This window comes from Phalacrocorax aristotelis, chromosome 7, assembly GCF_949628215.1.
Source record: "Phalacrocorax aristotelis chromosome 7, bGulAri2.1, whole genome shotgun sequence".
Lineage (NCBI taxonomy): Eukaryota > Metazoa > Chordata > Aves > Suliformes > Phalacrocoracidae > Phalacrocorax > Phalacrocorax aristotelis.
Genome location: NC_134282.1, coordinates 23867592 through 23939680, shown reverse-complemented (window position 1 = coordinate 23939680; position 72089 = coordinate 23867592). Strand labels below are relative to the sequence as shown.

Sequence of the window (72089 nt, the reverse complement as noted above, 5' to 3'; positions counted from 1 at the left end):
TGAAAATTGTTAGATTTAATTACCTGATTACTTTCCATGTGTTGTACTCTTCTTCCTAACAAATATATTTTCTTAGCTTGTGGAAAATGGCTATACAGTGTACTTATTGATTTTGAACCACTGAATTGTTTTTATAATCTACCTCTTTACAAATAAATATTTTGCAATCTGAGCAGGCAAGTTCTTTAGATCTCCATTAACTTGACTCAACACCTTTTGAACAAAGCACAAGAAGCCACAAGTCTGATCTTGACTTCTGGTGACAAGTGCAAGATACTTTGGCCTGAAAAAGCTCCTGTTTATCAGCATTACTCTTACAGTGGTGTCAGCTACTGTAGAAAGGCAGAGAAATAAGAAGAGCAAATGTTAAACAGAAGATAGAAATCAATGACCATGAGACAGGAAACAATGAGACACCTGGGAATGAGAAGTGCATAGACCCAGTTGGGCCCCTGAGGGCTATCAATTTTAAGCATAAAAATAAAATACAGGTTTGATTTTTGCCACATGCTAATTTATGATTCAGAGCCAGACAGACTCCTCCAATCTAGGTTAAATTAGCCAACTCTAATGACTCCTTTTCTTTGTAAGTTTTATAGACACCATGTGTGGTAAGGAAACAACAGCCCTTTATGCCCTTCATCTGTGATGTAGTAGAGCTGGGAGAAGATTCTCGATTCTAAAGATTACACTTCTCATACATGTATAAATCTAGCTCCCATACTTTTTGCAGTTTCTGGAATGCAGCTATATTGCTGCAGTGCCAGAAAGGTGATAACTGTTCTTTCAATGCCAATCCAGAGTGTACTGAAGAAATTATTGGGAAATGTTGATGTCTTCTATTATTTCTTCTTTTCAGCAAATTAATGATCTGCATCTCTGCTAACCTAAGTAGATTAAGGATTTCCTGCACACTACTCGCATAATCATAATGACCTGGAACAAAATGTTTATGCCTTTACAAGAACAGAAATGCTTGAAAGGCAATTTATATTGAAAATAATAGGTGCAGCAAAAGACATTTCTTCATAAAATTGTCTTCAGTCACTACAAGAACTGAGTCTGTCAGTGTGGAGAAAAATAAATCTACAAACAACACAAACTTAATCTTGATATGAATCAACAAGTATATTGCTTGCATTCTGTTAACAGTGTTTTAGTATTCTAGCATCTACAAAGAGTATGCTCAATATACTACACAACAGATACACAAAGTGCTGCTATCAGGCCTCTAATGATAAAGAGGCTAAGAAAGTAGTAAATGAAAGTTGCCTAAAGAGCAGAACATCTCTTTTTGCATGTACACGTATATTGTTGTCATCAATGATGGTCATAACCAAGTGAAATTAAGCTTAGTTAACTACATAAACATAGGTTTAAGAACTCCTGTGACTTAAGGTTCCTTGCTGTGCAGGGATGACTCCCACAAATATTGTCAGAAATATCTGCCCGCTTATCCTTAAATGCTTTCAAAGGCTTTTATTGCCTTTACCATGCAACTGGTACATATAACTTCTATTAGTTCAAAGCACTAATTAAGAACTAAACACTACTGTTGCTTTAGTGATATAGAATATCCTATTCCTCTTTAACAGAGCCAATGGGGTTGTGGCTGGACTGGTACAGTAAGTATATACCAGGAATAAAAAAGAGTTTACGATTCTGAAAGCCTGTTTGGTTGTTTTGTTTATTTTCCCATTGGTTTCTGTTTTTTCATTTATCTAAATAAAGACTAATATCTTTGGCTACAAGTCTTCTCTTGCTTATATGCTTAAATCATTGTAATTATAGGCACATTACAATTACTTGATTTTTAATGTCATTGGCAGAAACCCTTATGCCCCAACACACATTACAGAAATAGTCTCATTAATTTTTAGAAGGATTTTACTTATAATTGAAACATTTTCTTTTTATATAGTTAATATTTTTTCATTTACCTAAAGCAACCATGTAGCCTTCAAAGTTTTCACTGCTTTCCATTTCCCATGTTCCATTGTAATCAGCAGGCATGGTGGTAAGAGCTTAAAACCAACTTCAGATCAAAAGGTGAGTCTGGAAACAGGATCTGCTCAGAGAATGCTTTATAAACCTTTTTATATCTTTTTTTATAGGGTTTATGGTTTTCTAGATAATACAGTTTAAGGGTCAGAGTGATAACCTCAGAAGACTTCGCCTTCATTAACAAAGTTCAGCTGAACAGCTGGCAGACAAGGAACACTTTCTGAAGTATGTAGTAATACAGGATATGATTTTACAGTGACCTTTGTAAAGAACTACTAGCCATTATGGAATACCTTTGAAATATATTGAACACAGTGGCAAATTGTACAACCCAGCTAAAGTTTCCAAGGTGAATTCTCTTTTTCAGCTCCTTCCCCTATGAAGCACCAGTCTTACAGAGCTGGCACACCCAGAACTCCCATTTAAAATTGATGGAAGTCTTGAATGTGCAACAAATGTAAGGCAGAGCAGAAAAGGGAATATTTCCGTTGAAAATATTTTTGTTTTGCTTTGTTTTTCAAAATATCTGTATACCAATAGCTGCACTTACACCAGCTGCACTTCTATGTTTTTGCTTTAATGTAGCAGCAGGTTTAGCAAATGTAAATTGAAATCAATCATATTTAGTATCAATCCTAGCTTAAAATTATTTTTTAATTACTCTGAAACATAGCAGTTTGTGTTAGAAAGGCATTTTTCATCCAGTAGCATCATATTGTTGTGGGGAAAAGCACAGATTTCAGTTGTGCAAATAAGCACATTCAGAATGTGTCTGAATGGAGAATTGGAATGTGCAGTAGAACTTCATTGGAATTTAAAGTAAGCACTAAAAGCAAATTAATATAAGTTAAAGTTTTAAATTCTTTGCATTTAATTAGTCAACTCAGACAGCTCTCCAGATTGAAGTGATCAAGAGCCCAAAACTCCTTGCTTTTCTTTCTCTTTTTTTTTTTTTTTTTAATGGGAATAGTATTAAAAACTTTAGTAGAAAAGTAGTAAGTTCTAGAACTCCAACTCAGAAATAAGTAAATTGAAGAGTTACTGATCTTACGTCTTCTGTATGCTTTCACTTTGTTGAAGTTTAATGTAATCCACAAATGCTGAAAAATTTTACAGAGATTAAAAAGAAAAAACTAAAAAATGTTGAGAGTTTCTGGGAGCTGAGTTCTTAAAATGCCTTGCATGATACCTAAGGAGCTAATTTAAGAGAAAGAAAAGAAGTATTGACCTATAATTACAAGAGGTATTAAGAGGGTTTTCAGTCAGACATCAGACAAAGGCTCAAGGAACTGCAGTGACTGAAAGTTGAAGCTAGGTGAATTCCTACTTGAATGCACATAGGAAGATAACTGCATTCTTAACTGTAGAGCGTAGTTTGTCTATAAACCAGTTTGCCCAGGGAAACTGGTAATCACTGAAATCCTTAAATAGGCAGAGGGTGGCTTTCTAAAACATATGCCTCATTTCAAGCACAATTTATTGGGCTGAATACATCTACTATGTATTTGCTTCTACTATAAGAATTTCTAGATGAAGCACTCTGAATGATGTTATTTTGAAAGTGAAACTTGAAAATTTTTGTGCTTATAATATTGTTCTGTGGTGATAGGTAATATTTATGCAATAGATTTGATTTTACAAATCTTTGTGTACTTTCTTAGCCTCCACATTGCATCAATGTTAATAAATACATTATTATTATTTATACATTTTATGTATACACTAGAAGATTGTATAAAAACAAGAAAAAGAAAAGGTTATTGTTCCCAAGTCAGCCACTCACAACCACTCAAAATCAGTTGTGTAAGCTACATGAGTTCCCTTGTGCACACACATAATAATCTTTAGGTGCATTATCACACTGTTTTTCCAACTGGAAGTTATTCTCTCCTTCAGTGTGCTAAAGAGATGATGTCCAATTTATAAGCAGGTACTCAGTGTTTTACCTTATATTTCCAAATGCCTAGTGGTGCATTTATAAGGAATGATTCAGACTGAATGTCTACAATCACCTTCTAAAATCAGACCACATGCTAGAAGCTCATGGTGAGAGATTTTATATGCTCATTGATTTTAGTTCTGAAGTAGTTTGCTTCCTATATAACAGTCATTTTGGTAGGATGCAGAACTGACTGAAACTGTACCATGTGATCATCAACAATTAACATCCATTAAGAACTAATAAAGAAATAGGTGGTTCTATTGCTGTAGATACGCAGAGCTAGCCACATTCAGAGGAAATGAATTACGAGATGAGAACATCTGTTACATGTAAGGCCATAATTAACTAACAGCGTACACACGTAATTACACAGGTTTTCACAATGATGCTTTGTTTATGCCCATCCCTTTTTATCTGTTTAAATAACTTTTTTGCCTTGTGTGTATTACGTAAACTCCATATTAGGAATTCTTTAAGCACGTCTGACATCAGCCTGAAATAGCTTGAGCTTGAGCCTTTTCAGGTATGCAACTAGGAGGTTTACAGACACTAAATTTAACCAGTCAAAGAACTGGCTGAGTAGGGAATTAAGAAAACATGAAATACTGGCTTGACAGAGTTCTGTGATGCTTCATGAGCTTTTAAAGACCATTGTGTTAAGGTCCACAAAGAGAATTTTCTATTTACGAATCAATATCTTGATAGGCAGTAAAACCTCTACCACATTCAAATACCTACCTAACTCACCCGGAGCCAAGAGACAGTACAGATGCTGTTAACACAAGTTTTTTAAGCCCTATGTGAATAATTGTAAGTCTGCAGATCACTGACTCACTGTATCCTCAGCATTCTCTTGCGTCTGTGCCTTGCTAGTTATACTGACCTGCCTCTCGTCACATTTCAGCTTTAAAATTTTGACTTATTATCCACTTCAAATCTTAGAAATTATTCTATTTGCTCGGTGTGTATTGTTTATATACTACATACACAAACTCTCAAAATGGCAAAACAATATTTCCTTCCTATGCCACAAATGTAAGTTTGGGGAAATGAAGAAAAGGTGCCCGCTTGTAATTGTCATATTATTTTGTTCTCAGCATCCTTTCCTTGTAAGACCATCAGTAAAATCACTAGGGATTCCATGTATTGAACCCTGGGAACGGGGGAGGGAGGTGTCTTCCTCAGGTTTTCCTATATGTATGTTAAAAACCAAAGCTGTGAGCTCACAGCTGGTGTGTTAGGTTTCAACCGAGGGATAAGTTTTATGGCTGAGTAGTAAGAACTTGGAAATAAAGTCATGAAAAATCGAAAGACTTTTGTTAAAGCCTAAGTAACTTTTTCAGTCTTTATTTGTATGCAAAGAAACAAAGATGGCTTTTCTTGCCTCTGTCCTACAAATCAATATTGATTAGTGGCAGTTTGAAACAAAACAGCTCACAGAAAGATCCTAGACTGACAAGATTGAAAAGCGAGGCCCAAATGTTGTTTCTGTGGAATGAGACAGCAGTCATGGATGCTACTTCTGACACCTGCCTCCAGTTCCTCTCACTGTATCTGGGACCTGCCCGGAAGAGAAATCCTATGTGGGGTAGCTTGCTACCTGGGGTAGCTTGCTATCTGAAAGAGCTGCTAGTGCACTCCCCTTGGGAAAGATTATGCTGTAAAGCACTATATAAAGAAAAGAGCTACTGGTCAAACAGGTTTTTTTCTGTAAACTTTTGGGCATGGTACTTTTGAAGACATGGTAGCATGCTTCCCACTCTGTCCTTGCCTCATTTCATTTTCCTTTTAAATGATCTAATATGCATATATAACACAGGAGAAAAATGCCTTGTACTCCCCCGATCAGCCCCTACACTCCTCATGCTTGACAGCTGGGACTTTTGCCTATAGTTATTTGGTTGTTGTTTAACACACAGAAATATGGCAAGCTGCGTAAGTTGTTCTTAGCAACTGAATTCTGGAGGATTCAGACAGAAGCAGCATGGTCACAGACACCTATTATTATTTTTAACTTGTTAGCACATGTGCACTCACTAGGTTTATTTTTATTTTTAAGAAAATTAATCACTTGAAATGTATTCAGTGATGGCTGCTACTGCAAAAACTGTCAGAGGTGCTATCTCACCAGGCTCACGGCTCTGTTCAGCACAAACATGAAGAGTCACATTATGATAACTAAAAGTAAGTTGGAGGGAGGCAATCCGCTTCATGTCAGTATGTAAGATGGCTTGCAGGCCTTGGAGATTCAGCTGTGTGAAATAGTCATCAGCTACTGGGCAGAGAAATTTACTAAGAAGTAGCAGGAGCAGTAGGAGAGATGTGTACAGCAGGAGAGGACAGAATCAAAAGGTGTTTGCAAAATGGGCTCAGCAAATAGTATTTGATTGTCCAGTTGTTAATGGTTGCCCTTCCCCAATATCAAAAGGCACAAACTACCTTGGATATCCCTAGCTTATAAGCTTTCTCACCAGGTCAGATACAACTAAGCCTACCTCAGTGTCTTGGAGTTAATTAGAGTTTTGGCTTCTGACTCTTAAGGTTGCTTGCTTGTTCAGGTCTGGACCCTACAGAGAAGGAATGGAAGTTTAACCAGTTGTACATATGGTTGTTGGCTAAACGCTTATTATTTAACATCAATTCTTAGCTGATAATGCCAAAACAGAAATCTGCAGGAACAAACTTTTTGTTGACACCTAAGAGAAGGGAGAGAGAGCTCCTTCATTCACATGTCAGCAGAGGAACTTACCTGACATATTGTTGACAAAACACTAGGGACAGGTTGCAAATGCTGTGGCAGGGTGAGGATCTTGCACACGACTTGCAGTTATGCTAGTTTGGCACATTTCATGTTTACCTCCAATTTAAACAAAGATGCACAAAAAATACGTTTTTAATCACTCCGTTAGAAATAAAATAATAGGCTTTCTGCCATTGGATATTTTTTCTTTTGATCAATGACTGACTGTCTTCAGTTATCCTTATCTCTCTTACTCCATCTACTTTTGCTGATGGAATTGGATGCAGGTGCTACACACTTTATTAATTAGAAGCCTTCCTCCTCTCTAACTAAGGACTTTGGATTAGCTCTTAGAGGCTTCAGAATGTCACTAGTGATCATGTTACTGAGTTTGATAATAATAAAAAACCATCCAGTGGATCCAATTGGCTTGAGAACTCCCTTTAAAAAAAGTGTTTTGCATGATGAAAAATTATGCTATAGAGAAATAATATCCAATGGACAAAGCTGACCTTGATTTTCAAAATAAATGAGGAATACTGAATTCATTTGTTCCTTAATTGTCCTGAGCACTTATTTAATGCTCTTTATCCACAGGCCTCAAGGAAACAGTTAAAATCATTAGTGTTTGTAAAATCAGAAAAACTTAGGGAGCAACATGATTTGGCCAAGGTCATGAAATAAGCCACTAGTCAGAGGAAGTTAGTGAGTATAACCCCTTATGTTATCCACTAAAGCATGTGTCCTCCTGGGCTAACTTTAACGGAGATTGAAAACCTACCAGTTTAAGTGCTGTGTCATTGCCATTAAGGCTGCCTAAGTTTTCCCTTCAAAGATTTTTTCAGAATCTGAATTCCCTGCATGAGCTATGCAATAATATCTGTAAATGTAATCTATAACTTAATTGTATTTATTCTGTGGCAAAGTTTTGTAATTGCAACTGCCACGTCTTATCTTCGTCAGATAAAGATTGCATTACTCAGACATTGAACTGGAATACTGATTGATGGCTTTTGAATGAAAAGAATCTGTAGAAAGCAGTGTGAGGTTTTTTCTTTGATGCTTCTATGACAAGCACAATTTAGCTAAGAAAATGTGTGTTTCCTTTAGCTTGTTCATGCCCGACCATAACAGCTGAAATGCCATTTTAATGCAGGGTCTCATCCATTAGAATAACATTTTAAAGAATCAGTTTTGTCAAACAAAGACAGTCCTTTACCTCATCTGCAGAACTCTTTATAGGGATACTATCAAATGTCTTAGACCTCAAGTTGTCACATACCTCATAAGTGGTATAATTTGATGATGGAAAGATTTTCCTTAAAGTTCTAGAATCGAGATGAAGAGAAAAAGACATATCAGCTGTTGCAAATAGTGCACAATTTTGGATTCACTAGAAAAAGTTTAAAACCATTCTTGTGATAACCTTAAGGATCTAAAGCCACTGTCTCAGAAGGGCTGTAAATTAGGTCCAGATGTATTGATAAAACCCCACAATAATATTCTGCCTGTTTTCTTTCATTATGTTGCTACCAGTGTAGAGCAGTTACAGAACTGTTATTCTAGTCCTAGGAAAATTCCTAGATAGGTGAGTGTATCTATTTCCTGAATGCTTTATTTTTGCCATAAGTCAGTCTTACTGCTTTAGCTAGAAAAATTTTCTATCTTAGTAACCCAGAAGTGTTCAGTTACTTCTAGGTAACTGAATGCTATCATCTGTGGTTTTGCATATCTCTTAGAACATAGGCATGTCTCTATTTTCTGTTGATTAAGGGATGCTCTGTGTTGTAAATCTCATAAATTTATTCCTCCCACAGTGCTGCATGGTTATTCTTCTCTGCCTGCATCTCCAGCTCCACAACAGCACTCCTGCTGTGGGAAGGGCTCTGGCCTCATTCCACCATATCCTATTGGAGAAACGAAGACAGTATTTAATTCTCCAGTGCATCCTGGTACTTTTTAGAAAATAATTTGTTGTAGTAACAGTGGTGTTTAGATGTCTCCCTGTCCTTGTGGTGAACTGCTGGCTTTAAGTTGGCAGTTATTTGATAGAAATAGCACTTAAGATGGAAATTTATAGTAATCTTTAAAAAAATGTAATTTGAAAAATCCAGATATTGTCTGATGTAGTTAAATGAATTGGTATACTCTGTGCTAACTAACATGCAAATGTAACATACTGGACACTGCAAGATGTCTCTTTAAGCATGTATATAATCAGACAATTTAAGAATCATTGGTGGTGGGCCAAGCAATATAACTCAGGACACATTGCTGAAGGTAAGATTTCTCCCAGCCATCTGACAGGATAGGTTCTTAATAGCAGTGATACCAAGTTGTTTCAGGAGCTGTATGCACATGGAAGCAAAGCAGGAGGAAGGATCATTTATATCTGATTTATTGATGTTGCCACTGGATGTCTGAATTGAAATAGGGAATTGATAAGTATGGTGATTTCAGCTTTCAATAAGAAGTACCAAGTACATTTAATATAGAAGAAGATACAAATGGAAATAAAGTTTCTTAAAACGTGTATTTTAGAAGAAAATTTATAGATGTAGATGTAGATATAGATATACCAAAATATATTTATATATAATATAGCAGAATGGCAGAACGTCTTTCACTAGAAGAGTAAAAGACAAGAGAAAAAGAATTGAACTAGGTGATACACAAATTGAAAAACTGAGGATTAAATATAATCTCAGATTAGGAAAGAATTCCCTAGAACATGATCATGATGATACATTACTTTATATGTGAAAAGCAAGTTAGCTGATTGATTAGGAGAGTTACTTTTGAGAGAGCAATTGAAAGTTACTTTTCCAAATTTCTGTTAAAAGCTTCCTAGAATTGATAAGAACTATACCAATGAGGTTTTTCATGTACTAATTGGGTTTAATAGGAAAGGGAAAGGGAAAGGGAGAGGGGAAGGGAAGGAGAGGAAAAAGGAAAGGAAAACGGAAAGGAAAAAGTGAAAAGTAAAGTAAGGGGAAGGGAAGGGAAGGGAAGGGAAGGGAAGGGAAGGGAAGGGAAGGGAAGGGAAGGGAAGGAGGGAAGGAGGGAAGGAGGGAAGGAGGGAGGGAGGGAGGAAGGAAAAGAAAAAGATAAAAAGAAAAAAGAAATTGATGGATATAAAAATATATTTTTATCTGTAATCCACTATATAATTAGTATAACAGCTTGCCTAGAAAGTTGCCAAAAAGAACTTAAGGAAGCTGAATTAATAAGGCAGAACAACCCTGTTAACCTATGTCTTGCTAAAACTATTTGGTGCTTAGTGCAAAATGAAAGTACTCACTTAGGTCTCTAGAGATTTTTCCCACTTGCCCCTTTCAGACTGTATGAAGCTATAGTTATTAGTTGTTTGGCTTCACCTTGAGTGTATGGGAATTTCCAGGTGATCTGAGGTTTGAGTAGAGAAAAAACCAATATAGAAAGAAGTATCTCCTTTTTATGAACACAGATGCAGACTGTCAGGTATGTGAAAGCAGTGCAAGTGAAGTGTCAGCTTTGGCCCCTGTGATAGCAACAATGAAAAAGGAGCTTGAGCTGGGAAGTTTTTTTTTCAGTGCCATTAGACTTCTTATGAGACATCTTCCTTTGTGACAGAGGAAAAACAAAGGCCTGTGCTGAAATGAAATGTGTTACTTGTAAAAATATAGATATCTGGGTAGTTTTTTCTAACTTGGCAAACATAAACAGAAGTCTTTGTAGTAACCTATATATCTGTTAGAATGATGTGTATCATTGCCTTTGTTGCTAGTAAAAGACAACCCTGTCAAGGAAAAGAAAGTGTATTGGTTATAAGAGTATTGTGCTTTGTTGCTTCTCAATTGAAAGATAATCTTCTGGGGGGGAGGACTGCTGCCTGAATTAGCCCTGTTATCAAGAGATTGCAATGAATGGGCATTTAGTGGTAGAAAAAACCCCCTCTCTTAGAACAATATTCAGCATGAGAGGGGAAAATATAATCCCCTTTCCTCCTTGTGACTAATATCTACATGTTCGGCCAGCAGTTCTAAGGATTCAAATAGCACCATGTTGTAACAGTGACAATGGCAAAGTACAACATTGTTGGAAGGTATATGAGCCCTGCTAATGGTCAGTTGTGAGATTGCTTTATGCCTGCTGTTAATTGGAATATGCTTATTGCCTTTGAAGGCCGATTTGCTATATCTGTTCAACAACATATCCTTCACTTGTGAGTAAAGTTTATATTACTGCGTGGCAATCAGTGATATCTGAGGTTTCAAAGAAGACATCATATCATTATTATAACCTTTTATATAGTGTCTGTTACATGAATGCTCATTAGACTGAGTCTCTAATGGGATGCTCTGAAAGTTCAGATTTATCAAAAGCAGCCCAGAACTGTTCCTCTTCCCTCCATTAATACTTTTTTCAGTAGTGTCTGACCGTGCAGGCTGCTAAGTAATGTGCCTTTTGTCTAGCCAGCACACCTACATAACCTTTTGCTTTCTGTTAGTGGATAGCATTGTGTTTTAATAGTTTTCTTATCAAGGCAGAGATCTCAGTACCTTGCAGAATTCCATTCAAACACATTTGCAATGCAGACAGTAGATTGAATTTAGATATCTAATTACAACATGTAAAAATATGTGCATTAATCTTAAACATGGAAGTACCTCCTTTTGAAATCTCTGGTACAATTACAGGTAGTTTTGCTATCTGTTCGAGGAAAAAAAAAAAGAGTGTTTTTTCAGCAAATACTTTCACTGAGAAGAGATGAAATTATCAGCGAATAAGCACTGAAATGACCCATGGTACAGCTTTGCAAGTCTGAATCTTCCTAAAATAAGGAGCACTTGCATGAGAAAGGAAAGGAATATGAAGCAAGCAAAATCTTGTTTTGCCCAAGCTGTTTTATGAACACTTTTTTTTTGTCCTGTGGGATGCACACATTGCACAACACCACATAATGTGCTCCAAAAAAGTTGTACTGACTCCAGGAAGAGCTTTACGTCACAAAGAAATACCTCTTATGATAAGTGCCCTTTTCTATGAATACCTATTACCTTTATTTTTTCTCTTGACTTATCCAGACATCTTTAGGAGGAGGTATTACCAGGCAAGATAAGAAGTCTGCCATCCTGTATTTAGGCACATGACCTTTGGTCAGCTCTGTTATTGAAAGCTGTATTTATTTTGCTATTGATGATTTTGGTGTGGTGGGGCTTTTTTAATTTTTGTTGTGCAGGTGGGACTGAAGAACAATGTTATTTGTTTTAATTGGGGTGTACTCTACATTTGCCTTCACTCAGATTTAGGCATTCCTGCTCCAAATCTTCAGTGTCTGATGAGAGAATCTGATTAATCCAAACTGATCTGGTTTTTTGTACTGAAAACCATTCGCTTACTTCAGGGGAATATGTGACTGAGAAGGCAACTAGATGTTCCTGAAGTTACACGAGCTGGTGTGGGAAGTGCTGCATGACACTGGGCCAGCTTTTCAAAGCATTTATGTGGCTGAAGAGGGCAAAAGGCTCTCCTAAAAAAATGCACATGATGTTCAGGCAACTTAGGTACTGTTAATTTTAACTAACAGTTAAGCACCTGGTAAGGTTTTTGAGTGACCTGCAGCAGTTTAAGTGCCTATCTGTTTCTTTGGTGACCAAAATATGTTTGGAAATATAGTAAAAAATATATGCCATCATGCTGGGTGTTGGAAACAGAAATGGAATTTTGTGTAATGTGACACTTGATGTGGCTACAACCCAGACTTGCTGTGTGACAAAAATACATTATAAAAGATTGTACATATGCTGCAAAGAACATTCTCTGAAATAATCCTGCGTATGTCTTTGGGAGACATTTGCCTTGTGTTCCATTGCACAAAAGATGACAAGGAAAGTTTCTAATGGAAATCTGGGGCGTTTTGGTCCTTAAGAAGCTGGAACCAGCCTGTTCAGAGGCTATTTTGCTATGGAACTCTGATGTTCTACTTATTTTCTGTTTTGCTTGATAGGGAGTGAGTCATCATTTCTGCATCATTTAGGACAGTGTGAAATCTAGTTTGCAGTTCTTGTTCGTCTATCTCCTAAGTCAGCCCCCGTGTCTGAGATTGGTTGAAGCTGATGCTACAAAGAGTAGAGTGTTGTGATCCATGCTTTCTGTTGTTTCTTAGGTATAATAGGTCTAATACTGACAAGTAATTCTTTCAGAATTCTTCTAATCTGTGAGCAGCTCTTAGGAACTGAGAAAGTATCTGTGTTTTTATCTGGAATAATGGAACATCTGTGTTTGAATGAAAGTGGAGGTATTACTAGCTTTCTAGCTAGTGGTATTTTAGACCCTGTGTTGCCCTTAAGGACTGTCCTGAGTAATTAAGTGTCTCTGATGAACACTGGTATCAGCGATACAGTGGAGAGGACTGACTACATTACAGTGAATGACACTGTTGTACCTAAAAATGAGTGTCTGGAGGAGCTGCTTGGTAGTGTGTTTAAGTACTTTTAAGTAAGTTCTTTGCTGTGTTGCTGTAATATATATAAAATGGTGCTTTTCTCCCCTTTTCCTCTCCAAAAATAAACTTGGAAATGTCAGCATCAAGAATGGCAGCATGTTTCTTGACAAGATGAGTGAAAGATCACAGTCATTTCACAGAAGTACTACTGAAATGTGTTAACTACTTCTGCATGCCCTTAACATGCCCAGATGGAGAGAAGTGTTGGAAATTGTAATGGTTATGGATAATAAGCATCAGTGTCTTGATAAGGAAAGATAAATTCAATCATTCTGATTTAGAATTAGAGAAGGGGAGCAATGAACTGCTGTGAGTCTTGTTGCTCTTGATTGAATGTTAAATTTCAGTGAGTTCGCCCCATATGCTATGGTTCTAAGCCCTAACAAATTATAATGGTGACTGCATTGCATTATAAATACCTCCTTTTTGTAGTAAGTGCAATGACTAGCACTTTAGAAAAATTCAGTGGGAACATTGGGATGGAAAGAGACCTTTCAGTTTAAGTGTAAATTCAAATTCCAGTACAATTTTGCATTAGATCTTTCTTCACCTTTTCTTGTATTTCAGTTCTGCACTTCTGTACTGTTGCTTTGTGTAGCTGAAAGAGGAGGGGAAAGAAAGGCCAGGCAAACTGTTACAGGAAAGCTCTTAAAGTGATTCCACAATGTTGATAAAAGCATTTTTAAGAACTGCATGTCTTTGAAGTTTACTGCTGATAATGATGCTCTGTATATCTCTGCACATGCACAAACAAGTTCCAAGTGTTAGCTACTCTAAAATGCTTATGCACCCATAACTAACTGCTCATGCTTCCACTCCAGTCTTGAACTGTTAAATAGCTGAATATTTAAATAAAATATTTTAAATTGGAAATGCTCTTGTCACAATATTCACCTTTTAATTTGCTCAGCATTGAATAGTGTTGTACTGTGAGATAAATGGTTTCTTGTTATGTAAATAACTGTGGAGTCAATAACCACAGACCATTTCCCATTGTTCTTGCCTCCCCTCCATTAATAAGAACGTGGCCCTTGAAAGAGGGAGTTTTATTCCATGTCCATGGTGTAGAAACTTGACTTTCAGGCAGTCCTATTGAAGGGGTTGGTGAAGAACTGAAATGCTGTGGCACTTCAGGGCATGGTTTAGGAGACACAGTAGTGTTGCGTTGACGGTTGGACTTGATGATCCTAGAGGTCTTTTCCAACCTTAATGATTCTGTGATTCTGTGAGAGCAAGTGTTCAGTGTGGATACTTATTATTAGCTATTAATATAAAGAAAGTGCTTGTCCTGGTAATAAATCACACGGTACTGAAGGGACTCTACTTTTATGTGCACTTTTGCTAGACAGGAGTAAATTGCTTAAATAAACATTTGTTTTGAGTTTAAAAAAACCTCCTTAAAATAGAAATAGCAGTACCACATAGGTAGTATTCCAAGACAAATGTGTTACTAATAGAGGATGAAAGGATGAATAGCCATGAAATCTGTATGCGATAACGGATCAGACTGTCCAGAAAATAATATAATAAATTATGATACATACTAGGAAGTTTTATTAATGTTGTACTGGAGAACTCTTGCTTTTTACTGTCCACTTAATATAGTAGAGTCAATCAAATGATACACATTGATGAAAGCGGATGTATCTAGTGGAGCACATAATTCATGACGTGCCAGTAGATTCTTACTCTTTACTGCTCAGTCCCATAAGGGACTATTTAGGAATCTAATGCACCTCCTTGTTATAAGGTATTTGCCATTCAGCCTGCTCATACTTATTTTACGATAAAACTGTTACATAGATCACAATAAGCAATTCTTTCCCAGCTTTCATAGATAGACTGTTGCATAAATGCAGACTGGAACCCTAACTCTTATTTCAATTCTGGTTTCCATGGATTAGATTGCAGGAGTTGCTCTCAGTCCATGCATTTCCGTGAAGCATTTCAGTGGTGTGGACTGAAGTGGGAGCACTGTGATCTTCTGGTGCATTAAACGAAAGCCTCTAGCAATTAAAACAGTCAAGTTTATACACTGGGATCAGCCTAGTGGCTGATTCTGTTAGAACACACATCTTACTGAGATACTAGGGGTAAAGAAAATCTAAATGTCATGGACAAAATAAGGAATGGCTGGTATGTCTTGCAGTACAAGAATTAGGAGGAATGACATTATAATAACAGGTAGCAGGTTCAAGCAAACAAAAAGAGGCATTTTCTCAACAACTGACAGAGGTTGTTGTGTTTGTCAAACGTTTACATTGATCCCAAAACTGACTGGAGAGGTTTATGAAAGAAAAATTTGGTGAAGGCTATTAAACACAGAGATAATGTCTTCTGCTTACATGGCACTAGGAATATATCTAAAGATGAAATGCTTTAGCAACATTAAAGGCATTTCACAAGATCAATTAATACCATTCATTTAATAATATTATTTAATATTAAAATACCTCTTCAGATAAGCTGGTTTATTTTGGGTACTTTTGTGCCAGCAAAATAATTTGGTATCTATTAAAGAATCCTGGATTTCTAGAATACAGAAACAAAAAATTAACAGTGCTTACATGCATTTTGTATAGATTAGATTGGATTTGCACTCATATCAAATATCCAGTCTTCTATTGCTGAGATAAATGTTTTATAACCTTATTTGCCCCACTAAAATTAATATGTATGTTTTGAATTATTCATATAAAACAGAAAACAAATAATTTTCCAAATAAAAATATAATCTGTACGATTATGCTAGTAGATCAAACAATGAATTTGTTAAAAATTATTAGTGCTGCTAATTTTTCTCCTCTTGTTCTCACCCTTCCCTCTCCTCCTACTCTTAAAAGACAATCCTGGTTTTTTTACAGATCATGACACTACGAAGGGTTTCAGTTTTGTACCTGATTCTTTGCATTTGCAGATAATTTATGCTTTTCAAACCCTACTGAAACTTCTCTCATGTTCTTCTCTGTGAGAGCCTTATTTCTTAATCATTGCATGTTCTAAGCACATAACCTGAATTAATCATTTTCCTGTTATTGTTACGTAACGACATGAGTAGATCAGATGGTGAACAATCACAAATACCATGAATAAGGCACCTGAGGGTCACATTAAGTGTTTAATCTTTGTTGCTAAAATAGGTTAAAAAACAGGTGAAGAGGAAGTGTAGGTCTCAGAAGTGTCCTTTATGTGAGAAGCCTCTTAAACTGCTATTCACCTGCCTAATCTGCCACTCTGAGACAGTGGGCATTTTACTACTTAAACCTGTAAGAATGTTTAGTACTACTAATAAAGTACATTTACACCTTACTGAAGTGATTGGAACCTTGGATTAGCACAATGAAGTTTAAAATAAATGTTTGTATAATTCTGGCAAGTAGGGAATTTTATATTTCCTGATTTTCATGCTCTAAAAGGGGTCTTAGTAGTTTTCTTATCTCTAAAAAGGTATGAATTGTCTTCAGAATATGTGAATGAAACATCTTTCACTTACATCTGTGAAGCAGGAGAGACAGATGTGTAATCTGAAAATGTGAAGTGGATCTCAAGAAACTCACCTCAGTATTATCTTGTTCTCCCTGCAATTCTAACAAAGATTTTTGTAAACTCAGTTCATTTCCTTGGTCCTCCAGTACATTCCAGTTGTTTCTGTTGTTTTCTCAACAAGTATTTTCTTTGGATTTGTCCCCATTAGGCTTTAAATATGTTGTTGGATGGTGTTGGCTACCATCTGCTGCCTTAAGTACTAGAACAGAGGGCAGTGTTTTGCCATGCATTAAGATTGTTGACTTCAAGGTTAGGCAGTTCCTCTAATCTTATTTACATTTTATACCTGATTTGTGCAGAGACGGTAACATATGCACAGTGACGGACTGCACTTGTCCACCAGTATTCTAGAGCAGTAACACATTATCTTCTAAATTGGCTGGTATCTTAGAACTGTAATTTTAAGTAACTTGGAGAACTGTAAAATAGTAATTAATAGTAAATAGTAAATCAGTAATTAGGCTTGGTGCTCAATATATTTTACACAAAGTGTTACATTCAGACTGGAAACTAGCTGTTTCCTATGCCTCATGCTTTAAGAAAGTTTCTAATGAATAGCAGATTAAACTAAGTCACAAATTCAGTACATTTATGATTGTACCACCAGGGTTTTTTTCCCAAACTTGGTCTCTGCTTTGATGAAAACTATGCTGGGTGTATGTCTGTGCCTCTGTAAATTCACAGTATACTCTAAGTATTTGCTAAGAGGCATGCAGCTTAGGGTCTCTTACTATTTGTATCAGTGGAGCCATCCTAAGAATTGGATAGTAGAAAATTGTCAACCAGCTTGTCTGTTCCCTGTGGTCTGAATACTGAAAATGGAGTTTTAGCTAAACAAGTAAGGTCTTGCAGCAAGGGTGGAAATAAGTAATGTAATGCTGCAACTACACTCACAAAAGTGAAACTTTAGCAAATACAATTTTTGAGAGATCAGTGCTTGAGATATTTCATTTTAATATCCAACTGCTAAAAAAACCTGTAATGACTGGTTTTTATTCCTCCATTCTGCCCAAAGGCCAATTTTAAATGTGTATAACCAAGGGTCTGAGATCAAGCAAGCAGTCTTCTGTATTGATTTTGTCGTGAACTACAACTGAATGTACAAAACTTGTGCTTAATAGCTACCGCACTGGCCATAAGTCAGAAAGTCCCTTTTCGCAAATTTATACCAGAAACTGGGTTTTATTTTTTGAATGCTTCCATGTGCCTTGCTTCGACTCTATAGGAAAGACTTCTGTGAAAACAATGAGGTTAGTGCTTTTAAGCAAGTACCTCCACGGAACTCCCTGTCTGAGATCCAAGTGGACTCCAGCCTAGAGTCGTAGGAAGAAAGCCAGTAGAAAACCAGCTGTATTCCAGACCTTCTTACTCAGACTATGCAACATTGTTGGATAGTGAGTGAGTTGAAGGGAAAAAAGGAAGAGGAACAGGAGGATGTTAGGGGAACGTTAAGCTAACGGTAGGTTGAATATGCAGCACTAGAACAAATTTCAATATCTAAGCTGTATCACTCTGATCTGCAAAGAAAGGGTTGAATTTATGGGGAAGGAGTAAAGTAGACGTATCTTAATTTTAGGGGCTTATAATGAAAAGATCTGCACAGAATATTTCAACAATGTTGCAGAAGGCTGAAGTTGGCATTATCAAACCAAAATTAGTTTTTTTCCTGGAAAAATCAGGTGAATATCTGAGAAATTTTGGATGAGCTTATAGCTCTAGTACTGTTACATACCTTAGGTAGATTAAGTTTAGTTTATCCCTAATGTTTGTTTAATTCTCTATATCTTCAGCAAAGTTAAGCAGGTTGCTCATAGCCATATCTTTGCTGCTTCTGTTTTCACAGTAAATTTGGCCATCCTGAACTTTCAGGCTCTGAATTTTGCTCTGTTGCACCATGTCAGCTAAAAACACAGTTATTTCTCTACTTTGATAAAGCTGAAACTTCATATGCACAACATGCCTTCATGTGCTATAAAGACAGAAAGTATGTATTCTTTCTGTGTGTGCCCTTCGCTGAAAAGCCACAGAACTATAAAACATGGCAGTGAGCTCCCAACCATCTTCAGAAGATCACACCGACCTAGAAAACGCACACAAAATCCCAAACTGTGGGAACTGAAGAAGGAAAACAATCTTGCTTAATGAACACATTGGCCTTAATTTACTCTTCAGCTTTTGTCACCTAGCATTTTCTGGATTGAGCATAATACTAAGACTGGATTAAACTTTTAGAAATGGTGAAATGCACCTTTTCCCCTTTCTACCACACTGCTGCTCTAAGCACTGGTCTTTCCTTACAAAATTAAATATGTCCATTATCTGGAAGTTATGCAATTGTGCAGAAATACAGGGTTGGTATTGGCAAACTGTGGCTGAAATTCTGTGGAAGATCAATCAAATTAATATGAAGTTGGAGTCCTGGGTAGTAAGCAAATCTGGATATGAATTCACTTGGAAGGTCTTGACTACTAAATAGCTTTGAAAGTAGTCTGGGAGGCTGATGTTTGTCAAGTAATTGTTGAATGTTATGCATTCAGTAAGCAGCTATTTTATGGAGGAAGTTTTAAATGACATTTTATGACAAGTTATTAAAGGTTTATGGAAACAGTGTGGGTAATTTTATACACATTATTTGGAGAGGATCATCATGGAAGCAGTGAATGAACATAATTTCCTTTTCCAAGGGAAATGGTTGCTGCAGTAGAGATAAGACATTACAATTATAATGACAAGCAATTGAGATGATTTGAAGAGAAGTTAAACATTTCTGAAGTTTCTATATTTTATGTGTGTGAACTGTGGAAGTACTTCCTGAGCTTGCCTTTTCTCCATAATTAGAAGCAGGTTACATTGCTTCTGGTTGATATGCCATTAGTTATTAGTACGGTGCTAAATTTGCCCTTGTACCAAATGACCTAAAGGGGAAAAGCTGTCTGTTTGATTACAATAATAATAGCTTTTAACAATTGGATTTACTTAGCTAGATGTTAATTGATCCACTTACAACCTTCTGCAAAAAGAGTTTGTGAATGTTACACAAGGCTGCAGGGACCTGCAGGCAAAAATTAGAAGACATCTGGTAGATTAAGGGTTATGAACTGCCAAGTTCTATTGAAGGAAAACTACATCTCAAAAAAGGTCTCAGTCAGTGCTGAACACTAAAAAGAATTATGTAAAGTTTAATTGTGGATAGTGGTGTGAACCCTCTATTGTGTAGTTTAAATTTTTGTATAAGAAAGAAAATACAGGTGGTCAGAAAAATTAAGATCTGTTATAAAAGAGAAGTTGGAGTTGATTCCTTATTTTCCATTGTTCTCTTGCTTTCCTTGGGGCTGAAGCGTGGAGAGAGATCTGAAGGGTGTGCATAGTTATGAAATCAATAATTTAGAAACTTGAAGGAAAGAAGTTTCTGTGTCTAATAATCTTTCAAGGAAAACAAATGACTGATGCACTGAAATTTGGCAACTGGGATATCCCCAACCATGTGTAAGGTGATAAATAACACTTTAAGTAGACAGCTATTTGCAATTTCACTTAAGCAGAGCAGTACTTTTAACCCGAGATACACAGGTTTCTGATCCTCTTCTGTCCCCAAAACCCTTCTATCTTATTTAACTGTAACAAGTTTTGACCTGTCCCACTTCAAGTAAAAGAAAACTTAATCACCATTAACTGCTGGTCTGTATATTGGTCAGGAGGGATACCCATTTAGCAATGGAAACCTAGATGGCTAACACACTCTCCCATCAGAGAAAACCAGCTTCTGCATATATCTGGTTGACTAGGCTTAAGTATAATTCCTGGAGTCTTCCTTAGGCATGAGTATTACATATTGCCAAGAAAAAAACTTACAAGGTACTTAAACAATTGCATTACATATGTCTGTAATTCTAAGTAGTATGAGCCACAGCTGTTGCAATAGTAACACAAGACTTTACATGGAAAGGAAGTATTTTTCACCTGTTTATCACATGGGGATGCTTAAGTCTTCACAGATAATATTTTCTGTGTACCTTCTGATGTAAAGCAAAAACCAAAACTTCCAAAATGGAATTAGATGTCCACTACAGCACATCTGGTGCCACACTCGCAATATATATAGTACGGTTGAAATACCACAGTTCAGGAAGTTTACTATCCGTGCTGTACTAACTTTACAGTTTACAATGACTGTTTCTGAACCTCCATTTCTTCACGTTAGATCAGGCTGCTAGCTTTTCTAAATGGGCTTAATAATAGTGCATATTTTAAGACTGTATCTGGTTAGTAGAGAATCGTGGCATTAGTTTCCATTTACATGCTAAAATTTTTCTCAGCCTCAGCGCTGGGCTCCCAAAGAAGGCAAGAGCAATGCTATGCGCAGGAGTTGCAGCAGCGTAGGGAAAGGTATGTTCCCACTTTAGAACACCTCACACTCCCCCATAGCAACTTCCCCACTGCTTAAATATCTGAAAATGGATAATAACAGTTGTTACAGGAGACACTCATAATCATGCTATGTAATGTGTCAGGTAGGTCTGATCCAACTAGGCACCCTGTATCCTTGTGTTTTTTTGAACTTGATGTGAAGTGGTGGTGCTAATTGTATATCCTGTGTGTTGACAGACTGAAAATACAACAGTTTGGTTTGCAAATTACTGTTACAATAACTAGTGATTAAATCAGCGTTGGAAACTGCTAGGCCAATGCTTTGTTATGCACTCAGTCTGCATGAGAACACGAGGACTATGATGGGTCATAAAAAAATCTGCAAATTATATTATACAAATCAATGCTAGTCATATCTCTTGTGTGGTGTGTGTACAGTTATATACCGTTTCTAGCAGTGATCTTATTGTTAGTTTCTCTAGAAAAAGAAAAAAAAATGAATGGGCAGGTATTGGCTAAAGCATTTAGAAAAGAATTTTGGCCATGTTTGTGTAAGTACTGCTCCTCCAGACTACTGATCCATACTTCCCTTATTATGAGAAATCAGATTTTTGGTTTTGGTGGAATACTTGCAGTGAGTACTGCTCCGTTGGAGCTGATGGTAAAATTCTCACTGGTTTCAGTGAAATCAGGGTTTAAGTCTAAGCCACATACTACAGCTTTCATTTGTGTCCCCACAACTACAATTCAGCATTTGAAAAGAAGACTACCTGAAGGCCCGCTGATAAGGCTATGGAAGGGTGATTTCCATTGTAAGTAAAAAACTTAGCTTACAAGGTCTTAAACTCCAGTATCCTCTTTTATATCAAACAGTCCTATCTTGGTGTAGTCAAGAATTATGGTACGCACACATTTATAGTGTTTAGTATCTTTAATTGGCATTTCTAAAAATAGTTTTATTTGCAGTTATTTCTTTAAAATGATTTGTTAAAAATATTTTATTCTAACTACACAGTTCTAACGTGATCTTAATTTCTGTGTTTGGTCTCATCACTGATGGTGTTCATTACTAGCATTTGGAGATTTGGCGGTAAGTCTGTAAATTCTACTGTTCTTCACTTCTGTATCAGCAGTAGGCTCACTGTACCTTCTTAAAGACCTGCTTACACTTGACTCCACACACTCTTATTTCCTAGGAAGAGAAAATAATTTAAAAATACAACTTTTACATAGGACACGTACACTATACATTCATGTGTATGTCTAGCTTAATTTGAATCCACAATTTTCTATAAAATTAGATTGGGTAGCTTGTACCCATTTTAGCCTATTTTTAATCCTAAAAGAAACCAGCTGGTTTGGTTTTGTTTTCTGGTGAAGGTGGAGTAAGAGAAGTTATTTTGGGATCTCAGATCTTAAAGGGCCAAGTAAGTTCCTGGCGCATTATTCTCTATTTGCAGTGTGTGCAACTGCTTAGGTCTTTGAAATGGGCATTCTCTATTTTGGGTACACAAAGAAGTTATTTGGGGATGGATTTGAATAACCAGTTCTGAATCTGCATGTTGATGACTGGTAGTTCAAACCAACAAAAGCAGAAATCAGCGGAAAGCCCGCCATAGCAACATAATGATCATGGCTAGAAAAGGGCAGGTAGCTGTGTACAGAAGGTTTGATCTAGGTCTATAAATCACAGCACAGCAGTGAGTTTTGACTGAACTTGACCATACCGGACACCAAATGCTGTCTACTGTTCCTTTGTGTTCTGTAAAAGCTCTTCAAAAATCCCTACTTGCTAGTCATTGGATCATTGTGAACGGTGCATAAGCAGGTGCAGTGATGTTTACATCTTTGGCACTGATTTGTGAGGCCGACTGTTGTTTACCTAATCTCCCTGGAGATGCACTTTAATCTTCTCCATTACTGAAGCTATTTAAGTTAGACCTGAGAAGTACACACAGTATGTGTGGGGATGTGTTGACTGGTTTTGGCAGAAGAAGAAAAAGGGGAGGAAAGTCTTAAGGGACATAAAGACAAAGGTTCTGTATGACGTAGCAGAAGGGGTGTACTTACTATTTCAAGACAAGACTTTTTAATAATGCTGTCAGAATATTTTGAGGAAACAGGAGGCAGAGTTTCCTGGGAAGTTATGCACATTTTCTTATGGGGGATTTTGATAAAAGGACATATGAAAAAACCTTACACTGAGTCAATAACCTTATTGGCATATGTTGCTAGTCCCTAGTAAGAGAAAGTGCTTCATGATGAATTGATGAAAGCAGCAGACTGATACAGTGGTTTTAGTTAGGACCTGTTTTGTTCACTTCTATATAGGTAACCTGGAAGAAGGAGTGTGCAATAAGGGCTAAGAGGTCTGCTGACAGTGACAAAAACCTACAGAGCAGAAGCAATCAATACAACTGAAAAGGACAATAAAACTCAAAAGGAAATGGAGAATGGTCAAATAAGTCACTCACATAAAATAGAATCTAAGGAGGAAAAAGAACTATGAAGTACAGACCATAGAATGAAATGGAGAAAATAGGAGGCGATAAACTATTAAAGGATGTGGTACTACTCTCTACAGAACTGTGGAAAGAATTAAATTAACACTTGGCTCATTGTGTAAAGTTCAATAGGATCATAAAGCTATCGAAGTATCAGTTTTTTAGAGGTAACTGCCCATTGTTTCAAAGGACATTCAAGAGTACAGGACTGAGTAATCTTAGCTGGTCAAAAATAAGATACTAAATGGGACTCTCTTACTGTATGTTTAATGGAGAGAGTTACATTAACAACGATTCAGAGAAATAAAGAGGACATCTTTTGAAGTTCATGAAATACAGAAAGTGATCAAATTGAAATATTGGGGACTAGCCTCTAAAATACTTAGTTCCTTCCTTTGCATGAAGGAATTTTGTACTGACTGTTTTATATGTGAGGGACAGACTGTGATAAATTTCACAAGTGCCAATGAGCTGGCAGGTATGATACAGAACTCTTCACAGCCTTCTCAAAAAGCAGTCTCAGATCAGTCAGGTTACCTTGGGGTACCTGAATTTATGACTTCTAAAATCAAACTTTTGACAGGGTCAAGTATAGAAAGTGGTCTGGCCTGGAGGTCAATGGCTAGGTTGTATGGCTACAGTACGAATCAGAGTAAGGATAGCAGAAATCAGGGCTGAAGAAATTGGTGTTGGGGACAGGAAATAGGAACAGATAATGACTGCGGAGCTGTCAAGGGACAGAAACCAGGATGACAATACAGAGAAATCCAAAAGCAACTAGTGCTATTGCTTCGTATATGTGCAGATGAGTGCACATATGTGTATGATTGAGTGCAGCAAAGTGTAAGTTGAACTTCTGGGCCAGACATTGTATGGCTAATTGCAACCTGCTGGCCAGCAGAGAACCTTTTGGGGCTGATGCTTGGTGTCATGGCACCAACTGTTGTGAAGCTGGGAGGTAGTGTGGAAATACTTTATTGTGTTTGTGTATAGATAGGGGGAATATGTACACACAGGAAATTCTGGAGTCTCTTTATTGGTTCCCCCTACTTTCAGTGAGCCCATGACCTCAGCTATAAAGTGATCACTTACACAGTAGCTTTCTCCCTACCCACATTATATCAAGAAATACATCATATACATTCCTTTCCCAAACTGGTTTCTGGGAAAATTGTGTTTAGTAATAAGGGATTTGGGGTAGTTTTGCAAAGATTTCATAACTCTGCTACTGATCTGAATATTTAGAGAACATCCATTTAGACTGCTGAATGCTAATAGTACTCAACAGTGAACAGAAATGGAGGTTAGATTTTATTATCTCAGCAGGAAGATTGCCTTTTACCCACATTGATGAGAGAGCAAGGATGCTATGAAGAGCTATGGGAGCAAAGAATAGGCATCTTCTTTCAGGTCCTGTTAACTTAGAAAGATAAAAACGATGATCTGAAATAACATGACATTTCAAAAACTTAATTGCTGTTTTAGTTCCCTAGACTATAATGCAGTCTGGCCTGTAATTATTTTAAAAGAATAATGGTGTATTTCCCCCTTTTGGCTTATTGTTGGATGCAAAATTTCACCAGCCCCCATACTGCATATTTCACAGACTATGAAAGACATTCTGTTAAATGTCTTCCTCAGTATAAACATTTCAAACTGGTATGTGTGGACAGACAGTTAACACAGAGAGTACTGCTTTGAAATCAGGCAGTCTTTGTAAGGGACATAAAAGCATAATGGCTCCAAATGAAATTGTTGCTTTAGAAACAAGTCAAATGCCGCACTAGTACATAATTATGTCAAAGTAAGCCAAGATAACATAGCACACAGCCTGCTGCATTACATCTAATCATTTTAATAGAGCGGCATTTAAAACCTGTTATATGATCTCACCAGGTGCATTTCATCTCCTTCAATCCACTGGGTCCAACCACGACCTTCTTTTTCTCCATTCTGTACACAAAGAAGCTTATCTCCATCCCAGGATACGGTGGTCTAACAAAACAGACATGTTCAGTGTTACTGTAGTATTCTCTGATATTTTCATTAGTTTCCCTAAAGCAAAACTTCTAATATAATAGATCATTAATGTATCTCATAAGAAGAATAATTGTACAGTATTGTAACACTTAGGATAATTACAATGAGCTTAAATAGAGAGTTACTGCCCAGCTGCCTGTTAAAACCTGGAAGGATGAGATAAAGCTGTTTAAATGCAAGGAAAAAAATTCATAAAAACCATTGTGTAAGAGCATAGTCCTCTCTCCCTGCTGACAAATACAGCAGCAGAAGGGATGTGCAGACTAACACTGTATTTGGAAAAGGAGCTGAAAACTTGAGATTCAGGGTTTTTTTCCACTGTAAGTATTCCCCAGCTGCTCTACCTGACAAAGGACCCACCTACTGGCAGCTATGATGAGCAAGGCCTGTAAATCCTGAGCTGCTTTTTCCCCATGTCTTAAGCTGCCTTCCACCATTGAGCAGAGTGGTTTGGAAGTATCAGCAAATTGGTAACTTTGCCAGCATCCTGCTTTGTGTAACTGTAGCTGCAGAACTACTTCAGCCAGGACTGGCAGAAGACCAGTGAGTATAGGATGTTGCAGGATTCAGCATAGTACTTCTGCGAATATTGGTGCTGTCTTGAGTAGTTCAGTAGAACTCGATTCATAAAACTACTTAAATGTGTGAGGGTGCATCCTACAGCTTGTTACCCTGGTTAGTCTTATACTGACAATTTGCCTTTCATGTCTCCCTAAGATAAAGAGAAGCAATACTCTGTAAAATATTTAAAGAGGAAGGGGGAAGAGCAGTGACAATTTGTGCTCCATGATGATAGTTTAACATCAATATGACAATATGGCTTTTAAACCAGCTTGTTTGAAGTGGATCTGAGGACTAAATATGGAATGACTGTCTACCTTGTAAAAGTCTTCAGCCACTGCCTGTATGAGTAGTCAAATATGGAGAGAAGATGAATTTTGATCTGTCATTAAAGGAAAACTTACTGCATCCATCCTGTGTGGTTTCTAAGAAAAGAAGTCAGCCTACATTTGTCATTCTGGGAACTAAAACCAGTCCAACACTCAAGAACTACGCAGCCCTATTTATTTACTTTCTCTTTGTCACAAACAATTAATTCTTAAATGACAACCATGATAGCCACTACCTTTAAATGACTGCAGCCAGCAGTCTCCACCCCTGGCAAGCTTTGGACTAAACAAGCATGGAAAATTAATCACTAGAAAGAGTGCCAGCATAGGCATGGAATAGCCTAGGTAAGGAATTGTTACTGATCCCACGTAGTCTGTTTGCACCATATGGGGTCTCTCAAAGACAAACTCGGGTATCCTTGCTAAAAATCTCTCCAATTTGGAAAATGCATTCAAAAATTCTTCTGTTCACTCTTGTAAAATGACGGATTTAAACCAAGTAGTAGATAACATTTTTAAATAGCCGTATCCTTTTAATGTATAAAATGCTAATGCAAGAAGGAACAACACATTTGGGTAATGCTGTAGTTAATGTAGTCGTCATAGTTTAAATCCTCTTCCATATCTGTTTTGAATCTGTAGACATCCAGATGGAGATAGAAGATAACAAACAATACTAGTCAAAGTGAAAATGTTTAATTTATAAGTTGACATATCTAAGAATTTCTGATGATTCTAAAAAAAGAATATATCAGAAAATGAACATTATTTCTACTGATGACTTGTAGATGTGAGGGATACTATGGAATGAAGCATTTGTATATGCAACTTTGCTTGTAACTGCACTCATTTTTATCCACTGAGTATTAGCTCAGTATAGTTTAATCATTAGACTAGCTTAATAGCTAAATTTTGTGGGTTTATATGTAAATACAAAGGCAATATACCGTGATAAAGTAAGATCCAACTTTATTGTTACTACTAATGTTCAAAGTCAGTTGTGGAAGTTACTAGTCTTGATAATATTCACTAACTTAGCACACTTGGGGGAGAAATGTTTGTAGCGGCACAAGGAAATGTTATCTTTTTCAGCCTCCACAGGTGATTAAAATGGTTTCATCTCAGAAAACAAGACACTCTTTTCTCTGGCTTTCTTGTTTTTCCAGTCAAGATTAGATATTGCTTTTGGTAATTTGGTGATAACCACAAAGAGTATAATACCAGAGACTGTTAACCACGCTGTTTCGTCAGCCAATATTCTCAGTTATCATCCTCTGCCTTCCCTTTGAGAAATGTAAGTACTGAAGGGTTATGAGTAAACCATGCAGTTTCTGATTTCTGTATGTGGCTATTTTGCTATGAAGGTTACAAAGGACAGAATATATTGCAGAAGAACATAATGTCCTCTTCTTTGTTAGCAGGAACAACGACTTTATGACAGTAAGATTAATCAGTAGCATTTTTATCGTTTCTTTCTTTAGGTCAAACTCATATAATAAAAGACATAAGTAATACAGAAGACAGAAACTTCTCTTTTAACTCAGATTGAAATAAGTTCTTCATTACAAATATCTCCGCTGAGATTCACATGGAGTATTAGTTGAGGTTGAGTTGCTATGGCTGTTATATATGTGCACTGGCTGCTGCTAATAGTCCACCTTTCACCAACAGCTAAGATAAAGCAATGCTTGCCTGAGGACATTTCCAAATATTTGAGTCAGAACATAATAATAACATTCCAAAAATATCACTGTAGGGTAAATTGGCAAAGATCACCTCTTTTGTTGTATATAAGAGCAAAGATTTATTTTAAAGATTGGACCAGGATATTACCATTGCATAATTAGGAATCAAGCATTTGAATAGCCTAGTAAGGCAGTTCTGTTTGAACCTTTAGTTGCTGCTGTTTTCATCTCCTGGCACACACTTACTGTAAGATAAATAAATGCTTTACGTTTTATGTGAAGCAACTTTTCTTAGAAAAGTTGGCTTTTATAATTAACCCTGTTTACCACCATTTTGATAGTAGCATTACCTAAGGCTTGCCTGATTACAGAGCCTGAGCTACTGTCCCCTCTCCGGAATGACTGAAGCTCTTTGCCAGGGTTTGCTGAGCACAGCATCCCCAGGCAGACAGTTCCTACTCTACATCTTCCTCCACAAGCAAGAGGAGAAGCAGACAAACTTTTGAGGACACTGGAAAGCTGCAGTTTCTTGATGGTAACAGAGCCAACTAGATGAAGATGTATTTCTCTAAAACCGAAGGATCCTGCCTTTCTGAGCATCTTGTACTACTTATAGGATAAATGGAAGACTTCATTTATCAGGTAGTATATAATGTAGTTCATCATAAACAAGCTTAAGTTTTGCTTGCTTACTACCTGATCATACTTAAACCTAAGACAAATACTTCCTAGGTCAAATGCATGTAATTCTGTAGGAAACTTCAATAGAAAACAGTGATTAATGTGATGAGTTGATATTGTGATTAAAAATGCTGAAGAAGCACAAGAAAAGTTAACAGAGTGAGATAAATAAGAGTGAGTCTTGCCTCAATTTTATTTTTCGCAAAGATTCTAACCACCAATATTGCACATCTTTTGGATTATATACTCTTTGTTCTTGAGGTATAATAATAGAGAATGGAGCTCCTCTGGGAGGTGAAGAAGCCTTTGAAACCTGAGAACACAAAAAATGTTCCTATTTTCTTTAGTTTTACAATATGATTTCTGTAGTCTTACACTTTTTTTGGTGTACTTAGATATTCTCCTTTTATTATTGAGCAAGTCCAGTGGAGAGCTACAAAGAAAAACAGGGAACTGCAGCATCTCCCTAATGACGAAAGGCTGAGACCTGGGTTTGTTTCACCTGGAGAAGATAGGACTGAGGAGGGATCTCATCAATGCTTATAAATATCTAAAGGGAGGGTGTCAGGATGATGGGACTAGGCTCTTTTCAGAAGTGCCCAATGACAGGACAAGGGGCAATGGGCACAAGTTGGAACACAGGAAATTCCACCTAAACATGAGGAAGAACATCTTTCCTGTGAGGGTGACAGAGCAGTGGAACAGGCTGCCCAGGGAGGGTGTGGAGTCTCCTTCCCCAGAGACATTAAAAACTGACCTGGACGTGTTCCTGTGCCCCCTGCTCTGGGTGTCCCTGCTGAAGCAGGGGGGTTGGACGAGATGATCTCCAGGGGTCCCTTCCAACCCCTCCCATTCTGTGATTCTGTGATTACTTGGCCATTCACATACTTTTGTTAGTGATTTAATCTCTTTGTGTTATGAAGATCTAAATACATGTGCATAGCAACAGCATCTTCCTGAAAATTAAAGCTAGAAGAAATGATAGTTAAATTTTCCTCGTTACTGTTTTCTGTTATGAGGTAGGGTAATTATTAAATATCTAGTAAAGCCAAAACAATCTATTGACTATGTATTTGCATTTTCTCTAGAAGCAGAAACATTAGTGAAGTCTTGCAGAATTACAACAGATATTACTTCCAGCTTCTAGTGGCAAGTCATATTGACCCACAGCCAGAAATACTGACTTGTAATTTTCTGAAATAGTCATCAGACTATTTTATCAGACAACTTTGCGTTTCCCAGTGAAGTCTAAGTGCAAAAACATGTGAAGCTGGCTCTGCACAATGTGTCTTATCCCCATGTTGGCCATTCCCTAGTGTGCTTACTTGCATCACGTGCTCTGCAGCTGAGGATATATAATGTATTTTACAGGTGAAGGAAAGAAAATAACTTAAAAAAAAAAAAAAAGTCCATGAACATTTTTTGTGAATGCTACACAGATTTTCAACACATTGCATTTATGAATATGAATTGCAACTACTACCTTTCACCAAAAATATCTTATTGATTTCCTGTTTGTAGGAGAAACACAGCAGTATGAGTTCTATTTTTCTACTTCCCTTCAGAGCGTTGCCTCTACATTATGGTGCGGCAAATTACTGCAGTGCTCTAAAACTGCACGACACACTTCATGCTTCATCTCAGTTCAGTAATTCTCTGCTTATGAGAGTGACAAGTCATTTTACAACTGTAATTATGATTTAAGAAGGATTAAACAATGGAAAGTAATTGTTTAGGTCAGATGACACAGGAAAATCCAATTTGAGCTGTGACCTGTATTATGTTTACAAATAACACCAAATAAAATATGCTAGAATTTTTGGTCAAACGTGGCCATATATCCAACAAGATATTTAATACCCTCTCAGGATAAATCATTTTTATCTGTACTAAGTATCAAAGAGATATAAAAACCTCTGGTAAGCAGTCTGCAGGGGAAGTTTTCATCCAATGAAGTGCTGATGGAATAAACTAATGTGGGTATCACAGACAAAATCTAATGTAACTGTGAAGGGTCATTCTGTAATATTGTAGTCACTACCTATGACCTTCTGTGTGGGAGGCATGCTGCACACTGCTAACAGAAGGGCTACAACCATGTCCAGGGTCTGTCAACTCTCCATCCTGTAACTCCTTTTATGTCGTCAAATCTGCATCTGGCAGGCTGGCGACACGGAAACTACTGAGAAAACAACAACAACCCAACAGAAAAATTAGTGGTAGTATTCCTCGACTTTTAACTCCAGATACTGTTGCTGGACAAAGGCTATACGTATTTAGCCATCCTGTAGCTAGGTCAAATGATGAAGTCTATACCAACCTTTCCTTCCCTTACTGACTTCTGGTCAACCCTGAAGGAGCACTTAAAACTCTAACCTCCCACTTCACCATTCCTGTTTTTAGCCATGCAGCAACAGAACTCCTAAAGTTAACTCGTAGGAAACGGCTGGTAGTACAATACAACTCACTTCTCAGCTGCTCAGATGTGATGTCTCATAATAGGTATCTATAGCTACAGAACTCTGAAATGCGTTCATGCCATTACAAACTTGCTCAGATTGTTATTGAAAGACAAGCTGGTTAAAAGGTGGGCATTCTGTACCTGACCGATAAGCTTACTGAAGTTCACTGTAGAAGCAGTATTTTGCTTCTGTGACTGTCAGCATCTCCATTGCTAGGAGAGGGGCTTAAGACTGGAATTGACAAATTTTAGATCAGAGGGTAAGCTGCTGTCAGATAGGATCAGATCTTAAACGTTCAAGCTCCTTATTTTGAATCCTCGCTCATAAGAGCAATGAAGGAAAGCAATAACTAGAGACATGTTCCAGGGAGTAGGAAAGTAAATGTGCCAAAGTTCATGGGTATGCAGGTGACAATATGTGGGTGGAGGAATAGAATCAATATTTTGGTCAGTGCATAATGTTTTATTTCTTAGGAATGACTGATTTTTTTTTCTTACTGAAATAAAATTGTATACTAATAATACAAAAATACAAAGACTTGTGTATATCCTATGCCAGAAAAAAACAGTACAGAACAGCACATCCAATTCACTTTGTGCAAGGATCAGGATCGATACTAAGGCACTTATTGTTTAAATTGATGTGTATAATTGATTTATTCTCTGTGTAACTTTAGCAAGATGCAATTGTAGAGAACACTAATGGTTTGTCATTCAAAATTAGATTTGGTAGGTCCGGTTCTTAGGTTTTCAACTGGTTCTTTCTCATTACACTTTCTGCATTCATAACTCTGTGCTTTTTAGGATTCACAAAAAGCTGAAATGCTAAGCCCATCCAAAACCACTCCCCCGCAAAGCTTCACTACGTTAGCAGTGGTTTTGTGAATAACTAGCTCAAAGCTTCTGATCAGTCTCAGGTTTTAGACATGAATCCAGCACCGCAAAATTTGAAGTTAATGACAAATTATATGGCAAAAGATCCTAGAGATCTCGTTTGATAATACTGTGTAAATGTGCTGAACATATCACTTACAGGTAATAAGCAGTAATGCCAAAAGAGCATGCCGTGTGAAACAAGGCAGAAAAAAGGAAACATCTCATCTTTACTGAGGTACAGAGACTGAATGAACCGGAGTTTAGAGAGCCTGAGACAGACCCAAGGGTGGACCCTCTGTTCTCTGGAGCCTCAGAGGGGTTGACTGGAGGACTGTTCTTCCTCACTTGTGGACAGCGGTTTGTGAAAGGTCAGAAATATCAATAGAAAATGACATGAAGACTACCTCCTTTACATTAAAACCCCCCAAAAGTCAGAGATTATTCCAATGAGGAGCTGGGGAACTTACAGTACAGCAGAGAGAGAGGGCACTAGATTTGAGAGAAGGCTAGTATATACACACAGGCAATGACATAAGAACACCTCCCAGCATTCGGCATTCTAGAACAATGCTTGCTCCAACAAAGTATAGGAGAAAATACTTACAAGCCAAAAAGAAAAGGACAGCATTTGAAGAGGTGAAGAAACAAAATAGCTGCATCAGAGGGACCAAGTAAAGACATATTGCTGATCTTGCATCTTACTAGACAGATACAATTTATTTTGAGTCTTCTCACCCTGTGGGGGATCCCCACAGAAAGTACTGGTTTTCCCAAGTACCGGAATGTTGTTGGTGGTTGTTTTTCTGGCAGCAAAGTCTTCATTCCAATACCTACTTTAGATTAACAGCTGTGAATTCCATTTGTGGGACAGAGGAACCCTGCTTAAATGGTTAAAGAAGCTTCACGAGCCATGTGATTTTATAACAGGGCTTTATTCTGACCTTGCAGCACTATAAGTCAAATTACGTCCAGAACAACTAAAATTCATTGTATTTTTCCTGAATAGAAACTAGAGAGGAATCAGTTTCACATTAGGCGTGTTTGTTATTTAAAACAGAGCCATGAACACTTTCAAACACCTTAACTCCTTTCACTAGGATAGGGCACAGGTAACTAGCACTGGTTTGTGTGACAGCAGGACTGGTCAGGTGCCTATAAACAATCCTTATGTGGCTGTCTTGAACATTACATAACTATATATTTTCAGGAAGATAGTTCATATGGTAAGATGTATGATAGATCTGATGAGTGAATTCTACAACTCCCAAATCCCCCTTACCCTACCTCACCCCAGCAAGTCTTTGACTAAAAGTTATATTAATTCCAATAATGGAACCCTGAACACCCAATTGATAGCTTATCTGTGGCTATATTCTGCTTGTATTCTGTTTTGGTTAACTAAATGATTAATATGTACAATTTCCCACCTTCAGGTTCAATATCTTGCTGTTTTATCTGTTTACCAGTCCCCAGTCATTGTCATTTCCTTTCCTGCTTCAATGTAAGAAATTACTACACTAAAAAGCACAAGGCTCTGAATTACTGAAGCATCCTTCAGCTGCCTAGCCAAATACTCAATTCTAATGCAACTAGTGCTGTTTTCACTTATCCAAGAAATTCCGCTGTTCTATATTTAGAACATAGACTCTTCCTTGATTTTTTAAACAGATAAAGTTTGTCTTTTTTAAAAGGACATACTTGCCCTTTGTCGCTGTGAAAAGAGATTAATTCTGGATAGTGTGAGATAAAGCAATTTAGTCTAATTCAAATGCTTGAACAGCAGAGAAAAATTATAATGTGAAAACTTTCTCTGACTTTAGCAGGAAAATTATTAAAAAGTAAAAATTCTAGGAAAGTCATTTTTGCAGCTGTGCTATCCCATTCTCAATCTGCTTTGATTCATTGGGTGCAAAGACTTGGAACATGAAACTTCAGCCTCCGTTTCAGCCTTTAAGTTTTTTAAGTTAACTTTTTAATAAACTTTTGACTGATGCACTAAACAAATACACTGTGAAGGTACGTAAGGCTAACTTTTCTGCTTAGTGTCAGATCCTGCCCTGTTCTTATGTTTACTGGTACGTATTTCACATTGAAGCTATTTCCTCAGCTTCGCTGTTTATTACTGATGGTGAAAAAGTGACACAAGATTATCTGGTGATGAATGAGACATACTTTCAAAGATTTTTTTTCAATTAATTGTTGTTTCAATAAGGTTTTGCCTCTTTTGTGCACAGTAAATTTTTTCCACAGTATAAAGTTTATGTGCATGAAACAAGGTTTTATAGTTAGTGCAATACCTGAGATGCTCACTAAATTAATCCCAACCAGAGATTACAGAATTTATCTTTAACACTGAGGAAATTTCATTATGGGTTGGAGCTTCACTGAGAATGAAGTCAGCAGGATCAAATACTCAGTTCAGGAAATACCAAAGCCATAGTTATCCATTTAAGTTTAAATTTCTGTCTTTGTACGCTATACATCTGGTATACGCTACCAATTAAAACCATGAACAAACTTTTCAAAGTAGTAGAAACTTTATCAAATGGTTCAATTCAAACTTCACGAGAAATAATGTAATAAAACACTAATGTTCTAAACTTCTTTCTACACCACCTAACGTGTACCTTGTAACATTTGCAAAGAATAAAAGATGTTCCCAAATAGGTAAACTTTCATTTTACCTTTGCACTTCAAACCGCCAAGTTTTTAACAACCCTAAATATTAACTATGATTAAACTTGCAGAAACACATCTTTCTCAAAATTGCCAAACAAACAGAGAAACTGTCATTTAACTTTTATCTAGAACAACAGATCTCTGGGAGAAAGCTCCAGGAGAACAATGAGCACTATGGAGCTAAGTGAATGCAGATGTCTTGTCTGCATTTCCTAAGAGACCAGGTTGTGCTGCAGCTTGCTCCACACACGGTTTCAGTAACGCTTAGAATGCACTGAATATCAACTGTCTTCTTGGAAGTACCTTGCACTGTGATTAGTGATCTCTCCTGTGTCCACACATCTGTGTGGTCAACTATTCTCATCTTTGGTTTTACAGAAGAAGGAAATTGCATCTTTAACTAAATTAGCAGGGCTTTTGAGTTTCTTGAGATTCCAAAGTAGCAAATTTTCACTTTCCAACAAAAACAAAACCTTAAAGGAACTGATGTCATCAACTGCTATTACACACAACCCTTAAGAAAACAGAATAATCTAAAAACATGTTGCATACAAGAAAGCGACAGTTAGAGGTCAAAAAAAAGGACAAACTGAAACTGCTGAGGCTTATCCAGCTCAATTACTCACTGTTCCAGAAAGTTCAGACAGGCTTCCACGAGTGACCAACTATAAAAATGAAAAAATCCTAACTGGAATGAAGGAGGGGGTCTATACTATCACAGGAGTATCAATTCCTACTGTAAAACCTTCAACATAGTTGTAAAATAAGTATTGGCAAAACTTTTTTAGCCTTTACTCATCACAGACAGTATTGATTTGGAATTATTGGAGTTACACTCTATCCTCACTGACTCAAAGATGTGTTTGACAAGGTGATCCCAGTTTCAGTGAATTATACAGAAGACCTAACCTGTTCACTGTGCTAATATTATTTTTACTGATGTGTTAACGCTAGTTAGGTGATACATTCTTCATTAAAAGAAAAAATGATCTATACCTATTGGATTACTTTCTTCTAAGGTTATTTCTGCTAGTCTGATGATTGCTCTGCTATATAGATTAATGTTTAACATGTAATTTGTCTTATCCATGTTACTTTGTACTTCTCGTACACTGAGCTATTTGGATCAAACTTGCCCAGTGCTCTGCTCAGTCCACAATGTAAATAACAATAATTGATTCACAATCTCTCCCATTACATAGGTTGACTATTAATGATTAAGCCATTTATGGCATGCAGTTTCACAAGCTATAGATGAGAAAAGAAAACACCAAGAATGATATTCAACCTTTGCTTTTATGGTGGCTTTCTTCATAACATCACTCAGGGAGTGGTCCAGTATCTCTTATATCACCTCTATGACCCTTCTTTCACAAGACTCTTTCTGGACCATCGGAATTATTTTGTTGCTTAACAAATGCAAGTTTTGCCTGGCACACTGCTTATCAGATTTGGGATGAAGTGGCTTCAGAAAGACAGTTTCTTGAACTGTTTTGCCTTTGAGAAAACTGAGATCTCATGTATAAAAGAAATCTTCAATAAGAAAATTGAACTATAAAATATGATACATCGCTAGAAGGCAAATAGAGAACCAGTGATGAGTGATCTTAACTGTACAGCTGCAGTTGGTATCTGTTGTTGGAGCCCATAAAGGGACATGGAGGATTTCTGAAAGTTTTTGTGGCGTTACATGCCTAAGTCATTCTTAACAAAACAGTCAGGGTTGGTGACTATCCCTTGGGGGTTTTTTTGGAAAAGGCAAGAAGATGCTGGTACCTTCTGCCTCCAAGGCTGAGTAAGCATTTTGCACTAAACAGTCAACAGATAGAATGTTTAAGCAACCCTTGGAAGTGGGGTGAACTAGGTTTCACTCTGAATCAAAGAACTGTTGTAGCGACTAGAATAATCTTTCCCTATCTTCTTTCTGGTTCAACATTTTGAATTCTTGCCCATCACTCTATTTAGCAAAATAGGGTAGAGAATTTTGGCCTGTTAGAAATAACGAAATATTTAGGGTATTTGTTAGGAAAGGAAGAGTTGCATGTTCAACCTATTCAGTGTTTCAAAAGCAGGACTAGGCAAGGGCCACATTTCCACATCTTCTGAATCTGATTTTTCAGCACTGTGGTTGTCTGACACATTTTGTAAGAACTCATTGCAGGTATGTGCTGGACAGCCTCAGAGTGCAATTACTTCTTTCTGCCATGTAGAAGACGTTTTAGTCCTCCTTTTGATGGAGCTAAATGGTATTTAAGTAGAGATAATGCTTAGGTGAAGACAGTTCTGTACACACACAAACCAGTACCTCACTGACGCAAACACTGAGGACTTCAGCATTTTAGTGCTTGAGCAGATGTTTTGAACATCACTATCTTTGACAGTAATTTAGCCACCTAAGTCTGTCTTTGGGCTCGTAACTGTTGAGTGCATCTGGACCTCATTACCCTGATTAAGAGCCTTCCAGCAGTCGAAAATGCATTATGGCACTGGGGCAGTTTCCTATACACAAATAAATACACATTGCTTCCTTCAGTGAATTTTGTATTCGGCACTCTGTCATGCTTCTACCCTCTGTAATAAGGAGTACAGGATTAGTTGAGGCACTCACTAGCTAGCCATTCTTTTTTTCTGATCTTCGTGATCTTTCCCTTCCTGCCATCACTAGAGCAAAAGCAAATTTGCATATCCTAGTGTTAGGGAATTGTATCAGTTTTAAATGGCACTCTAAGAATGGAAACATATTAATTATCTTTTATGTGATTTCTCCTCTATAGTTCCTCCTGAGAAAATTTCCTTTTGCTTATCAACTTCCCTTTAGGATATTGCAGGTGTCATGCTTTCAAACTAACAGGAAAGAACTTGGTATTCTCAAGTTTTTCCTGTTAATTGGTATTTGTCAGTCATAAATTAGAAAATATTTTCCCTCTGGCAAGCAAAAAGACCTCACAGGCAGAGTCCTCAGTGTTTGCTTATTGATCACAATAAGATCTGTTCCACGAGGCTAATTAACGCACCTGCTCTAATAAATACACCCAGGAAGGAAGGAGCACAGGAACAAGAATGAAAAGCTACAATTTCTAAGCACTTGGTCATTCTTACACATGGCGGATAGTGCCCGACTGCAACCCGTGTATCTCCTTTACTGTAAAACATTACTCAGTGAAGAGATTCTGAAAGTCTGAACCTAAATGTCTTTTTGACTGACAAATATCCCAGTATAACTGAGTAATATTTCATTGAAGTTACCTTTCATCCATTGATAAAATTGTTTTGTGCTCCTGATTAAAATTAGCGTTCCTTTAATGTAAAGGCACGCTAAAAACTGTGTGCACATCTCGGCAAACTGAGAAGTACAGAAATAATTTTAGGAATAGCCACACAAAATGGTTAACAGCTGTGGTCTGTGAAAGGCCTCACATTATTAATAGTCTTTTTTTCTTCTCTGTTGTTGCAGTTCTAATTCTTACCATGCATTTGCGGTCATCCACCCCAGCTAAATCCTCCTCAAACTCCTTTCCTACATCAAATTCCATGATGTAGTTTCTAAAAGTGCTTAGCGTTTTAATGATCATATGATCCCCATTCTGAAGGATTTCTTTGTCAGGTTTTAGCAAGTTTGCTATTTTTCTTACAGCAACATTCACATCTGAAAAAGAAAAAGAATTATTTTAATCCAGAAAAGTCTACCACAAAAATAAGCTTGTAGCTCTTGAGAGAACTACAACGAACAAAGATAAGTAAGTGTCCAGATCTTTCAGGCCAGCCTGCTCTACATAAAAAAGTCCGTAACCTAATTCTTTTAACTTAAATAAGTTAATGTTTAGATTTTCTGATTACGTGGAATCCTAAAAAATGCCATTTGTATTTGACAGTTAATAAGGCCTTCAATATTTCTGTAGAAATACTAGCACTTTACATCAAATGCAAACACACAAAATTGCATTAAGTACATTATTGTCTCTTTCTTACACATAAAAATTTTACTCTTTTTCAAATTATGGTTTTTTTTTTTAAGTTTGTAATCTGCCACTTACCTCTTCAAGCTATGTAGTTTAATCTCTGTTAATGTAAGCTTCGAGATGGTAAAAAGTAGAGGCTGCTTAAGACAAAACAGTTTTGCATAAGGCAATTCTTACAGTGCATTTCTGAAAAAATACTCACAAAACGTGATTTATGACTATACAAGAAAAAAGATTCATGCAGAGCCTAAGGTTGCATTTATTGACTATTTATTAAAGAAACTCAAAGGGAACCTTACCCAGTGCTTTCAGATACTCCTCAAAATTGTCATTGCTGACCATTTTCCAGTAACCATTGAAATCTGCAGGCATCCCTACTTTAGGTAATTGTCAAAGTCACAGTCTCAGAAAAGTGTGTTGATTCTGCACCACACAGCTCACTGCCTGCCTTTGTGGTGAGTTTGAACTCTGGTTTCTTTTATCTCTTTTTTAGACCATGTAGCTATGCAAGTCCTTCTAATCCGATTATTGTTGAAGTGTTGCTTTTAAATCCTTCCACAAGGCTGAACCTTTGAGATTTCTAATGACAGCAGGATCGCTTGATTTAAACAGAATGAAACATTCACCTTCCATATAACTTCTGTAAGGGTACTGATTATCTGGAGACCCATTTCAACCATACAACTCTTCATTTTTCGTGCCACTCAGAAAAAAAAACTTTTAAAAAACTTTTAGTTTGGGATATTAGCCAAAGCTCTAGAAGTGCTTATCCTATGTGCTTTCTGAGGCGAATCCTTCTGCCTTGAACAAGTTCCAGCTACTTTCTGCCTTCTTCTGTTCAGAAAATGATCAGACAGACTCTTTCAGGGAAAGCAATTTGCTTCTGACATTACTTTAACTTGTTCCACAAGCTCCTCAATTCTAGGGAACTACCAGTGGAAGCTGTTTGGCCAACTGAAGGCTCAAAAAGGGCCAGTTAGGTGGAAACTTATATTAAGCAGCAGTGGTTAATTCTGTATATTGATAAATGCTACATCACTACTGAATGCATGCTTTCAGTTAATTTAAGCAACATTGAAACACGCAAGTAGAACTTTATAGATATTCTACATTCTTTGAAGATGTCTTCTGTCAAAAACGAGATAGACTTAATCAGAAGAATAGGCAAACAACATACAAGAGAATAGAATTTCTGGCTAACATTAGGGCTCAAATACTGAGACAGCCTCTTAGCTATTTTCATTTCTTTTCTACTGTGTATTTTCAAATGGTTCAGCTGAAGTTCTTCTTGGATATGTTATCTAATCCAGTGCTTTGGCAATGGCTTACTCTTATAGAAGACTCTGGATCAGAGAAGCAAAGAAACCCACTTTAAATCTGGGGATGAGGACTGCCTGTCATTTGTGAATCTGGAGGCTTAGAAGTGACATGAATGGTGTGTGCATTTTTAAGTGCTTGCATGAAAGAAAGATTTATTTCCGCCTCTTGTCCAAACTGCCAAAACACAAAAAGTTATTCAGGGTCCTAAAAAGTCAAAGTTCAGTAATATATATTTAAATATATCTATATAAAGAAATGTTATATGGTTCTTTTTATTTTGCTGCTTCAGAACAGTAAGGCATCTTCATGCTAAAACTGGCTGTAGGATTACAGAATTACAATTCAGCGAAGTACTATGTTTGACCCTTAAGTATTACTGGAGGTTAATATTTATTGTTAAGATCTTTTTCCTTTTATTTTCACAAGGAAGCTGTTCTTCATGTATTTTAACCCACGCAGCTGACCATCCTAATTTGCTTAAGCCCTATCATACACAAAACCATGAATTTAAAACACCACATGAATTCAATAATTTTTTTATTTTCCCCTCACTAACAAGAAACAACTTTCTCAAGAACTTTGCATGAAAAAATCCCAGGTCTGTCTACTTCACACACTACACACATCAGTCATTTAGTGGGTTTACTGTTGTGTTATTCAACTTAAGAGGCTGAAGCAAGTCACCTTCATTCTTCCTCTCACTCTCTTCTGTGTAGATATTATGGTGTGCAATGTAGGATATAACAGAATCTGGTACGAGATATTTTACACTTAATCCTCTGCACAAGGCATAGCGTATCTGTGTTGCACTGATTTCATTCTGAATCCATTCTTTCACCAGAAAGATATTGTGCTGAAACTTAGTTAAAAGGTCTGATTCATTGATATACTGAGCAGGATCAGAGCCAGCACGGCTAATACAGACCAAACCAAACTTTTCCACTATTTCTTTGACGTGTTCTTCCTTCCAGAGATTGGGTGTCTTAAATGTCTGTAGAAAATCAGCCCCACAGAGAAGCTTTAATTCTGGCGGAACTGGAAAGACAAAAGGAAATGAGAGATTTCTATACTGTACTGATTTCTATTCTCGGTTTTCTAAGAAGTTTATACTTAGAATTGGGTTTAAATCATCAATTTTTAATTTAAAATATTTTTTTTTTTAACATTTACTCCAGTTTTCTTTCAAAAGGTTGCAAGAAAAATTCAGCTTGGATTTTACATGTCTGGTCACAATTACTTTATTACCTACTTCATAATTCTCACAGCATATCAAGTATTATCTGTACAATGTTAAAGGAAAATTACTTCACCACTCAAGCAAGCCAAAAAGTGGAAGAAGCAAATAAAGAAAAGAATTATTTTAGCACAAACACTAGACTTGGTTGAACCTGGCTACGACACCCCAGCATGCCCTGCTCTCTTTGCTCAGGTACTGTGGGACCAAGCCCAGCTAGCGAGGCCCTTGCCTGCCACTGTGTTACCGCATATGGCTCCCCATCCCTTGGGGAGCAGCTGCCCTACTGCACTCCGGCACACAGACACAATATTTGCATACTGTCACGTTAGCCAGAGAACAACCTGCAATTTCGCCTGGGTTTGTGCACCTACGTAATTGAAAACATGATGGACTGTATCTAATCTACCTACCTATACTGGAACAATAAGCTAGTTAGTTGACCTACTGAGTTTTATTTCGTTTTTAGAGAAATTTGAACCAGCAAGTTATTATACAGATAATATCCTGTGTCATGTGGCCAAGGCATTTTTGTTCTAGTACAAAGAGCTCTAAAGCCAGTCAATGATGGTGGACAGAAATGAATTGCAATTCTTTGAAGTGTTGTTCAGGTAAAAAGGAGAGAGTAAGCTAAAGAAGAAATAACTATTAACATATTAACATATAAGGTCCAATTAAGGGAGACTGCTGTTGGAATATGCCAGGGAAAAACATTCAAGAGCTGAAAAAAAAGTTTTTCAGGTAAGGCAACTGAGAGACTTGAAGTGCAGAGGATTCAATTACAAATTAAATTAAGACAATCAACCATCTCTTGTAGGTAGGAGAAGAAATATTGCATGTGAAACTATATTTGCTGAATCAAGGAGGGATGGCAAATCTCTGGACACAAAACCAGACAAGAACTCCATAGCCTTGTCTTTTTCATCTTCATCCTGAATGACTAGCACCAATACGCTATTCTAATTTTATTAAAACTGCCTTTTGTCTATATCTGTCCTCAGTGAACCTTTTTATTTGCAATAGATGTTGAAGTGACCTGATTATTTCATGTGGAAAAAAATCATGAGGTTTGGCACTACGCAAAGAAGTCTTACAGTTCAGTAGGCATACATTTAGTAGAAAAATAGCATGTTTTGGAATTTTGCCACTGCTAAATTCAACCATCAAGCTGATCTTTGGGAAAGCCTCCATTAGGTGACTAAGCCTTTCTACAAACTTTGCAGAAAACCCCTGTTCAACAGATTTCATTGCTGGAAGGGTTTTTTTGGGGGGTGCAGTGGGGGAAGGGAGGAGGAATTGGGTAACAGTTGCCTGCCATTAGAAAGTTTGTGCTAGCCAACATTTATTTTTGAGAAAGGGGAGGAACTCTATTTTGCTCTGGAGTTCTCAGCACCCCTTGATCATCCCCCATGGCACACGCCATACCATGCTAGTGACCAAAGGAAGAGGGAAGAAACTGTTATGTTCCTTCTTGGTGGGTCAGGTGTTTCATACAGCAAAATCCATATCCCTGCCCAGTCAGTCAAAGCACTGAAGGCAGAAAAAGTAACGAACAACAGGATGCTAGCCTTTCTCTGTTCAAACTAACAGATTGTTCTTTGCGGATAGCTGCCAGATAGAAAAAAATCCAGCCACTGTGTACTAGACAGAGAAACCTATTTCTTGCCCGTCCCTCCTCTCACCCAGTTCTTGCTATGCCTATTGCTTTTGACTGTAGAGGAATCCTGTGATGATGACTGATGAATTCTAAACTGAGAATCCTTACTGGGAAAGAAAGACTAGTTTTAACATTTGTTTTCTTGACCATTTTTACATGAAGTGCTATAGAAAATAATAGCCAAATGATTTTTTTTTGTAATGGAAAATTAAAATAGTCTTTACTACTTTCACAGTAGTTTTCCAAATGCCTTGAGACTTTTTTCCCTTTGGAAACTTTTGTATAACCATGAACAACTTAAAAGTATTATTCATGTCCAAGAAGTGCTGCAATACTACGGGGGAAAAAAAAAAAAGTATATAAAAATCTAGCAGCATCCAAGCAAGTCATAAGGCTAGGGAATATGATAAAATAGGAAACCTGAACTTGACAGTGTTTCCAGAACCTGCCATACTTCTAATGTCAATAGAAGTTTTTTCTGTCCAGAAATGCAGTAAACACCAATGCATCAGCATCAGTGGTGTGGTATCCATACACTTCATCCATTGTCTAACACTAAAATTACAATTCTAAGTAAACCCTATAACTTTTTTATATTTTATATTCATATATTCTATGCTTTGCAAAACCAGCAGGGCCACATCATACATCTCTGACATAGCTGAAGAGCTGCTTATAAAACCAAGAATTAATAGAACTCCAAAATAAATCCCCTGTCTATGTGGGAGTTACTACAAAATAACTGCACCAGCAGTCAGGCTGGCATTTGGCATGGCATGTTTTTGGCAGGCAGCTCCAACCCTCAAAACGTACCAGCGACCATGTTCAACTTTTTCATCAGTCTAGTCTGGTAAAGCTGTATCATTTTTAACGCTAAACAAAGAGTAGTGTTTACAGTTATGAACCAACCTGGGTTCTGGTAAGAAAGGGAATCCTCTGTAGATCCTTCTATGGGCTGTTTGTTTTTCATTAATTCTTTCTTGGACTGGAGCAATCCCAGTGATTCATTGTAATGGTGCCTGCATTTAAAATAAAGGCTTCTGTGTGAGGTAATCCTCTCAGAGATGCACAAAGCGATTACCTGGCACTTTCAGATTCAAGAACACAGCCTGCTTTTATGCACTTTGGATTTTAATACAATTTGTTAAGAATTTAGTATATTCATCCTACCATGAGATTAGTACCAATGTAGTTAACATTTTGCAGAATTCACAAGCAATCTCTGTAATGGCATTCTGGTTTTCAATTCCTTTTTGAAATTCTACCATTATGGCAATTCTGGTAGCAACATTACATTTAAAACGTTGTGGAGGTTTTTGCTTGAAACAGGATTAAATCACACTTCAATCACTAGATTTAATTTCTTGATTAAATACAACCCCTTCTGATGATGTTTCTATAATGTATGCTCAGTTTCCAGGAGGAGATATTTTTGTTCTCTCTCATCCTCTTCCCCATAAAAATATGTTCCTTGAGTTTCCATCTTGTGGCTTTCCCTTTCATTTTAATTAAAAGAATCACAGCCCTGAGAAACTCAAAATATACAATTTTCTTAAGATTTTTGACATCTGCTATGCTTCTAATTTTACTGAATACAGATCCATGAAGACAGGCAACGATCCTATTGTCAGTTTTTCCAGGTTTCTATGACTTTATTCTTTTGCTGCTACTGATCACTGGTGCCCCGCTGCAATACTGGAACTATTACTTCATGGTAGCAGCCCCTTCTTTGATCATGAGGGCAAGTACCAATCTTAGATCTGAATACCTAAACTCCCTTCCTTCCAAATCAGCATGGCCTTGCCTATTTAGAATAGTCCCTGACTTGCACTGTCCTGAGCCATGTGTAGGCATTGCTTATATTGGCATGAGCCAAAATAGTTTCAGGAAAGAAGCTCACAGTAAAAAAGGACCGGTAGACACAGACTAAAGACAGTGTCCCATCTCTGCCTAGTACGTATATAGCCAAAGTGACCATCAGGTCTGATAGAACTGTATCAAAGCAAAGATTATAAGTTACAAGGTACAGTCCAAATTCAGTACGTATACAAAGTCATAGATAACTCTTAGAATGTCTGGCCTAAGGAATGAATTTATAGTTCAGTGATTTAAACGTACACTCTTCAAATCATGCAAATACTTTTAGCCACAGGAATAAGTTGCACATTTGTCAAGAACCTACACCTAGACAGGCTGCATAACTATCTCCAGTAATTTTGATGATCAGCCATCGGCTAAAGAAACTGCTCAGCCAAGAGGCGAAGGACATATGGTATTAGAGAGTGGGTAGCAGTAGCTTGGCCTGTGCCTTCCTACATTTCTATTTTTAATCCTGTCTTCTTGTAAACAGGCTATGTATATTCAAGTACACTAACTTCGTAGCATGGACTGACATTCTTGGGACATGATTCAAAAATAAGAACTCTTGGCAAAGAGCGCACTGCAGGACTAAAGTTACACGTACTATAAAATCTTAACTGCCAAAAGGTCTGTTCAGCAGGTGTTTCAAGTGCTGGGGCAGGGAGGGTTACATTATTTTAAAGATACACCAAAAAAGACAAAGCAATCTGTTAGTTTATCAAGCACTTTCTGAATTGTGTGTGAAGCTTTGAATAACTATATAATTAAATCACAAGCACCAGTCCACAAAAGTTGGGTAAGATAGACCTTTGCCAATTCTAAATTAATTCATACTGTATATAAACCACAGTCAAATCTACATTACAAGAGGAATGAATGTAGTTCTTTGGTTGCTAACAATATTGTTTTCTTGCCTAGGAAGAATATTCAGGAATGGCAGCTAAGTGGGAAATAGCTCTATCATGTTCCCTCCTCCTCTCTAAAAAAAGCCTTGGGATACTACGTTTCTACCCAGAAATTTCTTATGACTCTACGTGGAAGCAATTAAAACCCAGACCTGTTACTTTACAAAAGCATACATAAAAATACCCTACATGCTTAGAAAACAACTAGTGGAGCCTTTTAGTTCTGTTTTTATTTGCTTTGCTGAGTGAACGTAGACATCCAGCTGCTTCTTTTGCCCCTTCCCTCTAGCCAGCAGAGTAAGATCGGGGTGGGATCTGCTCTAGGTGTCCCTGCTCAAGCAGGAGGGTTGGACAAGATGATCTCCAGAGGTCCCCTACCATTCTGGGATTCTGTGAATGCTAGGCAATGCTACCCTGTCTTTGCAGAAAACTCCTCTGTTCTTCTCTCTAATCACAACTGTATGTTCCAGTGTGAGAAATCACCAAAAGGTATGTCCTGTGGTACTGGCTGGGTATGGGATTTTTCTCTTAAACCTCAGTTTTGTAAAACTGTTTTCTTCCAGAGAAGCAGCCACAAATCTTACAGATCAGGTGATCCTATTTCCAAAGGTTTTGATCTAGCACAGCTCCAACTGAAGTGAGTACTACTTGCAAGACTGGGTTTGTAAATTGTAAATCCACTTCAGAGTCCTTTAGGATAAGAGGTACAGTAAATGAAACCTGTATGTATAATTTTCTGCTCAGGGAAAGTAGTATCAATGTGGTATGAGCAGCCAAACTTCCTGTCTGCCTAGAAAGTAAACCTCTAGTTTTATAAATAAAGTCACTAAATGCGAAAACAGATGCCTGTTAAGGAGAGAAATGAGCTTAAATAATTTTTTTCCCAAATGATGACCTATATTAATGAACTGAACCAGTGCCATAATCTAATGCTGAACCCTATCCCTTGAATGGGAAAGCAGCATCCTGATGAAATAGCACATGTAGGTATTTTGGCTTTGTATTGTATTTTAACTGTCATACGTGAATATTAAAAAAAGAGGTGGCTTTAGGGCTAGATCCTTACCAGCTATAAACAGGCAATGGTTTATTGTGGAGCTCTGCTTCTTCACAAGTGTTGAAGGTTAATCTGTAGATTCTTCCCTTGTGAAAGAACCAAGAACCAATTCACTATAAGCTCCCTCCGGCAGGAAACTTCAGTACCAATGGAACGAGATTTTGTTATTGCAAGCCAAAAGCAAAAATCATTATTGTACCTAAATGTCTCTTCTTATCACTATTTTGAATTGTACACTTAACTGCAGTAGAACATTGTGTCCTGAAACACATGAATGGCCTTTTCCTACAGTACTTGTTTTACCTGAGTGCGATGAAAATGTCATAATCCATCAAAATCTGTGATTTTGCAGAGGCTTCCAAATAGTTATGACATAAAAGAATTTTAAGCAGCAAAGCTCATATCCCACTTGTGGTGGTGCTTAGCTGCCTGTTACATTGACTATGGAAATTTTGTAAAGTAACAGGTCTTGTTTTCAATTGCTTCCATGTAGAGTCATAAGAGTTTTCTGGGTAGTTGTTGGAAGACATGTTTTAGAGCTTTAAGCTATACAAACAACTGATTCCAGTTAGAAAGTTACCTAGAAAATGGGGATAGAAGTGAAGAATCATTGACAGTTCTTACAGCACACTTGCTTTCTTGAAAGACACCCATGGTCTTTCATTTTTATCTGTTGACTTCTGTAGCATCTACGTTTCCAAAAAGTGGCTATCACAAGAAGTTTGTGTTTTCACACCTTTGCCCCCTAGTGCATTTATTACCAAGACCAGCCATATGGGAAAAAGGCATGTTTCAAGGTCCTTACATCAAGTTAACAGGTTTTGGACAAACTGTTTAATTCTTCCTTCCAGCACAAAACCACAGCAAACAGTGATTTTGAAGAAAACGTCAGCAGTTATGGGCTTGCGTTTAATTTGCCATTAGAGTTAATGAGAAAACCTTTCAAGGATGTGAGAACAGATAAACCTGCAGGCATAATAATGCCAACATAGCTAATCTGGAATATGGATACTCCTGAAGAATAGGTCTGTTTGTAAACCCTCTTACTTTCTGATTAAGATCTCTATATCGCCTGCTTAGAGACTTCAAAACCACCAAGAACTTTTCTGCAGAACTCTTTCAGTGGCTGTAATTTTGCAAGACCCTTTCATGGAAGAGGCTTTCCACATGCATCTAACTACTTAAATGGCATAAGCACCATACCGTGGAGTATTGCTTAGGTCTGGGGAAAGCCTATCTATCTGCTTTGTACTAGGAAAGGAAAGACTCCAGATGGGGAATACTGACCACGCAACGTTCCTGAAGAAAAGTGATGTGAATTTTGATCGCTCACAGATATAATACTTTATCTGGTAGCAGATGATGCCATGAACAGACATGTTCTGCTTTGCTTGGGTGTTTTACAGGAGTGAGTTCCGTGCATTGACCTGGTAGCCTGACAGATATTTGGCAATCAGTAACTTCATAATGAAAGGAAAAAAAAGTGTGATTACCTTAATACTTTTACTGTCTCTGTCCACGTCCGCTGTTCACTCTCCCACGGATCAACTCGAATCCAGTCAGATGTCTCCAGTGCTAGTTTAGCCATAGCTATCCGGTGCCTTGCTGAAACCAAGCCTTTCTTTCCGTAGTCATCATTAACAGGAGACATTATGCCTTCAATCACCTGATACCTTCCTTTTGAAAAAAGAAAAGAAGTAAAGAAAAATAAATAATCTTCACCGTATCTTGAAAATTTAGGGTGGATGGGACCTTGGGAGTTCATCTAGTCCAACCTCTTCAAAGTATGGCTAAGTTCAAAGGTGTATGAGGCTACGAACAGCTTGATCTGGGTATTATTTTTAAGACAGAAACAGCAATTTAAGAAATTAAAAAGCAGCCTTCTTGTTCCTCTGTGAACTGCTCACAATTACTGTCAATATGTTTATCCTGTGAGATGATTCAAAAAGGAATGCTGGATGACCTTACAATTTTCAAGCAAATAGAGATGTTTATAATTTATGATGCAAACTATCAAAATTGCTAGATATAATTAAGTTTTATATTCCAGTAAGTACTGCTTTTATACAGCCAGAACAATGGATGACATGACTGACCACTGCTTTGTTCTTAAGCACCTCATGCCTGTTATTTAGCAAAATAATTGTGCCTTTTCATTGTGTTAAAGCAAGAATTATAGCATATTACTGCAGCTGTGATTAATGTGATTCAGACAAATCAGAAGATTCAAGAACAAAGATGGGGCTAATGGAGTCTAAAATGAAACCTACAGCACCATGGTCCAAACATCAGCTTAGCAGCTGTTAAAGACCCTTTCTATCTGGCTGATCATGTTAATTAAATTTGAAAACATGCCCATATTTTTCCACTCCTGTAACAGAATGTAATCATTAACACAACAAGCTCTTTTTGTGAGACTTTGCAGTTCTGGCCTCAAATTGGGAAACAAAAATGTAGCTCTCATTTTAATAAATCAACAGGGAAATAGAGCACTGATATGAGCAGCATTGCTCAGGAAAGGAAGGGTGTTTCAAATAAACAGAAATGAAACAAAATTATTTCCAAAGTAACACGTGCATTTTAAATAACTATGACAAATACGATACTGAAGGTGGGAAAAATCTGCTTCCTTTTTTCTAATTCAATTGTTTCAACAAAGAAACATAAATGCAGAAAGTCCCCCCTATTGCTTTGTAATGAAAAGCATACCCCTGGACTCATAATTTCTGATACTGGCACATGGCAATTTAATATTCTAAATTGAGGATTTAGTAACTGTACAATTATTTTCATGTAATAGGGTAAAAATTTCAGAAGAACTTAAGTGAGTTGGACTTAAAAAACAGCATTAAGATTCAATGAGATTTATAGGCCTGCCTCCTGTGAAAATGCCAGTCCAAACTATCTTCTGTTTTAAAACATTCTTGTTATAGGCAAAATGGCCAATAGAGCAAGATAAAATTTTCCAGAAACATATATGTAATTAAGTCCATCTCTTGATCTGAAATTGGAAATAATTTCACTTGACTTATGAACAACAACTCTTCTCTGGTACTTTGACAATATACAATGCTGGAACAATGCTGAAAAGAGCAGATGAGCCAACACACTTATTTTAATGTCGTTTGGTACCTTCCTGTTAAAACTCTTTAAAAGCTTTAAAAGTTTCACTGCTGTAGGCTTACATAAAATATTACAGACGAATGCCAATCTCATATCTAGGTTACAATGAAAATCCTTATCATCCACTATTCAGGTCTCCCAACTTATACTTTACAATAGGAAAAACAGAGTCAGACTTGCTGGTTGCTTCTATGACATCAATGAAATGTGACACTGACATCAATAAAAAGTGACACCAACTCAAATACACAAATTTTCCTTTCCCGACGACATGGACATTAGTTTAGAGACCATATAGCTCTCACCCACAGGGAAAAAAAACCAACACCCCCCAACCAAACACCAAAAACACCCCAAACCAAAAGCACCCCAAAGCCCAAACACCAAAAAAACCACAACCCCCCCAAACCCAAACATTAAAAAACCCCCACTAACCCAAACACCAATTCCGCCCCCTCACTGAAAACCAAACACCAAAAAACCTCCCCACAAACCCCACATGCCTTAACCAAGATGATGGTTTTTAACTTGTCGCCTATCTAAGGTTTCTGTCCTATGTATCCAAAGTCTGTAAGCATGAGCCAAAGAAAATTCCCTGGGTTTTATGTATATTTTCTGGAGACTGCCCTGATTTCAGCACTGGACAAGAGACTAACTTCTCTACGTTAGTGCATTAATGTGAACAATTTCAGGACACAGATGGCAAATTTTGGTTTGGGTTTTGCAAGGTTTGTCCAGGAACAAGCATTTTCTCTGCTTCATTAAACCAGTTCTATGGGCACAAAGTTACCCACGTGTCCAAGATTTAAGAAAATGAGTCTGATGAAGAGTTTAAATTTTACTGCATAGTATATGCACAACATCAAATATATAAATAACAAAAATCACTTTGATTGCTGAGAAGTCAGTCCTCCTTTGTGAGGAAAGCGACAGCTATTTCAAATTGTAAAATGATGTAAAACTTGCTATCAGAAGTGAACGATGTTGGGAATAGTTACAATACAGTCTCATGTTCTAACCATCGAAGATGCAACAAGAGCTTACATTAATATAAATTTTCATTTCTTCACTGAAATGACCACTGGCACACTTGCTTTTATGAATACGGTTAGTTAACTGGATTATTTAATTTCTTTTACCAGCCTTCTACGTGTGACTACACATACATTACAATCACATAATAAAATTCTGTATTGAAGTAGCAGTAATGGTTTCCATTGAACTCACAAGAAATCAATAGTTATCCTCCCAGAACTCTCAGCCTACTAATGCTAGGAAAACAAATACAAGGATTTTTCATTGTTCCATTTAAACGAAAGCGTTAATTTTATTTATAGGTTAATTACCTGGGATGGAGGGAGTGATATCTAACATCTTTGTTCAGATTAAATATCAAAAGGATACCATCCTATGCCTACCCTCCCATGACACGTAGGTAGAGATTGCCAAGCATGAAAAGAAAATAGGCGAGACTTCCTTTACTTCATGATCAGTCACCTTCTGTGAAGGGAATTCAACAGAAGGAAAATCAAAGGGGTAAAAAATTCAGCAATCATTGCATTGAAAGTCAACACAAACAACAAATACATCAGAGCAGTAATGGACAATCTTTTAGGATAGCTCTCCATAGGATGGATGACTTCACCTTCACCGCTTCAGAGTGCTTGAAAGATTAATTCACTGAATTAGATGAGGTGTGCAAAAATTGTAGCGACAGATGCCATATACACACCTAGACAAACATAAATCATATCCACCTGGTTGAGTGAACTACAGGGCCTGAAGATGCAGATTTACCTCTGTAGTCAGGCAGCTACTCAAATACATTGTGACTTCAGGAACTCCTCTAACAGCTGAGTAACTGAGCATGCACAGTGATCAGTCCTCAAACAATGCTGAATGATCTCCACACATCACATCTATAATAAATGTTTTGTATCAAGACCTCAAAATATAACTTCACTGCTACAGAGTTCACTGGATTTGGACAAAAAGAAGGAAAGGCAGTATCTTGACGGCTATGAAAATGATAATTTCCTCCAGAAAGGAAGGATAAAACCACTCATGAGAGTAACAATGTGAATAATAAAGTATTGTAGCTCTACTCACAAGACATCTCATTCTGGAATGCTCTCATCCAAGCTGGCTTTTGCCATGTAACATGACTGGGAGGCAATGGTTCCCTTCAGAGATGCTACAAAACAGATGACTAGGATTCCCAAGTCAAATACAGGCCATAACTCAAATATCACTGCAAGCAAGGGACACCCACCCCTTATTCGGCTGGGTTTTAGAGTAAGGCAACGAAACCTGTGGAACAGAAAGATGCCTATACTTCTTCTGCTTAGAAAAGCATTCCTTAAATTCAGAAAAAGATTAGGACCTAAACTGTATGCACTGATAACGGTATTCAGAAAACTGAGTTTTATGTAACAGAAGCATTTTTCTTTAGGGATGTGGTATGTGTGGAGATGTCTTCAGAGTTATGCTTTTTCTGCTTTGATTTGCACCTCTGCAAAGTGCACTCTATAGCTTTAATTATTTCTGCATCCCTCTTCATGCATTTTTCAAGGGTAAAGCCTAATAAAACTAACCAAATACTGCTCTATTTAAGCAAGCACTGCTATAAATCTTGCAATGAAAAAAAAAGATCAAAGATTGGTTTCCTTTTCATTTTTTAAGTTCAGTTAATTTTAACTAATGTCTGTCAATATTTATTGTATATGTAGTGAGTAACTACTGCAGATCTGATCCTATTCCAATCATATATCTGTATTGCTACACACACTATCAAAACAGTAGGATCAAACCGGGGTTTTTTGTGTTGTTTTCAAACGCCAGTTATCAGAATTGTTGCAGGAAAACAAACTGAAGCCTGCATTTATGCTGACCTGCTGCTGTTACAATCTGCTCCCATCCCGTTCTTGAAAATATCAGTCCACTTTAATCAGATACAGCCCCTGAACAACATAAACTTCCAAATTCCCAAGGCTTGTTACCGACTTCTTGGACTTCTCAGCTCTGCTGCCCAGCAGAGCATCTGACACAACTCATTGACTGTGTCACATTTTTCCAAGTTATCTTAAGACTCCTTGTCCTTCACCTCCCCCTTTTATCTGTCTTGTCACAGATAGAAACATCTCATCTTTCATACCTCCCTCCTTTGCCCTCTACCCCTTTTGGTCTTATCTGGAAACTTGGTGATGTAAGTATCCTCCAAAGGCAATATTTGGGAAACAAGGTTTTAAACATCTTACATAGACTGATTCTACTACTATTTCTTTGGACTTTATGGTCAAATGAGAAATACAGTCGAAGAGAAATAAAAGCATCTGGCATTAGGTATTAACAGACTCGAAGGGCATTTGCCACAGTCAGTGCAAGTTTCAAGAAACAATTTTAAAACAAGGGGTTGAATCTGAGAAAACTGTAGCTATGTGTGAGGATGCATTAAGAGTCAATTTCACGTGAGCAGAGACAAAATCCAGATAAAGATAGTCATTAGAATTATTCAGTCACACGTAACTACATCTGTTGTATTTAAAAGGCAGCATGACAAGATTTGTCGACTGATATTAACAGAAAAAGGATGAATTACTTGACATGTGGCAATAAAACTGCAGATACTGCTTAAAGTACCAGAAACTCAATAGAATTCCCTACTTAAAATAGGGATCTATGAAAAATAAGATTAGATGGCATTTGAAACTGAAGCGATGCACAAAAACCTGGCATGTGGAATTACTGGAGATGTCAGTCAGGATGCACATCAGGGATAGTCACGTCATTCCTAAGAGTAAAGCCTGGCTGTGAAGTAAAACTCCAGCCACGCTATTGCACAGCTCATCATTTCTGCCCGATTTGTGATCAAGCAGAAATGCTGAAGTAGCACCAGAAGTAAGTCATTCTCACAGCCCAGGAAACATCACCCCTCGTGCTAGTTAATTCTTCACTCATGCTAGTTACCTGTTCAGGCATTCAGTGTGTATGTGAGCCTGGAAGTGCACTGTTCTCACTGAGAAGGGAATCAGTGTGAACATAGCAGGCCACCACCTTACTTCAGACGAGCTTTAGTTATGTTTGTCCTCCAGCCTCACTATCGGCTCCCAGTCTGCAACTAGTTCTTCTCAGCAAATAAGCTCCAATTTCTCCTCTCCTTCCCTGGGTAATAGGAGATGTGGAAACAGGACTGAAAATATGAGAGAATGACCAATTAATTTCCTGGGTGGGAACGGTTCTGCCATAAAACAGGCATCCAGAATCAACCACCTTTATAGCATGTTGCCAACCCCTTCTGTTTGAGAAACTGTCTTCACTGTAGCGGGAAAGATCATATACCAGATTTGTGTATCTATACATACAAATATGTGCATGCACATTTACAGTTACTTCAAGTAAAGCTACCTCTACTTGGGATGGGTAAAGTTTCCACAAGCTAACTGAGGATTCTTGCTTTGCAGGAATCCTGGGTTAGGCATTCAGAAAGTGCAATGACGACACTGTAGGCAACCCAGACACAAATGAAGTCCCCTTCTTTAATGCATGATATACTTATACTAGTAAGACTCCACACATTAAACTAAGAAGTCAAAAGACAAGTCATATCCTATCCAAACTAAGCACTGGTGTTAGACAAGTATAATGTAAAGCACAACTTTCATTTCAGCCTTTCAAAATTTCATTTTAATATGATTTTCACTAGACTTAGTTAACTGCTCTGATTAAGGGGTGGAGCCCTGTTACACAGACCTTGGAGCAGACGAGAGAATGAATTGTGATTCAGACAGAATAATAACTCACTTTCCAGTTCAATCCTTCTTTCAAGGTAAAGAAATAAGTTACTGGACTATAACATATGACTTAAACAGAAGTACCAGTTGGTCTCACATTACCTTTCTATTCCTTGCACACCTGGGCAGCAGAAGCAGTTACAAAATTACAGTGAGAAACGCCAATTCAAATACCTTTTTAATCTTTTATTTTTAGTTGCTCCTGCAACAAAATCATTTTACAGTTACAGAAGAATAGAGACATGTAGAGGCAGCCCTCAGAGCCGATTTTGTAATTCTTCCTCATGAAAGTCAAAGTATTCACCCAGTATATGATGAGTATGTAGTTGCTGCTTTTACTGCACAGCACTATCAGTGTGTTACCAGATTCTCTTCCCCCTTCCCCACAATTTGACAGCCAAATTCCTTTTACTATTATTTTCTGTTCAGGTTCTGACCGAACCACCTCCCTAGGAAGTTCTCTGTCAGGTTCCAATAACCTATGATTCTCTTTCAACCTCTTCCAGAAACACATGTGCATATTTTAGCTGCCAGATGATAAAAAAAAAGCCACAGCAACTATGTAGTCGATCAAGCTCAGAGTTCAATGCTTATCAGTAGCATTTCTGATTCTTGCTTAAGTTCCTAATATTACCCACCTTTCTCCTTTGCTGCCAAAACTTTCTAGCCTGCTGACATCTAGCTTTTCTGATCTCCTTTATGTGGAAATTATTTTGCTTGGGGAGATAACTTGTACCTCTTAGTGAAGATCGACAATGAATAATTAACGTTTCATCTTTTCTCTAGTTTCACCTGGCTGTCAAAACTGCTAACGGTAACACTTCTTCATATTAAACACAATGTATCCTAAAAGTATGAAATTTGAACATAAATGTTTCTTCTCAGTTTCAAAATTGTTAAGCATATTCTTTCACAAGGCTCAGCATGTTACATGAATATGATCCTAAAACTGCTGATAAAACTTCCACTTTATTTGCATGAACACTCATTATGATACTTGTTTATGTACTGAGCCAAAGGAAGAGGTAATGCTAGACTTTCTATATTGAATATGCCATGAAAGCCTCATACTGAATGATCAAAACGGAATATTAAAATTAAGCCAGTTGTAAAGTGACAGCTTATTTATAGCTAGTGTTAAAAAGCTTTCTTCCTTTTCACAGTAAACCACTGTGTGTGTGACCCTAACAACACCTTACTGACCTGTTTGGTGCAGGTGATCTCTAGCCAGCTCAAATAAACGCATATGCATGTTTGTGATGGGGTTAAAGGAGCCACAAGCTAGAAGAATGAGAGGTATCCTGCTCTTCATTCTGACATCAAAACATTAAAACTCCACCCTAAAGAAAAAAAAAATATTATTAAAATAAAAGACAAACCTGACAAAGAGCAGTCTGCCCATTGTTCCTCAAACAAAAAGGAGCACTGTTTTCAGAACTGTGTATTCCTGGAACACTAGTAAAGTATCAGAAGATCAGTTCTCTGTATCATCACAGCATACAGGAAGTACTTGCTCAGAAACGCAAGTGTTCTTTGATATTAATTAGGACAGCATCAACAAATCCTGCTTTCCCACATCCAGAGATGGCTAAAAAGTATTTCTGGAAATCCATATTGTCACCATTATTACAAACTGAAATTTTTTACACTTTTTTTATTTTTAACCTGCTTTTCTCAGAAAACAAGTCTTTGTTCTGTCATTCTGTCAACCCCCTATTAATAACTTAGGAACCCGTAGGCCTGCTACAAAAGCAGATTTTTATTTTTTTAGTAAGTTCTTACAATGGACCTTTGCAACATATGACAAAACCCCACATGCAACACCCAAACCTACAGGTCTGAATTCCTTGCAGGCGGGCGGGCAGGCAGCAGCTGGTGGTCAGCCAGCCACCCGGCACATACCTCTAAGCCAGATTGTCAGCAATTGCCTGAATAGCTGCTTTGTTGGATGCCAGAGCAAGTGATGGTGGATCAATGACAGGGAACAGCCAGGACGAGAAAATGTAGCTGTTACAGGAAAACATCGGGGACATTAAAAAGCTATGAATAGGTTGAATGGGTGGGGGGCAATGCTGTTAGGAGCCTTGCAGGGTCATTTATAAACAAACCTTATATAATTTACTTAAAATGTCAGTCACCTCAATAAAAGGCAGTGGAAATCAGTGTAGGTTAGTCACTGTGCTTGGAGCTACTTATTTGCATAGGTTTTTTTACAACTCCAGATCCATGATAAAAACATGATAAAAACAGTTGTCCCCCACATACATATCTATGATTCTGATATTTAGATGGGGCTCTCTTCTTTTCCTCAGATTTGAAATCTCTACAATGCTCATACCCATATATCATACCCACACTATTCTCTTCCCTCCACTTGGCCTCCAACCCTCTCCATCAAGTGTAACAGCCTTCCTGCAGAAGACATTTGCATCCCAAACTTCAGAAGCCAGTCTTGGGTTAACAGACTGAATCCGGTGCAGATTCTGTGCTCTGTTTAGCCAAATCCTATTCTCCACCTGCAGTGTACCAAAGCACTGTAGCTCAGAGCCTATCTCTCACTGTTCCAAGTCCTTATATTCACTTATATTTTTTTCCCTTTTCTTACTTAGGAAAATTTAACAATAACTGTTGAATCAATATCAAGTCTTTGTTTTTTAGCTGCCAACTCTATCAGTTCACTTACAGAGGACTTATAACTCTGAAAACACTAGGACAGAACCATTAACAGCATTCAGTGCACCTACCAACAAGTTTTAACATTTTCAGGTGTGACATGCTGGCAGTTTGCAAGCTTTTTATAGATAAAATTCTTTGGAGCATACGTGCTATCTGTACCTTGACCATCTAGTACTGAGTATACATATTAAGAGTCTTTTGTACTTTTTTCATTTTACTTTACCCATTTCACATCTCACATCATACTCAGGGAGATATACTGGGGAAGAAATGACTCACTGGTTATAGAGCCATTGAAAGCTAGCAACAATTTTATGGTCTACAACAGTAGCAGCTGTAGGAAGCACATTTCGCAGGACTCTCTCTCTTTACTGTCCCTGTATAGACACCAACAAACTCATACGTGAAAACCGTATGCAAACTTTACAGGTTCTTTATTCAGAAAAATCAAACTCAAAGTGTTCATTTGTTCAGTATCAGCAATTCTATAATGTATCTTCATTGTATGGAGAAAGGCCTTTTTGCCTTGACACAGGTAGCAAAACATTAGTATCTGTGATTAACTGAAAAAGACATCATTGCTAGAACATGTCAGTGTCCTCCTATAGTACCAGCTTTTTGCTAGATACATCCTGTTGCCACAGAAACTTTTTACAATAGTAACTACAATGATGCTGCTCAGCATTCTGCCTTACAAACAGGCTTGTACAATCTTATATGACAACCCCAAATCAATGACACGGTCATATAACTTTACCCAATTGCCAAGCAGTATCAGTCAGCACCTCACTCAAACAAATACGCGTTCAGGGGGAAACACACATACCCGTCTTCCCTATTATACGTGTCAATAGCGGCTCTAGCTCTTACACCTGCTGGTTGATGGCTCTGATATCTCGCCTTCTGTTCTGATGAAGTGTAGTTTACATTTCCTTTGCTGTTCTTTTCTTTGCCATCTTAAAAGTTATAAGCTGAATGATTTCTTTTATTTTTTTAAAAGAAGCTTTTAAGTCTACAGACTTCTGTATTTCTCACCTGAAACAGATGTGTTGGATGGTTTGTTTGCAGCTCTTCCTCATTTATACCTCGGAGACTCTAGGGCAAGACTTCAACCTGTAATTCTTAATGATAACCAGACGGTACTGTTAATGAAAACTCAAAACCCAAATTGAAACAACAACAACAACAAAAGAAAAAAGACAAAAAGAAAAATAAAAAATTCAAGGTAAGAATGTACAAATAGTAAACATGTAGCAAAGAGGCATTTCAAAGATGTTTTTACCCATATATAAACCCCCCCCCCACACCATACATATAAAACATCTATATATGTAAATAACAATCAAATCAGCAGCATTTTTATTCCTACTATCCCCTACATAGTGTATCCTAAACTTATTCAACAGATACAGTACAACTTCTAAGATTTCAAACAAAACTTTCCAATTCAGCTGTTATCTCAGCTGTTATTAATAAAGGGTTTAAAATCATTAGAACACCACCCAAAATAACAGAAAAAAGAGAGTGAACTGATTTTTCAGCTAAGCTCTCTTGAGAAATCAAACAGGAGAAAACTTTAAACACAGAACTTTAAACAAAGGAGAAAGCCTCTTCACCTTACATGACACAGTGACAGTCACGCTTCAGGTGCTACAGCATCCCAGTGTTCCTACAGTTACAAACGTTCAGTTAAAAGTCATATACATTTTACCTACACACATGAAGCTGACTGTCCTTAGCTAGTTTCACCAACCAAATACAAACTACAAATAAGTAGGTGACTGTCTGTTAACAGGCATTCATAAGTGTGCACATTGTGCCAGGGGAACGCATTTCTCTTTCATGTGTTCCATAAAAATAAACCATTAAGCCAGCCCTGAATACTTGAGTAAGCTGTCTCTCTTGCCAAATGGCCTACAGACCAAGAAAGCAGTCATTTCTGCATTAATTTAAATACGCTAATACCAATTTGCACCTATCAGTTGCTATATGTTTGCAAAAAGTCACCCAAGTGTAACATCAATAATGTTCTTTGTTAAATAAATAATCTGTGATTAATTTGTTCCCTAGCAATTGTCCCTACACAATGCATATTCCATTAATGGTATCCCAGAAAACATAGAATTTTTTCCTCCTATTGCTGCTCCCAAGTCTATTAAAATATGAAGTACTTCTGAAGAAGTTGTGCATGGATAATTCAATTGTTAGTCCAGACCGTAAGATGAAATTCCAATTAAGTCAAACATGTATCTTGATCTCCAACAGGAAAGGAGAATTAAAAATGCACAATGCACAGAGATTGGGAGGGGAAGAAAGCACAGAGCTTGACATCCATGAGGGCTGCAACCAAGAAAGCAAACTTTCTCTCTGCGATTTCCTTGGTACCTGACTTTTAGGAGTGCTGCAATGTAATGTGTTATCAATCAGCAGAAACGGCAGTTATTCAGCCCTTCTAGAATTCAGGTCCTAATCTCTGTGCTTCCACTTCCATAACTGTGAAATCAGAACTACTGTTCAACTATTTCAGAGGCTGGGCCTGGCTTCGCACATACCTTAACCAAAGTGACCGGTGCTGTAGATATCTTCTTCATGTCTTCTTCTCCCTAATTCTCCATATTACATCTGAGACAAACTACTGCTTTCATATATAAGCTACATACATGCAAGTGCTCCATAATGATTAAATGATCATCTCAAGAATCCTCTAAGAGTGATTAATTTTATAAAGGAATCACCTTTGTACTTACAATCACTCTTGCATCAAAATGTTCTACCTACCTGGGAATTGAAAGGAAGAGAAAAATCTAGGTATTAAAAGGTAGTATTTATTTTGAAGAAATTCCAATACTCTTATCACCCCTATTTTAATAAATATACTATATGCATTACAAGGAGCAATGCACTGTTATGCATATGCAATTTCAGGACCTCTTCTGCCCTACCCAACAGCACTGTGTACCTTCCCAATACATTTAGACATTGATTAAGCACAGGCTTCAGAGTGGAATGCAACCAAAACTTCCAAGAACATGTGCTTTGTTTCACATAACTTCTCAGCATTCCCTTACTGAGTTTATAAAGTGTACTGTTAACATATCAAATTTGTTACAGGGGAAACCCCCAACCTTTTGCTTTTAGAGTCTCTCTCTCTTGTTAGTACTAATCAGTAATTTTTAGATGTTGGTGTTAAAAGAGACAACCCCCCCACAATTCTTCATTTATTGCAACTGCCAAACCTTTACGCAAGAAGCAGTAGTAGCAAATTGTACAGTAACATTTGATATTGATTAGGCATTCACTACCTGGCAAACAAGTTTCAAATCCTCAGTTTCTTGAGAGAAGGGGCAGAAAATAATTGAAAAGTTACATCTGTACTGAGGCTCTCCCACCCCACCCCTACCTGCTGTACCTCTGAACTATCTCCATGTTTGAAGTGATTCACTCCTGCCTTACTTAAAAATGGCAAGATTTTAGCAGAGTCTGCTCTGCTATTCATGCATTTGATGCACCAGTACCAATCTGTGTGTCCACCTCAAAGGATCAAATCAAAAGCACCTGAAATCCCACTAGAAAAAAACCCAACTGAATTTCAGAATCCTGAAGAAAATACCTATAGTGTGTTAGTGAAAAAAATTTGTTAAAGCAAGAGACAGATGCCAACTGAGCTATGAAAGCATTTTTTGATTGATGTGATTAATATTTTTAATAACCACCTATGATATTTCTATAGCAAGACTGCATCTTCTACTTGCAATTAGTTTAAAAGATTTGACAGAAACCTTGGGAATAAGTCAGTTAACATCACTATTATCAAGCAGTATTAGTAAGATTTGTATGCTTACTTTAGAAGTATAATAACTGACTTAATTTTTTAAATGTAATTCTAGTTTTAAAAGAAACAACCACATTTGATTTTTGCATGAAGAAAAGTCAGTAGTGTCTGTAAATACATCTTCTGTTAGTTCAGCTTTCCTCCTGCCATGGCAGATGTTGCCTTTTGTTGTACTTCTAATCATTAAAAAATAACACATCTTTTGTCATCTTTGCTGTCTGTCTTCACAATTCATAAATAGTGGAAGCAAGAGAAAACACAGCTCTGACTAGAGACTGCAAAGGCTTGCTGCTTTGGAACATCAGAGGTATTGTTTTTAATGATGAAAGAGATGACTTAAAGAAGAAAGTTTGAAGGAGACAAGTTACAGTATGTTCCCTCTTCCCACAGACTCCCAGTCTGCGTGCTCTGCCCTGGGCACGTGTAGCAACAGCCCTGGCCAGGCAGGTGTCTTCTTATAAATGCCAGTTACCTACATGTGACCGTCTGCAGTTTAGAAAGCTTTCAACAACATGGTACATCATGTGGTTATACATACAAGGGCGGATACCTTCAAATGAGGTAGCTGCAGTTTAGCTGTATAAAAAGTTTTATGATGGAAAATCATTGCAATTTTCATTAGAAAATTCCCTCAAGTTCTTTTTCTGTTGCCTATATTCTTACAATATGTCAATAATAGATGACATTACAGATGACCACAGTTAAGTTCTGCTGAAAGTCAGTAATTAGAGCCATATCTGATTAATTATCAGAAGCACAATAGAGTGCTGAGCAGTGCAGTCTGATTCATGAGCTGTTAAATTAGTAAACTGGAGGAGAAGACACTGATACGTGCATGCTACGAGGCAGACTCACCCTTGTAAAATTTCTGCAAAGAACAGAAATAAACTGAATCCTAGCACAGGATAAAAGTGTTATCATCTCCTGTGAGGGTGAATCTAGACTAATTTAGATGAAATTTAGATTCAAACAAGTTCAAAGCTGCCCACATCCATTCTTTTACTGGGCCACATCGTTACCTCCTATAAACTCATGGCTGCACGGAGCCCAGCTGAGCTACACCAGGTGACATTAAGGCTGTTGTGGTTGCAAGACATGTTTTCAAAGTCAGAAAATAAAAAGTACACTTTAGTGGCTGACCCAAATCATAGCAAACCACAGTACACAAACATCCCTTAAAAATAGGACCTAATATCAGATTTTCTCATGCTGTTACCAATGGGAGTCACCGCCATAGCAAAAGTTACTCCAGTCAGTAAGTTCCCAGCATGTGCTGTCGCTGAAATCAATCCTCCACAACAGTGACAAATATTTACCTGTATATCCTGACCTTCCACTTTAATAATGAACATAACATAAATATCTGGGTGAGTAAAAAAATGAAAAATGTACAATCTAGGGTGATATTTTATTTGCTCATCAGAAAGTTACTCACCCCAGCCAAGAAGAATTTTACAAGGTGCACATAAATATTACACACAGCCTAATACAACACGGTAATCCTCTAAAATAGCTTTTTCAGGGCCACATGATGGATCCTATTATTGTTGCAATTCCAGCAACTCAGGTGCATTTCACTTCACTGACTTCCATTGGAAAGCCATTAACAAACTATGTGATAGGACACATGTATTTCTATCAGATTCAGGACATCAGAAGTATGAAGTTGCCCCTTCCAATCCCCACACCATACTTCAAGTCAGAAAATGCAAGTCCCATCACAGTTTCTAAATCAGCTTCAAAGAAACCCCCAAACCAATCACCTCCAAGCTTGTTGCTGTCTTCAGTACAGCAGCAGGTTATACAACCTTATAAAAATAATCTGAGCTTTTTTACATTATCTGTGCCAATGGCCCAAAGCACAACAAATACTGTCTTTAGTAATGCAGAGTGTTCTTTTCCTTAGGATCGAAGATCAGCTTAGTTTTGGGGTACTCGCCATTTTTTAATTCAGCTTTGTCCATGCAGTAATTTTCCCAGCAAATGATAGTGACCAAAACGCATCCACGGACAAGTTACCCACAGAAAACTGTGGCACAAATTGCAAGTGCCTGGGCAGCTAACAGAGAAAGCAGCCTCAGCAGAATTGTCTCTTCCTCTCCTGAGAACAGAATTCTTCAAGTCACATTATGATACTTCATTCTTGCAATTTTTTTATTTCAGGCTATATCAGTGGGAAAATTCCCTTTCACAGAAGAGCCAATAAGACCTCTTCATCAGTTACACCTCTGAAACCAATTTAAACATGATTTACACTTATTATATAATTTAAATGATATTTTTTTTCTTCCAAATGAAAACTAGTTCTCTGAACTAGTTCTCTGTTTCTAGCTTCCATTCCAACAATTTCTGCTCCATTGCTAAAAAGAAATTATTGTTCAAAGGCACAAGACATGAAAATTCACCACAAAAAGTCCCCATGGACAAAGCATGAAAAATATAAATAATAAAATAACCAGAGGACTCATACACTCTCAAATACAGGCTAAAATTGAATCTCCAGTTAATAATGAACATGGTATCACCTTAAATTATTTTCAAGCTCAAAAAATTTGAATTGAATAATTGCTTAGCACAACCTTAAAAAATGGTATTCTCAACACACACAAAACAGTGCCAGTGAATTCATGTAAACTACAAAATAATTTTTTAAGCCTGTGAGTTGTTTCAGGTTTATAACCAGAATTGCACATCTGGACACAAACGCATCTGGTCCCCAGAGTCTAGCCGATAACACATCCACAGAGATAGTCCCATGACAGTATTCTGTAGGATATATTTTTTCTTAATGTTCTTAATCTGGACCCTCATCCTGCAAAATAATCATGCTTACAGGCTGCCTCTTGCCTGAACAGCAATATAGAATTCAGCAACTCAGCAACACAGAATTCAAAAAACACCATCCACGCACATCAACAGTAACCTTGCATATTGTTAACATGCATATATATGTTCATCCACTAAATATTTTGGGGTTGTCAGATTTATCTTATGTCTTTAAACAGTAAAATGTAAAGACAAACCACAGCATAACACTCTTATGTTCTTTCCCTGTCTTCTCTGGAAAAATCACGGAATACTCTCCCTTTTGTAAAAAAGGCATTTTATTCTAACTGCCCATAAAACATTCAGCAACGCTTAGACACAGAGCTCTGTAGCAATTTCATCTGTTTACACAATCACTTGCCAAGGCCAATGATGCTACATTAACCCAGAACTAAGAAAATAAGTTAAAAAAGACCAGCTTGGCAAACTACACACATTCAGTGTTTGCTGGGTAATGCAGGATCTCAGCACGCATTACACAACAGCAGTCCTGGCACGTTTTTGTAGCATTTCAACAAGATCAAGAGAATCCAATCAGCTCCTGGTATCTTCTTGTATTCACTGCAGTATAATCTTTACAATCACTTATCCAACAATCCCTAGCAATCTCTCCACACCTAGTACTCAACACCTTTCCTATTCCTTGTGCCCTTATCACACTAATGAATAAGAGTTTTCTTTTTCTACAGTTGTATAAACTATCCTAAGTAACCACTAGGCATCCTTCTTTTTGCATGTATGAGTCAGTCATCCAGAAAGAACAATATATCAATTTCTAGAAAAAGAGGATACACGCAGAACTGCAGACGAGCGTGGCTACTTTTAAGCAAACAAACTGCTGATTTAGTGAAAGCGCTAACTTGTCTGCAAAATAAACCCTTACTAAAACTTCAAGAGTTCCTTTTGAGAAGCCATTCAGAGTGATTTTTCTTCTGTCAACGTCTTCTGCAACTTTCTTACAATTAGCAAAACACATTTAGGAGAACCTTTGGCAAATCTAGTAACAGAAGTACAACACACACAAATGGTAGATATTTAAGTGGTAAAGAAAGCATCTTCAATCACTAAAATCTTTTCTTATAAGTCTGGCTTTAAAAAGTAGCAAACTAATAAAATCCCTAAAATACTACTGCAGAACACTCAGATGCAAAATAATCACACATAGCAACCAGGGTAATGCAGGATTTCTAGAACATCCAGCGAGACCAAAGTCAAAAACATCAACATCCATAACCCCACTGCTTACTTTTCTGTTTCAGAAAAGGGATTATTATTCGCTATCTTTTGGGTTAGGAGCAACGAACTCCTGACACTGTGTAATTAGGAAAGAACATCTCACTTGCTCTACAGTTATATGGAAGAGATCTTTTGGCAAAGTAAAGAATTAAAATAAAATTAAAATCTTGACTAAGAAGGCTACCTTTCTATGTTTCCTGGTTTACCTGACCACCTCCAGGAAGCAAGAAGGAATGCATCTGCAGTACATAGAACTGCTCAGTTTAAGTGCATAATAGATTTTCTCATTTTCCTCTTGAACTTCATCTATTAGTTTCTGCCAGAGGCAACAAACCCACTCCACAGCTGATGCTAATAAAGAATATATAAAGCTGCTATTTGAAACAACATGCCCTCCTGCACCAATTCAGTAGTGTTCCAGTGTCCTCAAGTGTGGCATACTTGACAGTGAGAAAGCTATTTGCAATTACATTTTTAAGGCGTCAAAATGAAAAGCATTACTTGCATTTCTTACGCTACTGTATGAATTTGCCTACTAACACTGAGGATTCTGCAGAGCACTGAGGCAGTTTAAGTAAATGGCTCTTATGCTCGAGTTCGCAATGCTTTTTGTCCTTATATTTTAATTAAATGATCAATTTAGAATTTCTACCTGCTTCATCTTGTACAACCAAAGAATTCAAGGAAATTATACAAACATGTATGTGCCCTGCCTATTGTCCAAAATGTTTTGCTTGCGCTTTACAAATATCTCACCTGTATGGGGATTTCTATCTATCCACAGAAAAAGAAGTGAGATTCTGAAACTACAAAGAAATTAGGTACCTAATTACCACGGCAACTGCATTGCAACTATCACTCTAAATGTTTATAAGTTCTTATAATAATTGAAATAAACATTAATAACCATACAGTTATACAATCTTCAAGACGTTGACTGCACCTTCTCTGGCTTTTGGTGGCAGCCAGAAAACTAATAAAATCGTGGGCATCATGAGGCAAAGTATTGAGCCCATCACACAGGGTATTGTTTTGGCACTACATAAAACCTGGATGGACCCACGTCTTGACTCCTGTAAGCAGTTCTGCTCTCAGCTCAAACTGTCAAGTGGATGGACCTGCCACTATTCAAGAGAGGCAAAAAATGTCTGAATGTCTGGGGCTGTTTGGTTTGGAGAGGAGGAGCTTGGGGGAGACTACAACAGAGATTTACAGGATGATGAAGGCACTAGATAAATTGAATGCAAAACTTCCCCCTGTGATATTAGATCTAGGGGGCAGTCAGTGAAAGCCAAAAATATTTACAACAGGCAAAAGTGCACGCTGCAGAGGATCCGTGCGTGTATGGTGTCCCTAATGAAGCGACTGTGGCTGATGGCAGGGAACACAAGGGGAAGCAACTGGGCAGGTTAGTTTCCCTAAATTGCATCTCCCCTCTCCACCACCTGAGCCAGATTGCAGGGCTGGACAGGCCATTAGTCTGACAAGAGTCTGGCATTTCTTATGTTTTTGAAGGTCTCCATTACACTTTGTAAGCCCAATGGCTGATTTTTTAGTTTCTTCGTGTTACCATTAAGAAAAACACACAACGCTTGGTGTGCAAAGGGGCTTCTACAGCATCTTTCAGTGGTCCATTGCACTAAACCAACAATATGGGGGAAAAAATGTAGTTGTGAAGTTGGCTCTTGTGCTTTGGGCCCTCCTGTAGGGCAACAGCACCCTGCTACGGGCAGGGCAGGACAGCTGGGGGTTGGCAGCTTCACCCAGCCAATTTAATCTGCTACGCCAGATGCAGCAGTAGCTACTTATACATGTTATGAATTAAGGCCTTCGAAATCATCACTGCAATGAAATCTGATTTGTCTCATTATTTTAAAAGGCAGAACCTCAAACAGCTCAAATTCTCCTTTGACAGGCTGTCACCTGTTGTGTCCTCAGTGCCCCCCCAGATGTCTCTGGGCCTCTCTAAGGTCTTTTAGATCATCTGAATGCCAATTAGCTTACTGTAGCTACGCTAAATTCTAAAATTTGCATTTTTGAAGTTAAAGGCCTGAAGCTAATTTATTGCTAGAATCATGCAATGTAAGTAGACTTAAGTAGCACATTCTAATGCCTGAAAAATGAACTACTCGCACATATTGTATTGGTACAAAGCTTAAAGAAAACAAACATCAGGGATCATTTATAAAACCAAACAGCAGCTGTTGCACAAGGGGGGAAACAACCTCTTAAACTGAAGTAGAAGAGAAAGATGGGCAAGTTACACAGCAAAAGCCAGAGAGATTAGGGAAAAAAAAAAAGCAGCAGCCATATATCCTCTTAACTCTTACTGGCACTTGAGAAGGTGTTCGGGGGGAAGCTTTAATTTGCTATTTTAACTGTATATACGTGGTCTTGGATATATGTTTATCAGGTGGCTGACGGAGAGGGAACGCCAGACTCCAGCCCCTGAACTGCAAGGCCCACCTGCCCTCCCCAGCGCTCCGGCCCCGCTGCCAAGCCCGGCGGCGGCTCCCCCAGCGCCGCTCCCTAACGCGCCCCAGGCCCCTGAGGGGACGGGCGCCCGCCCACCGAACGCCCCTTCCTTCGCCAGGCGCCGGCCCGGCGCTACAATCGCACCCCGACAGGGGGGTTTCCCCGTTATCCCTCTCCTCCGGTACCGGGGGCGGGCACAGCGGGGGAGCCCCGGGCCCGGCCCTCGCCCTGCGGGTAGGCGGCGCCGAGCCCCCGGCCCGGGGTCGCCGCCGCCGCCGTCCCCCTGCGCCGCCGCCTCCCCTCCTTCCTTCCTCCCTTACCGCGGCTGGCGGGGCGCCGGGCCTAGGCCGGGCCGCGTCAGCCTCCGCCGGGCCCGCTGCCGCGGGGCCGGGCAAGGGCGGGCAGCGGGGCGGGCAGCCCCCCTTCACCGCCCGCGCAAAGTGCCGCTCGCCCTCGGGGCCGGCCCCGGCGCTGCCGCCCCCCCGCCAGCGCCGCGGCCGGGGCGCCGGCGCTTCTCCGTTCCCGAGCGGCGGAGCTGGTGGTTTGTCTCCTTTCTTCACCTGAAGGTGACGTTCCAAACTCTCGGCTTCCTGCTGTTATTTCTGTCCCTAAGGAGGGGCCCTGCGGCTCCAGGGTTGTGCTTTCAGGGTGCTGAGGTCGGTTTGCAGCCGAAAACAGCTTGTGAGTTCTTGTGGCTTTCTCAGAGGTTTGGAATAACGGAGCTCAGCTTTCGCCGTTTGATGAGTAGCCTCACAGAGTCACCTTCTCCCCGTCAGCCATTGAATACTTCGCAAAATACACAGATGTCATAAAATGTCTGCTAAATAGATTCTAGCAAACAGTGAAGTCCAGAGAGTTCTAAGTCATTTGCTTATTCTCTTTAGTTTTTAAGCATGTAAAATCCACTTTCTTGAGATGTCAGAATGTCACCAGCTAGTTTTAGAATCTACCCCAAACCTCCTGATTTTTATAATGCTAAAGGGAAGCACAGCTATTCCTCATGTCTGACACTGTGGTAAAAAAATGAATAGGATCATGGATTGTATTTTTAAGCTTTAGTGTGTGAAATGCACGTGCAAATGATAAAACTTCACTGCTGCCTGGAGGCCAACTACTTTAAATCTTCGGTTGGCCTCGCTGGAGGCTGGCCAAGGGTTAGTTTCAGCATTTGGGTCTTTGGCTTGTGACTGGGAGCAGAGTATATACTTTTTAGCCGTAACTTTAGAAAGTCTGAAATCATAAATTAGACTCCCAAGACAAGGCACAAGCTTAAAAAAAAAATGCTCCAGGTTAAGTGTATAAAGTATCATGCCCTCCGCTTTTAAGCATATATAGATGTGGTTTGGGGTTTTTCTCCCTAGTGCTATTTCCTCACACAAGCAGACAATCCCTGGAGCTGATACTTGAGGATGATAAAAGTGGCAGTGTGGGCAGTGCTGAAATTGTTTCCCTGTGTGTGTCTGTGTATTTGTCCATGGCATTTCCTTGCTCTCCTCTGTTCCTACCCTGTTGCCATGAAGTTTTATTTTAGACTACAACTTAATATGGTAGGGAAATACTATTGTTAGTGGTGGAGTAATTTTTTCCATTATTTAATACGCGTTTAATAATGTTGGACAGAAAGACTACACAAATTTTCTTACATATAGCAGCCTAGACTAGAGGTGCTCAGGCTTTAAAATACTATGGGTTTATATAATGATGCCAGATAGGCAGTTTTGAAATTAACTAATGTGTATGTAGAAATAATCTTTCTTTTCAAGGTATCCACAATGTTATAAAAACAATAATTCCCCCAACTCCTTTTGAGGAAGAAAAGTCAATTTTAGAAAACTTTACGAAGCCAACATCCTAGTGCATAATGGATCGTTTATTTTTGCTGACCAGGCTTACTAAACATATAAAGCTTATTCGGAAAATGAGTAGCTGGAATTAAAACCTCCTCATTGTAGATTTTGAATTACTGTTACATGCTGTGGGAATAAATAAGGTTCCTATAAAGGGAAACATTGTGCTTCATTTACAAAAAAGACCAATCCAAAGATTAAATCTTGTGCATCAAGCTTGAAAACTAAGCTTGGGCATCTGAGTTGACACAAATTAATGTCTCCACTGATCTCAATGGGAGCTGTTCTATGCTAGCTGAGGATCTGATCTGCACCATTTTTGTTGTAAATGGAATCACAGTTGTAGTAATAAACATTTCCTGCTTGTTGTCTTTAAATCTAAGCTTTCCATTTCAAATTAGAGTTTTTAAGAAACTGTTTCATAAATAAAATGCTTTTTGAACTGAGTTGTATCTAGAATAACTTGCTAATTGTAAACAAATGGAGCAGTAGGTCTGATCCTAAACTGTGCCCTCTTGAAGTGGATGAAAATGCAGATTGTGCCTGAAGCGCAGTCATGTAAAAGAGATCAGTATCAGACAAGAAAACATGCAAGAGCTGAAGCATTGAGGTGCCACGCTGCAAGGGAAGAATAAACGACTACAGAAAGTTCCAAGACGATTATGAAAGAGGAAATAAAAAACCTGTCTTCCAGCAATAATTAAGTTAAGTTACTACTACAAAAATCATGTAACATTATGACAGTTACCTAAAGATAGTGGTAATCGCTGGACCAACTTCTGCTCTTTATCACAGTAGTCTTATTTTCATGGGTTTCATTTCTGGACTAGTTCCAGTGGGGATTTGGAGCAACAATCCTATTCTGTTACTCTCTATTACTATTAAGTAAAACATAAGTTAGAATACCCATGTCAAGGTGTAAAACTATGAGTATGAAATTCCAAGCCAAAGTTGTTCCAGATGCTGTGAAGTGGTAGCTGTATGAAAATTTGGCATTTGCTACAGTTCTTGAGTCACAAAGCTCCCAGGGTCTTACATAAGTTATGCACATCAAGGCTGTAGAATTAGGCCTTGTAATTGTAAAATCTGCCAGAAGAGCAGCACGGCAAGTCAGCGTAATCTTTTAGCTCTTGGCATCTGGCCTTTACTGATGCATAGTTCAGATGGGAAAAAAATTCTATTGAGAGGAGATGCAGAAGAGAAACACGAGAGGAGTGTTCATTAACCTTTACCCTCCATAACAGAATTGGAAAGCATTAGCTTGAAGTCTTGGCTTGGACAACAAGGCGATCATTCACTCATCTTAATCTATGAAGTAAATACACAAGGTTTTATTTTAAAATCACTTAAATACTGCAGTTACAGTTAGTTTGAACATTAAATATTACAGATATGGGTGGACAAGAAAATGTTAACTTCCTGTAAATGAAAATCATTCAGTTGCTTGATTGCTATTAGAATTAAAGGCAAACATTAGCAAATCCATTATTACTGAGGCGAGCAGCAGAAGTCAAAAGGCTAAAATGCAGTACAGAAACTAAGCAAAGGAGGCTCCAGTGTGCTATATTCCTCTGAAGCTGCAGAAGATAACTTACCCTCAGACAGTTTGCAGATGACACCAAGTTGGTGTGCTCGAGTGTTGATCTGCTCGAGGGTAGGAAGGCTCTACAGAGGGATCTGGACACGCTGGATCAATGGTCTGAGGCCAATTGTATGAGGTTCAGCAGGCTCAGTGTTGGGTCCTGCACTTAGGTTGCAACAACCCCATGCAACACTACAGGCCTGGGGAAGAGTGGCTGGAAAGCTGCACAGTGGAGAAGGATCTGGGGGTGTTGTTCAACAACCAGCTGAACACGAGCCAGCAGTGTGCCCAGGTGGCCAAGAAGGCCAACAGCATCCTGGCTTGTACCAGGGATAGTGTGGCCAGCAGGAGCAGGGAAGTGATCGTGTCCCTGTACTAGGCGCTGGTGAGGCCGCACCTCGAATCCTGTGTTCAGTTTTGGGCCCCTCGGTACAAGAAAGAGATTGAGGTGCTGGAGCGTGTCCAGAGAAGGGCAATGAAGCTGGTGAAGGGTCTGGAGAGCAAATCTTATGAGGAGCGGCTGAGGGAGCTGGGGCTGTTTAGTCTGGAGATTTTACTTGCTTGTATTTTGAATTCTAGTGAAGTTAGAATAGCTCGTTTTGTTTGCATAATGTTTCAGATAACATTCCATAATATCTTTTCATCGTAGGGGTATTATTGGTTGATAAAATCTCTGCAGTAGGTTTATGTTTGCTAATTTAATGCTTCTTAAAAATCTTGTGCAGGATTTTATCAGGAAGTAACAACAACACGTATGTTATACATTGTTATACATGCATATATGCAGTCCAAGAGAATTTTAGTCAT

At 37.9% G+C, this 72089-nt stretch overlaps 3 protein-coding genes across 11 annotated transcripts in view; all 3 read right to left on the bottom strand.

Moving 5' to 3' along the window:
- The window catches only part of RBP2 (retinol binding protein 2), a 10859-nt gene extending 8846 nt beyond the window's left edge, over positions 1–2013 (bottom strand). Inside the window, exon 1 of the mRNA XM_075098336.1 lies at positions 1941–2013. Within this exon, the coding sequence (XP_074954437.1) occupies positions 1941–2013 (73 nt within the window). The remainder of the gene's footprint in view (positions 1–1940) is intronic.
- Positions 2014–22003: 19990 nt separating this feature from the next.
- RBP1 (retinol binding protein 1) lies at positions 22004–39243 on the bottom strand. Its single transcript, XM_075099266.1, has 4 exons — positions 39162–39243; positions 38371–38549; positions 25485–25586; positions 22004–22279 (listed from the first exon to the last, which is right to left on the bottom strand). Exons 1-4 carry the CDS (start codon positions 39232–39234, stop codon positions 22226–22228), a joined length of 408 nt encoding a protein of 135 aa, XP_074955367.1. The 5' UTR covers positions 39235–39243; the 3' UTR covers positions 22004–22225.
- A 1295-nt stretch (positions 39244–40538) lies between these two features.
- On the bottom strand, positions 40539–68480 carry NMNAT3 (nicotinamide nucleotide adenylyltransferase 3). Of its 9 annotated transcripts, none has more exons than XM_075099260.1 (7): positions 68414–68479; positions 58520–58605; positions 56711–56815; positions 56012–56148; positions 48389–48572; positions 43983–44092; positions 40539–41217 (listed from the first exon to the last, which is right to left on the bottom strand). In XM_075099260.1, the coding sequence occupies exons 4-7, from the start codon at positions 56118–56120 to the stop codon at positions 40808–40810; spliced, it is 813 nt and encodes a 270-aa protein (XP_074955361.1). In that variant the 5' UTR covers positions 56121–56148; positions 56711–56815; positions 58520–58605; positions 68414–68479; the 3' UTR covers positions 40539–40807. The 9 variants fall into 9 exon arrangements, with proteins under 9 accessions (XP_074955361.1, XP_074955356.1, XP_074955358.1 ...); XM_075099255.1 differs by having other exon boundaries at positions 68174–68437; XM_075099257.1 differs by lacking the exon at positions 68414–68479 and adding an exon at positions 63256–63378.
- Positions 68481–72089: the final 3609 nt, after the last annotated feature.

Bases quoted from the DNA above. Each gene is read 5' to 3' on its own strand.
- RBP1 (XM_075099266.1), bottom strand. From the start codon at position 39,234: ATGCCTGCAGATTTCAATGGTTACTGGAAAATGGTCAGCAATGACAAT. The intron at 38,550-39,161 runs GTAAGGTTCCCT...TTTCTTTTTCAG, and splicing joins GGAGTATCTGAAAGCACTGG to ATGTGAATGTTGCTGTAAGA. The intron at 25,587-38,370 runs GTAAGAATTAGA...CTGTTTTGTTAG, and splicing joins TGGATGACCGCAAATGCATG to ACCACCGTATCCTGGGATGG.
- NMNAT3 (XM_075099261.1), bottom strand. From the start codon at position 56,120: ATGAAGAGCAGGATACCTCTCATTCTTCTAGCTTGTGGCTCCTTTAAC. The intron at 44,093-48,388 runs GTAATCACACTT...TTTTAAATGCAG, and splicing joins GAGACAGTAAAAGTATTAAG to GCACCATTACAATGAATCAC. The intron at 41,218-43,982 runs GTTGGTTCATAA...TTGTCTTTCCAG, and splicing joins CCTTTCTTACCAGAACCCAG to TTCCGCCAGAATTAAAGCTT.